Below are 72,089 nucleotides of genomic sequence, written 5' to 3'. Positions count from 1 at the left end.
AAATTTGGTCTATCACGATAATAATTGTGTTGGAAGTTTACTGGAGCAATCTAAAATCAATCCCATCTCTCCCAAATTCTTTGATATTCCTCTGCTTCAAATAAGTATTCAATTATTCAACACTGGTTACGCTGATCTGTTACATTCAGCATTCAGAACTCTAAGCCATGCATCTAGATCTGAACGGCTCTCACTGAACCTCTTGGTCTCCAGTTATTCCAGGTGAGGCAGCTAAGATCTGCCACATTTTGTAGACTGCAGTTCATAGCTACATTCATATCATAGAGGTTCTGAACCAAAGGGGAAGGGAATTCATGACCTTCAGGTGGCAAGGGTAGGGGTGTGAAAGTAAGTTTCTTATTGGTACAGTTACCATTTGTATTTATCGTATCACTCGTTAAGGTGAACTTTATACTAGCTTGGGCTCATGTTGGCTTAAAGCTGTGAACAGCTCAAGGAGATAACCAATGTGAAGATTACTGTTCCATTACTTGTGAGCCATCTTACTGATTCAACCAAGGGAAAATCATTCTATCCATTATGCATTGCATATCTATTGTACATCATCATGAGGGAAGACAGTAAAACATAGGCCATGGACCCACCACAATTTCTCAGAGGCAGAACATCAGAAATCCTAGTAGTCAGCTTGAACAGTGTGACAGTCCCTTTGAAGATTCAAATCTAAAACTGAGCTTTAATTGCAGTACTTGGCTGCAATGGAAGCTGTATCCTTGGACATTACACCATAGTTAGATTTTCAAATGTTGAGTTGAAGCTGACTATCATTTCCATGTTGGAAAATCTTGCTCCAAGCTCCATGTAGGGCATGTGAAGTGGTTGGAGATTGACTTCTCCATGATCCTGGCATCAGGCTTTCAGGCAGACCAGACAATGCCTTTGGGCAATTTGATATGTTATGTGCATCAATCAGCCTTTGTTTATAAGCTGTCTCTTGTTGTCCGCTACTGAATCTTCTGAGATAGAACTGGAGTGTGAGCTCAGTTTAAAGAGCTGGTATATTAACCTTCCTTTCCCCCATTCCTGGCTCAATCCATTTGTGTCTGATTTGTCATGTGTCACTACTGCCTTCAGTTTATCCTGTTTTGTCCACAGACTGAGCTGGTGAATGTATGTGGCAGATGGACAGATGCCTTGTGCAGCTCAGAAGCTAGAATAGATGGATGGTATTTGTTGAGTACCTGGAGTCAGTAAATTATAACAGTATGACCTTAGTGAGAGAAAGAAGTAGGCAGGGTGGCAGAAGAGATTGACGGATGAGGAGGAAGTGTGAGGTGGGAAGGATTGGATATGAGCGTACCTTCACCCACCATGCATTCTGTGGCACCAAGTCCATGGTTGTAAATGCACTCTGTTCAATCTGGCTGAGCCCTTGGGCATGGTAAAGCTCACTCTGGCTGTACCTACTACAAGAGAAAATTAAACATATTAGTGTGTGCCTTGCAATATGTCTGTGTGAGCATGCCTGTAATGGGTGATTGACTGTGAGTGTGCTGAAGGTGTAAAGTATGTGTGTGGATATTAGTATTGTTAAAAGTATGTGAGTGGATTGTGAGGCTAAGGATTGGAGTTGGCTGTGTTTGAGAGGTGAGAGAATAGTTGTTCATTTGTTGGCAGAAGGATATGCTTTCTGACCTTGGTGATACATGTGATGCCATTAAATATTTTCCTGCACTCTGATTATGTAATTGGGACATCACACCTTGAAATCACCTGTGGCAACTCTTCCCAGCAGTGCATCTAATCTTTGTGGCTTCCTGGTTCAATAAGCCAATAGCATAAATGAAGAAACTGTGTGTAATCAATTTTCCTGTTCCTTGGCAGATGAGGATTTGAGTATTAATAAATTATTATGCATTAGATCGCGAGCTTTGTGCAAAAAAAACATCAGCAACATTGGTTTCAAGTGGACCTAGAGGTAAAGAGCAAATATTACATTAAAGTTTATGTGGTTGTTTATTACTGATTTCTATAACTGGTTATTTCAGTTAATAAAATCATTATTGTTTGCTTCATTAATTCAATATTGTATTGGTTGTTTAATCATTTATGATTTATCATCACTTAGAGATATACCCCTATTCAGGTCATAACTTAAAGCACATGGTCATTTTTATGTGTTTGTGGTTAAAGGTGAAATTTTGTTTATAAAATAAAATCATCATGGAGTACGAACTTTCCTGGTAGGTGCCATTTCTGTGTTTTGTAGCTGGAACTTGATGTTTCTTCTTTCATTTATGAGCAGCACCATTTACTCTTTTTAATTGTACCAGGGTGTTGGGGGATGAGGAGAAAAGTACCTTTGCTCAGTAGTCTCAGAATTACAGTGAAACTGGTCACTTTATGAAGTTTTTAAACAAGTAAAATTTAGAATTGTAACTAAATTTTATAACATGGAGGGAGGTTATTTGGGCAAACACCCCTGTACCAAGGTATTGACCCAGTCCCATTTCTATGATCTTCTAAAAATATATATTTTTTTAGAAAATATGTATTTTCCTCTGTGCTATTTTGTATTCTATTTTTACTACTGTGTATTTGATCAACCCTCTACATTAAAAATATTCCTGTTTTTTTTGGAATATTTTCCTTAACAAAACCTTTGATAATTTTAATACCTTTTATTAATAACTCTCTTGATCTTTTCTAATCAAAAGGGCTCTGGTTTCTTGATCCCTCTTATAACTAAGGGATCATGTTCTAAGAATCATTGCTGACAAATGAAGGTACACAAACTGGGCCAAATATTGTAACAATAAACTATCCAATGACTTGTTTAAATGTAATGCTGCCTCTTTGCTTCTGTATTCTATGTCCATATTTATATAATTTGGTGAAATATTTTGAAACATTATTAAGAGCCTAGTTTTAAAGAATTATGTACCTGAACCCTTAAACTACTATAACATTTTATTTTTACTAAATAATTTTACTGCTTGTTTCTTATATTTTTCCTTCGTGCATGTATTTCCTCACAATATTGTAGGTTAAATTTTATTGGACATCAATCTGCCAAAATCTATTGAATTGTATTTTGTCCTGTGCAATCCTTTTCAGGTTCAGGTATCTTCTGCAAACTAGTGCCCCTTTACTCATTACCAATCATAGAGAAGTTAAATAGAAGTTGGGATAAGTACATGGAAGATAGGTCTCATGGATAAGATGAAATGGAAAAGAGAAATGAATGAGAGAACCAGCGAACTTAAGGGTGCAGACAAGAATGTAGGAGATTTGATTTTGTGGGCAAAGGAAAAAGACGGAGGTATAGGGTTATCTACAGCAGAACTGGGACGTGAGGGGATTGAAATTTTCTGGCAGGAGTGGCACATATATGCATTCCACAGTTATGGAGAGGACGTGTGCATCAGAAATTTTTTCAGTCAGGTGGAGAGGGACGGAATGTGCTGTTGGTTGCCCTCCCTTTGTGGATATTTCTCCATGAGATGGAGCTAGTCCTTGTCTCGAAGGCATATGTGGAAATTCTTCTCTCTTGTTACTGGAGGTGATGCTGGAGGGGATAGTAAAGATGGATTACAGAAATAGTTGATAATAGGAAAAAGAAAGTTAGCGTTGACTTTTTCTGAATTGCAACAATAAAGATTCACTTTTTACTGGTCTCCTGAAGCGCAGCAAAATGATGATCCTAGGTTAATGAGTTATTTTAGTAAAACATGTTATTGGCACAACAAAGTTTATTGAGTTAGTAATAGATGTGGCAATGGATATATAAGCCACATGGTAGTTTGTCTACTGTCTTATTTAAGAATTTTCTGTTTAGATTTATCTTTTTTTATAATCTTGCTTATTCCTTATTCTTATTTTATCTAATTGAAATTTATTTTTTCCAGTAGTTTCGCTGATCTTACTATACTGATCTGCCCCATTTTATTCTCTAGAACCACTTCCAGCATTAATTCTATCTTTAAACTGAAAGCCACAGATGTAGAATGTATGTAGGAACATATTCTTTCCCTTGGTACTTAAGTTACCTTTAGGCCAATGAAAGTGGATCATCGAAGTAACTCATTACTATGGCTCTGCATGTTGTTCCCACAATTCTCTCTTTGACTACATCCTCTCATTGCCTTCTTTTCCTTACTTCAGTTTATCATATGTATAGTTTCTTTATTAATCCATGACTCTAACCAAATAGTTTCAGCTTTATGAACAATTGAGACTTGAAAATAAAGAATTTACATATAAGTGCCATCTGCTGTAGTTTTCCAGAATATATTTGTGAATGAGGCCTCTTTGGGATCTTTTTGTTGTGTATTCCTGTAATAAATTTGTACTTGTTCATGGAAGAGTTATTTTTCTTCGACTGTCCCTCAGGATTGAGGATGACTTACTTTTACACTGTTTTCTGTGCTTTGAAGTGGATAATGAGACCAATATAGGAACTACAGGTTATTCCACAGAGACAGGGCAGGGGGCATCTGACTGGCCAAGCAGCTGCATAGTTTTGTGAGATGGTGTGCTTCTTCAGTCACTTATGCAGGGCTTCTGGTTGCTCTTGATGCAGGAACTCAATTCTCAACAGCATTTCCAAAGTTCTTTCTCCACTGAATAGTGGTGTATCAGAAATTCCCAGGAGTCAGTGAGGATTATTTCAAGGAAGCTTTGAGCATATCCTCAAATCTTTTCCTCTGTCTGTCTGGTAATTTCTTCCCTTGACAGAGCTTGGAATGGAGTGTCTGTTTTGGAAGACTCGTGGTGGACATGTGAATGATGTTACACTCGGCTCAAGACACTGGGCTGGCCACCGGGGCTTGAATTCTGGGAATGATGGCCTGACAGAGGACACTGACGTTGGTCTGCTTATCCTTCTGATGAATTTGGAGGTTTGCAGAGACAGCTTTGGTTGTATTTTCCCAGTGCCTTGGTCTCTATTGTGGGTAGTCCAGGTCTCAGAAGGAAATAGGACGGATCAATGCTGCCCAGTAGACCATGAGTTTTGTGCCAGATCTGAGACCTTGTTCTTCAAGTAGCCTTTTTCTCAATCATCCATGGCTGTGTTGGTACATTGAAGGCTGTGGTGAATTCCATCAATGATGTCTGCGATCACTGAGAAGTGTCTCTCAAGTTTTCCAGGGTCTTGCTGCAAACTTTCATTGTCAGATGGTGTGTGTATGTATAGTGGGGGCAGGTTGCTGGAGGACCTCTGTCTTTGATTGTAAGGCCCACTCTATATGCTTCTATGAACAAGCCAGCAATGGCTTGGAGCCTGGTCTCCAAGTGTGCACAAGTGCAAGCGTTGCCTGCATACTGGTTCTGAAATGTAGCTGCCAGAGGTTGAACAATTTCTTATTAGTTTTAAATATTAGCTCCATTCCCATGAGAGGTTTATTGCAGGTGAAGTATAATGATGCAATAAGAAAGATTGAGAAACATGCAAGGACAGTGACACTTCCTTGCTTGTCATTGTCCATCACTGAGATTAGCTCTGCTGTAGACACTTTGATTAGGATCGTGCCTTGTCTGCCAATATGCAATAGATATAAAGTAGAGACTAATATCTGTGGGCAGCTAAGTTTGAGCTGGGTGCTCCACAATTCATGTAAGACAAACCACTAACACAAATACATTTGAAATACAGTTCCTGATAATGGTGCAGAATTGTCATCGACCAATTCTGTTGTATGAAGTTCTAATTCAAGTACAAGTTAACTTTAGAAGATTCCCACTTTTTATCCTGAATCAAGTTTGCTTTATTACCAAGAACATTCTAGTGAGTAGCAACTGTTGTGTATGTATCCTTGAATGTGTGGATGCTAAGTCTATGCAGCAGGGCCTGGTGTCCTGTCAACTTAGCCCTCATTGCCATTGGACCAAGATGTTGCTCTGACAAGTCTATGTGGTAGCTGGTAGGCAACAGCCATCTCACATTAAAATAATTCACACACAGGTATCTTCCTCTTCTCAGAAATGGAGTGGAAACAGTCATTCTCAGTCCTGAGGGCTGACTAAAAGAAAAAGTAATGCTGTCAGTTACATGAACTGAGTCTCAAAGTGTCATAAACAAGCTACACTGGTGATGATGTCTTGGAAACGGATGCAGTGTAATTTTATTTTATGTGGCCTTGATTCATGCTTAACTTCCACTTGTGTAATTTGGCAGTGCTACTGACAGCTTCAGTCAGTTAATAGTAGACAGATATGCCTCTGTGTGATGAGTTATAGTGTCTCTGAGCTACTCATTTAAATGTACAGGGTTAGAATTTTGATGAGGGTTCGTTGGTGCCAGAAACAAAATACTCAGAACAAATGAGCGAAAGAGGAAGCTTGTCCTGTTTTAGTGTCTTTCATCAAATCCCAAAGTGCACTGAAGTCAATAAAATGCTTCTTGGTTAATAAGGTGCTTCTTGAAGTATAGTCATTGTTGTATTGTTAATAATTACTTGTTTTTCCAAAGTTTCCACTAACCTTAACAATGAAGTTGCAAAGGGAGATCAGGATGATTCTGGAAATTCTATCTTTTTGGGGTAAGGGAAGGGAGAAGCATTGCCATTTTTGTTAACATAATACCACATACAAGTTTGTGATGCCAGATATGGCCTGCAACAGGGTGCTTTGATGCAAACTGCTTTTTTATATTTCTCAGTAATGGTAGTGCAGCCATTTCAGATAATGATGATTTATCTGTATTTTAGGTTGCATTCATTTTTGGAATATATTTCATGGTGGAAAGCTGTTGGCTCACTTTCTGTGTGTAAGTTTTGAGTATTTATATTATCTAATTATGATCCTGTATTCTGTCCTGATTTTCCACTTGGGGAAGCAGTCTTTGGGGGATGTCTTCTGCAGATTTTCTGCAGAGGTCTGCTATATAGTGGGGAGCCACGATTAAGAACTCACCAAATGTACTGTAGTAACATCAGCAAAAGATCAGTGGAAACTGCAAAATTGCTACAAATAGATACTTATACTTTTTTTCTGCCATAGTTAATGCATAGAAATAGCCTAAAAAGTCAACACCACTGACTGCTTTCCATACTGAGCAATTTCAGGTGCAAATTTAGCCCAAGGATGAACACATTGATTTTGCAGATGTTTAACAACCTGCTAAACCCAACAATTTTAGTCATAGCTTTAGTACCATATTGATATATCATGGGTACTCTGAGAAATTATACACAATTAAATGTTCAGTAATCTCAGTGCTGAAATTTTAGGGATCAACAAATAGTAGTGGTAATAACCTGGTTATTAAATTTCTACTATGGGATTCTCAATTATATCTTTAGTGTTTATGTTATCCAGTAAGACAATATTTTCTTAAGCATAGTGTTCTTTATCAAAGTTTTGTGGCATTCCTTGGTATTGAACTTATCCCTCACTTGCATTTAAGCTTCTTTATCAAATTAATAAAGATATATGTCAAGGATAAACGTGTTCTGAGGATACCTCTACCAGCAGTAAGGCTGAGATCTGATAGTACTTCACACATTTATTGAAGCTAAGTCAGAATAATGATCTTTCTAAAAAAACTGAAATCTTTAGTCTTATCTAATCTCATTGAGTAAAGGTCCCAGTTGTGCATAAACAACTCAGGTTGATGATTAGTAATATAAATTGTCACTGATCTAACTACGTATTATTTAATAATTAAATAGGATGTTAGTTACACTGCATTTGCACTAGAAGGAAGAAAGTTGTGAGGAATTACTCTCTAGGCTACTTTGGGTTTGCATTGCTGTTCCAAAACCTAATCTCTGATTGGGTTTTCTAGTTGTGAAGATGATTAATATAGTTATTTAAGAGCATGTCTGCTGTCATCATACTAGTGCAAAGGGAAAAGAAATAAAAAGGTTGAACTGCAGAAAAAAACACAAAGACTTTAGTCAATGGGCAGCAGTTCAAACGCTAGAAGCATCAGTTCTGGACATGGATTTAATATGACCTCTGCTGTTGCCGGTCCCTGTTCACACATCTTACTTGCCTGTTGAAATACAAATTGTTTTATTGTAATATTAGAGCTGATGTGTGAGGGCATTTTTAATAACACTTACAGCGAATGTTATACTTTTTTATATTGTTAGTTTGTCAGTAGGTAAAATGCATGACCTAGTGTGGCAACAAGCTGTACAAATTCAAAGGTCCTGAGCTTGATCACTAGCAGATGTATTGTTTGTTACACTCAGCCAGTTAGTGATAAAGGTGTTCCAAGTGGCCTCGGCTTGCTTCGATTATGTAGGGAGAACATGAGCCAGGATCTCTTCAGCTGATGCATTTAAGAGGTAAATAGATAAATGCATCAGAATTCTGGGTCTTCAACCTGAGATAATAACTCTGTTTTGCTTTCAACAAATGCCACCAGACCTACTAAGCACTTCATTCATTTCTGTTTTTACTTGGGATGAGATGTTTCTTAATATTCATGGAATCGTGTTGGTGCAATGCAGTAAAAGCTAAATTTAGGGTAACAAAGAGTTAATTATAATCTGATATAGGTACTGCTGCTATAAACATGTGTTTCCATAACCTGAATTGGTTATAATGTGATTGATGGATTAGGGAACACTATTTGCATTACGCGGGTGGCAATGGTTATAGTGTGATTGGGAAAACCTGTTTAATTCCATGCTTTCAAGGCAATCACAGCCTGCACTGGTATAATGCGACTTTGTATAATGCAAAGTTTCTTAGGAAGGTCACTATTGCATTATAGCAGAACCAGCTGTATTTCATTTGCAAACTTAACTCCAATGTAAAGCAAATTAAAAGTATTTTAATATTGTATGCTTTTATCAGTCTGCACATAAAACTACAGTAACTAGCATGGTGCTTGGTGAGGACAGCTCTCTGCTTTGTGCTGCTGATCACAGTGGATACATCTACATTTTTCACATCCTTCATTATGCGCTTTGTGGACCTGAAACACACCCTCCAGAAAGTAAGAATGGAATTTAAGCAAATACTCAATGCATATTCAACAAATTACTGAAACTGAATGTGCTGTAACTAATCTTTTGGATAAATTATTTTTCTTATAAAGCGTTGGCGCATTGGAAAGCACATGACTGTAGTGTCACAAGGTAAGCTGGATGTTCCAGAAATGAATACACAGAAAATTGCATAATCCCAAAATGTAAATATTTGTTTACTTCTCAGCTTTTCCAATTAACTGGATATATCACTAAAATCATAATAAGAATGCTTATACTAATGTTTATCATTTTATAATAGTGTTTTCAGAAACTAGGAAAGTCTACCATTTATTTCATACCTTTTGAGGGCATAAAAAAGATATTGTGAAAGTACAGAAGCTGAAGGAAGATTGTATTATTTGTCCTTTCTTGCTCTATATAAACCTTAAGCAAAAAGCTCCTCCTGTTCTTGATTGACAGTATTAAAGTTTTATGACTCCAAAAGATGTATAGAAACACTAAACATCAAAAGTGCAAGAAATAAAAACGGAAAATGCTGGAAATGTTCAACAGGTCAGGCAACATCTATGGAGAGAGACAGAGTTAATATTTCTGGTTCATTGATGAAAGTTCATCAACATAAAACATTAATTCTACTTCTCAGCCCACATTTGCTGTCTGACCTGCTGAATATTTCTAGGATTTTCTGTTTTTTATTTTACATTTCCCATATCTGTACTACTTGCTTTTGGATTAAAAGCCTAACATCCTTCGACCTGTTCCAGGGATATTGCCTAAGACCTGGTTGTTTTTAAGACCATCTGGATTTATTCAATTGCAGGGTCTTAGCAAATATTTTATCAACCTGAGCCAGTCATGTAGGTAGGTTGTCCTGCAACTGTACCAAGAGATGATGGCCAAACAACTCTTTGCTTAATCATGCTTGGTGCAGTGAAGATATATTTTAAATCACCACTCAACTTTCTCCTTCTCATTGTGATCACAGTATTGGGCTGGTGGAAGAATATCAGTTGCTGGTTACATCTTCTGTGGATTGTACTGTGAAGCTTTGGAATGTCAAAGGAGAGTTTGTAGGTACATATCAGAACTAAGTCTGTTTTGCTCTGCAATCAGTTTTTGGTTATCTTTTGCGCACAGGTGATGCATGCCTGGCTCCATGCTGACTGAGGGTAGAGGGCCAGTAGTTTAGATTTATCAAAGTTAATGCTCAATTAAAAACAGAAAATGCTGCAAATACTCAGCAGGTCGGGTTGGATCTGTGGAAAGAGAAACAGAGTTAATACTTAGGGTTTGAAGACCCTTCATCACAAGGCAAGAGGGACGTATGGAAATCCTGGAAGAGAAGGGGCAGTGGATTCAACAAGTAAGTGAAAATCAAAAATAAAACTCCAGATACTAGAAATCTAAAATAAAAACAGAAAATGCTGGAAACACTGAGCAGGTTAGGCTACATCTGTGGGCAGAGAAAAGGTTTTGGGTTCTGACAAGGGCACCCACAGATGTTGTCTGACCTGCTGAGTTTTTTGAGTGTTTTCTGTTTTTGTTTTAGATTTCCAGCATCTGTAGTTTTTGATATTCACTTAATATTCAGTTGTTTGCTCCATTAACTGCATTCCCCACCCGTACTTCTGAGTAACAGAAAAAGTTTATAGAAAATCAATAATAGTCTATTTCATTTCACAAAATCTTGATTTTAATACTTCATGGGAATTTGTATCAGTGGGAACTTTCAATTTTGTTCTTTCTCTGAATTAGCATACTTTAGCCTTTTTGAGTATCTACTTGCATAATTCATAGTCATGCCTTTGGGTAAGCATGCCCAATGTAAAACAGTGTCTTTTAGTTCTCTTTCTAGTATCTTCAGTTTCATGTGAAGGAGTTTGTATGCAGGATCCTACATAATAAATGGGGAAACCTATCCTTGTTCTGTCTGGGAGGGAGGAAATGGGGTGAGGGTCCTACAAACAATGGTGGAGAGGAACCATGCATCTCTGACTTCTCCCAATTCTAATGAAAAAGGTCATGAAATGTTAACTTTCTCTCTGCACAAATGCTACCTGACTTGCTGAGCATTTCCAGTATTTTCTGTTGTATTTTAGATTTTCAGCAATTCTAGTTCATTTTTCCATTTTCATTGCATTACCTTTTTCTGCCTATGCTTTAAACTCTGAAACATACCATCAATCTCCTTAAAGATTTCCTGAAACTACCCTTGTGGTCACGACCTCAATATCTCTGTTTGTGGTCAGATGTCAAATTATGTCTGCTAATGCTCCTAGACTTTGAAATAGTTTGTTAAATACACCATATAAATACCAGTTAATGTTATTCTGAGCCAAAATACAAATTGATGCTAAATTAATTGTCACTGAGGTTCAGTAAAAATGTTACTTTGCAGCAAATAAAGTGAAATCATTCCTTGAAGTGGGAGGAAACAAAGGCAATGTAAAAGAAAAAACATCATTAAAATTTGTTTTCACTTGCCTGCAAGGAGAAATGTCAGCATTTCAAAAATAGGCAACCTTCCATGATCCATAATTGTCTTGAAAGCACATCAGCATGAAAGAAAATCTAAAGCAGCATGAAACTTTTCTCTTGACAGACTACTATTGTCCTGGATTCAACAAAAACATGTACAACAGTGGATTGAAGCGAGATTTGGCATTTGGTAATCCAACATATGTCAAAACTGTGCTTATTCTGATGTAGCTATGCAACTTTTGCATTTATCTACAGTCAAAGCATTTTTTAAAGTTTCAGTTTCTCAAATTTATGTTTGTAAGTGATTTTTGTATAAGATTTGCATTTATATAGTTGCTCCCAACAGCTAACCTATTTAAAAATAGTAGTTGCAACATAGGTAAAGCTGGCCGTGTGTGCACAGTAAGAAACCATAAAATCACAGAACGATTACAGCATGGAAGGAGGATATTTGGTCCATCAGATCCACATCATGTCTCTATAAGGGTAATCCAGCTGGTCTCGCTCTCCAGAGACTTTCAGAAACCTATCCTTCCCCCTTTTTAACTTCTATGTAACTTCATCGTAGCTTCCACTACTATTACATACATAAGAATATTTTTCCCTGTATCACCTTTGGGTTTTTCGTCACCCTGCTCTCTGCTTCTTGACGCTTTTGTGAACAGAAACTGTTTAAATAGCAATAAGATGAGTAATGCATCAATTTACTTTTTGGTGAATAGGATGGAATTTTAGCTTGCCACCAGAATAATTTTTTAAATTTAAAATACGCAATAAAATTCTTTATATCGGCCTAAGCATGATTTAAGTCAAAAGACATGACTGCACTGGGGTCCACCTACATTATTTATTCGAGCTATGATTATACATTGAATTGCTAGCAAGAAAACTAAACAAACTGCAGTCAATTTGTTTGAAACATGGTTTCCAGGCAAGATATTTTGCACTGATGGTGCACTGTCCATTCACATGGAGGAAGGTCAATTTTGTACACTCTCGTGACAGGAAAGCAATATTCACAGCACAGTGAGGTTATAGCTTGGATCATGCAATCTTGGAAAATTTTTTTTATTTTCCTATAGGTATATTTGGCCAAGGTGAACAGTGGAATATTCAGAGAGGCATTTCAGAAAAAAATCAGGAGCAGTCAATAATCAGCAAGGAGTTAACTCTGCAATGCGACACTGGAACCAATGAAAGAGTAAGTGTGAATATTTTCTTATATAATTAGTTGCACCATAAAAGCACTATCTTGCAAATTCATCCCCTTCAAATTGTGTTAATGATTTAGGAGTCATTTGTGGGTAGATTGGGAAACAAAAGACAGAAGAGATTTGATGGAGGGGAGATTCTGTTCTGTTGGAACAAGATCTCTTGCAAGTTAGCCTTCACATTTTGGATCTAATGTATTTTCTTCAGCAATTAATCAAATGCATCTTAAATGATATTTCAATAAATATATCATTAGAAGCATATCAAATTATTAAATGAAAGTTATTAAATGGCATTTACAATATATTCTAATTGATGCAAACCACCTGACATATAAGTGATGGGAAAGAGACAGTAAGAGAATTCATTCTTCAAATTAGTACATTAGGTATGAAGGACTTTTGGAGTCTCCATATTCATGAAGGGTAATCAGAACAGTGAGGATTAGATAATCATACTGTTTATTAGTATTGAACTGTTTTTATTCTCCTCCTCCAAAATGACTTATTGTAGAGGGCAATGTCCACTGTATTTTTGAATTTAAAAGATATGGTCTATATGTGCTTGACAATGAAAGTAAATAAAATGTTGATAATACCACTAGCAATATGATTCACTGGTCTAATCAATTTTATATACAAATACCAAATTCTACAAGATTTGTACTTATCAGTCCAATGTGCTTTACAGGCAATGAAATTCTTCAAAAGTATTATCACTGGTATGCAGAAACTTGTTTTTCTCTCAGACTATTTTCTCAATTTGATTTCGACAATATTTTTAACCTGATCTAGGTTAAAAGTAAATCAGAAGTTGCTCTGTTCCTACTCAAAAAGAAATATCAGGAAGTTACAAACGATATAGAACAGGTGGATTCTCTTATGAAAATAAGGTAATTTGTATCCAAAACGTTATTCTCTCACTAATAATATAGGTAGAAAGAGGGATGAGGTCCTACACATTGAGCTTAGAGTTAAGCAGAAGGTTAAAAAAGCAGGACCTCTAGGGCCATAACCTTAGGATTAGTCCTTGTGCCATGTGCTAGTGAGGGTAGGAATAGGAGGGTAAGATAGATGACTATGTGGCGAAAGAGCTGGTACAGGAGGGAGGACTTCAGGTACTTGGATGATTGGAATTGCTTCTGGAGTAGGTGGAATCTATATAAGAATGGTTTGCACCTAAACTGGAGGGGAATCAATATCGTTGCATGGTTTGATCACACTACTCAGGAGGGTTTGAACTAATTTGGCTGGCGGTGGGGAGTGTGAAACATTGTAGCAGTGCAGAATGTGGGGAGAAAAATGTAGAGGATAAATCTAGCAAGTCCAGTGGGCAGAGAAAACAAAGACAGTAAGGGAGCATGGAAGGGCTGGCAGGCTCAACTGCATTTACTTTAATACAAGGAGCCTCACAAGTATGTTAGATGAGCTTAGAGCATGGATCAGCACTTAGCAGCATGATGTTATTGAAATCATGGGAAGGGCAGGTCTGGCAGCTTAATGTTCTGGGGTAAAGAAGTCTCAGACGTGACAGAGGAGAAATGCAAAAGAGGGGGAGTTGTACTACTGATTATGGGGAACATATGGCTATCCTGGCAGCCATATGGGTAGAATTTAGGAATAAGAGAGGGGCAATGACTTTACTGGGTTTGGACGATAGGTCTCCTAATAGTTAGTGGGAATTAGAGAAACAGACGTAAGGAAATCACAGGTGTCTAGTCCTGATGCCGGGTTTTAACCAGAAACATTGACCATCCCTTTGCCTCCACAGACACAGCTTGACCCACTGAGTTCTCCCAAGTTTTTTTTTGTTATGGAAGATAATGAGTTCAGGGAGCAGTATGCAGATAATTGGAGCATGTCAGTAATAAGGAGGAGGAAGTGTCAGATGTCATGGGGTTGCATATGGGTTGATACATCCAAGGTTGGATGAGATCTATCCCTGGTTGTGATGGAAGGCAAAGGGAGGAGATTGCTGGAACCTGATGGAAATATCTGATCTTTGTTAGGCAAAAGCACGGTGCCAGAACACTGGAGCATGTTGGCTCTTTAAGAAGGTCAGCAGGGATAAGTTGGGTAATATAGGCCAATGAGTACATTAATGGGAGGGAAATTATTGGAGAAAGTTCTAAGGGATAGGATTCATGTACATTTGGAAAGGCAGGGGCTGATCAGGAAAAGTCAGCATGACTTTGTGCAGAGGAAATCCTCTGAGTTTTTTGAGGAGGTAACTAAGAAGATTGATGAAGGCGGGGAAGTAGACATTGTCCATTTTGGACTTTGGCAAAACATGTGACAAGGTCCTGCATGGTAGGCTGGTCCGAAAGGTTAAGACACACGGGATCCGAAATTGGCTAGATAATGGGAGGTAGGGGCTAGTGGTAGAAGGATGCTATTCTGATTGGAAGTCTTTGACAAGTGGTGTACCACCAGGATTGGTGCTGGGACCCTTGTTGTTTTATTTTTTATTAATGACTTGGATGTGAAAGGAGACGGTATGATTAGTAAGTTTGCGAATGACATAAAAGTTGGCAGTGTTGTGGATAGCAAGGAATGTCAAAGGCAATAGCAGGATATAGATCAGATGGAAAGTTGGGAGGCACTTTGGCTGATAGAATTTATTCTGGTAACTGCCAGGTAGTGCCTTTTGGAAAGTCAAATTGGAGTAGAACATCCACAGTAAATGTCAAAGAACTAAAAAAATGTTGAACAGAGGAACCTTGGTGTTCAAGTCCATAGTTCCCTGAAAGTGGCAAGGTAGGCAGATAGGGTGAAGACAGCTTATGGTATACTTGTCTTCATAGGTCAGGGCACAGAATATAAAAGTTGGGATGTTATGTTGCAACTTTATAGAACACTGGTTAGGCTGCACTGGGAATATATTTTGCAGTTCTGGTTGCCCTACTATAGGAAGGATATGGTTGTGCTGGAGTGCAGAGGAAATTCACAAGTATTTTATATGGATTGGAGGTTAGGGGGAAGAGATTAACTAAGCTGGTTTTGTTTTCCCTGAGCAAAGGAGGCTGGGGGTGACTTGATAGATACAGTTGTAATAGGCACCTTAGGGTAGATAGAATCTTTTTTCCCATGGTACAGGTATCAAAAACAAGAGGGCAGAGGTTTAAGGTGAAAGGTAGGAGTTTTAAAGGGCATTGAAGGGGAACATGTTTTACATAGAGTGGTTGATTATCTGGAACTCTGCCAGAGGTGGTGGAACCAGATCACTACATTTGAGACATTTAGGTAGACATAAATAGGCTAGTCTTACAAGTATACATACCTAACGCAGGCAATGGGATTAGCGTAGATGGGCAATAGGGTCAGCATGTACAGCTGTTTCTATGTTGTACAATTTTATGACTCTTCCTAGAGGCAATGCAAGAAACCTCGCCACCGTGACCTCTCCAACATTTACAAAGTAGGATCTCATTTTTTTTTTAGATTGCATGAACAAAAACTGAAATGCATTGAAAAACAAGAGATTTATGGAAGACTGACTGCTTATCAATCACTACATTGTCATGAGTTGGCTGACATTTCAATGAAGATCCAGAAGCCTGATCCAGCAGAACTGTTACCCACATAATTTCAGAGCCATGAAACACAACAAGATATGCCAGTAATTCTAAACTGCATTTATAATCTGAGATTGGCCTTGTCATTTTAAATAAATTAATAGGGTCCAAGATGTATCCTTCAAGTAATTTGAATATCTAGCTGGTTTGTTAAGTGATCATGGATAAAAATACCATTATTAATACCTCCTTTCCTAATGATGGTGACAGTGGGGGATGGTTAAACTGGATTGGAAGTCCTGCTTTTTGTAGAGAGAAACATCTAGACAATTTTTTTGGTGTTATAGTTGCACTGAACTTGGTCAAGTGGTTCTTGAGCACATTTTCAAAGTTGCACCCAGGATACTGACAGGACTTAATAACCATTGTTTTATCTTGTGGTCAGTCATTTCTGATATCACATCATAGAATCAAGTTTACTGGACAAATTTATGTGATAGTGTGAACTTCAGGTGTAGGTAGAAGTGCAGTATACATTCTGGATTAAGTTTTCTTGGATCCACCTCCCAATTACTTTGAACTGTCCCATTACTATTTATAACTGGATATGGTAGGATTGCAGGACTTTAATCCAATCTATTGATTTCTGAGATTGTTCAGGTTTGGTTATTGAAAGTTGCTGTATTTTTTAAGTATGCATGTAGTCCTGTTGTAACCTAAATTCTATATTATCCAGCTCTTTTCTACAAATGGTCACTGCTATTGATACAGTCATGAATACCCACAGTTACAAGTAGTTATGAGAGGTGAAGGCCAAACTGATTTCTCTTCCATTAATTCTCACAACCTGCCTAATCTACATCATTTAGGGCCCCATCTGGTTGTAATACCAGTAAATTATATATAGTGAACACTGCAGAATCATATGCAGAAAATATTCTTATCCTCTGGTTCTAAGTGGTCTTCAAAAGGATGTAACACAAGGCCTTACCAAAAAAACTTGGACAGCAAAGTTTCAGATGAATAAAGCATAGTAGCCAGAGAAACTTTTTCTAAGGAAATGAGTGTAGTTGTCTGGCACCATTACATTACCAAATATTGGGCATCACAAACTATTTTGCATTAATTCTACACTTGTACAGTGCCTACACAGGATGAAATTGAGCAACAGGAACAAATCAAATAGGGCTTGCTGGAATATAACATTTAGTAAGCTATAAGCAAGCATTTTCCACATTTGTTTACTGTATTGCATTCTGAGGGGTGGGGGGTTGGTACTGGTGGAACTGACCTAATCTTAATATAAATAGACTTCACTTGGACAAATACTTAGATGCCAATAAATGCCTACTTAAAAAAACTTTCTACATGTTTAATACTTTTTCAGAATTTAATTTTTATTCTTGGTATGCTGAATTGCAAACCTAAAAAAATTCATACGGAGTGCTGCAAGTTTCTTTCTCAGATATTGTCCATCAGCATTCATTATGCAGCCAGCTACATACAGAGAATTAACAAAACAAATTATAATGGTTACCACAGGAATCCCCTTACCTAGGATTTGAACTCATTGGCATAGCAGGAATGTAATTATTCTGTTCAAATTTGCCCAAGTCTCACAAGCTTTAAAGCGCAACCAATTTACCAAAATTATCAACCTTGAAAGCAGATAATGTCAATGTTTACAGTCCTGTGAAATAACACCTAGCCATAAATCAAGGAGAACATACAAAAAGATATTGTATCATCAACTGATGTCTTAAGCACAAGCAGCTTTTTGTTTTACCCCCACTGTCTCTGCAGTTTTAGACATTTAACAATAGCATCATTTGAAAGAATATTTTTGACTGCAAATAGTCTTTCCTTTATCATTGTTTTACAGAAGGATTCAAAGCACCATTTAAAATGCTCCCATTAACCTGCAATGTGATTTTCTGCTCATTTTGCACAATATTGCCAAGCACAGCTGGATGACGACTCAGCTACGTGTATCTTTAATACAGTTCAATATTCTTCTAGGTTATCAGGATAGGAATTGTGTCCCAGTGGAACTTCAAAAACACTAAATTATACCTGAAATACAAGGTGAAGAATGTAATTTGATAGTTCAAAAAAGAAACCTTGGTTATTCACAAACATGTTGGATGGGGGAAGTTTATTAAATAGTTATGGTCACAGATCCCATTAGACAATCTATTGGTGCTTTTGTAAAACAAAACACCAATATTTAAACACTACAATTTTCTAGGCCATTTTTAATTAAAGCCACTATGGATGTGACATTTTTGAAGACATCCAATTCAAAGGAGAAAATTAAGGCATGAAGTGGAGAGTTGAAGAGCTAGTAACTGTTCAAGTGCTTGTAAACTAGATACAAAACCCCCAAAAGGATGATTAAAAAAGAAAAAAAAAGCAGCTAACAGCAATACTACATTTAAATCTGGTAGGATTTGAGTTTTCACCATTTTAATACTAAAGATACCGAGCCAGGTACATTTGAGAAAAACTGAATATGTGCCTGTAAACTAGACATACAACAAAAACTGCAGTCTTAGATGGACGCAAAAGGGACTTTTTTTTAAATATAAGAGGTTATTTTCAATCCACTTCCATTTCTGTGTTCCGGTTTTCCACTGGCTTTTGCTGCTCAGCTGGTTTGGTGTTATCACCACCTGCTGCATTAGTTTCAGGCTTTAGATCATTCCCACTTTCTTCGTGCAATGGCCCATTGGCTCCATCTTTTTCAGGAAGTGGTTCCACTTTTGGCTTTGGCTGGTTAACAATAGGATCACACGTTGTCTCCAGTTCCTGAATAGATTAGTAAATTGAGAATTTAAGACAAAGAAAACTTCCCTTAATCCAAAGTGGTCATTGTGATATTTTGACATGCCCCACCCAGCTAGTAGTCTTTAAATTCAGTTTTCGGATTTGAGCCTTTTCATTCACTTAATCATAGTATAATTCAGTGGAAGACTATTCACACCATTATACCCTTACTAGCTCCATGGTATCTACTTAGTCCCACCTCCCTTCATTTTCACCATAGTTGTGCCAATTTTCTCCTTTCAATTATTTATTAATTTTTTGGGGAAAGTCATGAGTAAATCTGCTTCCATGATCCAAGATATCATTGCATTCGAGATTATAACAAAGCTGCATCTTTTTTTAGCCAGTTACCCTAAATTCACATTCTCTACTTTTTAACCTGAATATACAGTTTCTCCGCACATTTACTCCATGACTTTGAATGTGTCTTAAATTTCACCTTAACATTCTCTACTGTACGGAGAACAATTTGAGTTTCTCCACACATCTTAAATCCTGTCATCCTCATATCTTTCTGGAAAAGACTTTCCACCAACTAGGTGTTAACATCTTTCCTAAAGGTACAATACTCAGAATTAATAGTACTTATGCAGGAACTCAAATAATGGTTTATAAAAAGCAAAATCCTGTCAATGCTCGAAATGTTAAGTAACACAAAATATTGTAATACTCAGATCAGGCTGCAACTTTGGGGGAAGTAGTCAGTGCTACTTTTGGTCAATGACTTTCATCAGGATTAAGAACATATGATAAAAGATAGAAGAATTTCAATTGATCATCACACCACAGGTTGCCTAGCTTGAATATTTCAATTTGTGTTGGTGATTTTTTTAAAAAAAGGTTTAGCACAAAGTCCTTGCTTTTGTATTCAAAATCACCTGGTATGCTTTAACAGCCTTCTCAATGTATCCCAAGAAATGTCAGGCTCATTATACCTTTCAAGTTGCTTTAAAAACAGCCTTCTTTCCAATAAGTCACTGTTTTCCAAAAGTGAAACATGCTCAACATATCCCTAGAACTAAATCCACTGGCCTAAGTATGTCCAGCAGCGTAAAAACCCCTTTTTCCCTCCCTTGGATATATTGTCAGGAATATTACTTAGCCTAGTCCACCCTTTACATGAGCAAGGTCTCCATCAATGCCAAAACAAAATAATCCAATGAGACAATCTCCTTTTGCTGTTTATTTAACATGTTCAAACAGAAATTCACTTTCTTCAATAACAAGCTGAGTTCCTAAGCTATTACACTCAATTTTAAGAAAAAAAAACTACATGGATTCTATGTAGTTTCAAAGCATTATTTGAATCAAAAGCAAATTTTCTTCTTACCTTAACTTTGTTCATTATCTCAGCTACCTTCACAATGGGGTCCTGGAACAACATCTGGTTGTTCTGTCCAATCATTCTACTATTCATCCAATCCATGGCACTACTGACATTTTTTTCAACTTTTGCCATCTCTGCAGCATCAATATGCTCATAGTTTTCATCCTATTAAAAATACATTTTAGATAAAAAAATTTCAAGCTGTTAGGATGTTGGAATTAGTGTATCAAAAATCAGAATACTATTTTTCAACTTTGTCAATTATTTACATTACTTAAATTATTGGATATTTCAAATTTTAAGCATTAAAACAGCTGATTTATCACGTATAACATTCTGGCTTAGTAACAATATTGTATAAACTTCTTGTTAGTAGTGCTTATGGCATCAAGTAATGTTCCTCAATAGTCTTTTATACACAGTTCTCCTTCTGCAGGTTTATATTGGGAGAACTTTCAAATATATACTTTTTGGGTGAGAGTCGTGGAGGAGAATACTACTAAAGTATTCCAAAGTGTCACATTTAGGACAAGATATCATTTTTGTATGATTCATACCTTATTTTTATATGCTTCTACAGTCTTCATGAAAAGCTGGATCTTTTTGCCTAACTCATCAAATGCTTTTGGTCTCTGCTCATGTTCCTTGTATCTGTCCTGAACAGGTTGACCAAGATTCTATAACAAAAAAGAAATCAGCCATTATTCTGATATGGACACCAGTCTTGACCTATTCTGCTCCAGTGAATTAGTGTGCATTTCTATCCCTCTTCCTTAACAACATCCCACCTATGTCTTCAGTTTCTTCATTAACAATTTCCATACCACCTAATCACCATCAGCATTTCCCTTCAATCATTCCTGTGTGGAGTGGTACATATAAGCATGATCTCAGATTGGTATGCATATCTTATTCCATCCTGCTCATCTCAAAGTCCCCATCATCTATTACCAGCTAAAACACTGTTGTTTTTCTCCCCCCTCACCTTCTGCATCAAGAAACTTTTCAACCTCAGTAATTTCAGTCTTCACCTTAATTTACCATGCTTTCTGAATGAAAAACACTATGATGCTGGATGAATTCAGCAGGCCAGGCAGCATCCGAGGAGAAAAGCAGGCGGTCAATGTTTCGGGTCAGAAACACCAGACTTGAATAAAATGGTTTAGAAATTCACCATCACATCTATTGCCAAAGGTGTCCTTTATCCTTTACTGAAGTTCATAATTTTAAACCTTACTTATGTCTTGTCTACCTTCACTTCCAAGTGCATTGACAACTTTGTCACCAAAATGTAGACTAACCAGTCAGCTGCCTCTTTCACTTCCATATCCCTTTCCACAGCCCACTAGGCAAAATTTGTTAAAAGTTCTCCACTGTACTGAACTTATTCTGGTTTCTCCATTTCCTCAGCACACTGAGCAATCTTTGTCCAAGAGACCTATCTAATGCTTCCTTGATCCCACTGCCACTCATCTTCCCTTCCTAACTCTCGTTCTCAACACTTCCTGCTCACAGGCACTTTCCCCCAACTTCAGCAGTCAACATCCCACCTCAAAGACCGACAGAACGTTCTGTCCTTGAAAATTACTGCCCTTCCTCCAAACTCCTATTTCTCTTCAAAGTGCTCGATTCTGCCGTCATACTCCATACCTGTGCCGCTCTCTCACCTGTTAAATTAGGTTTTCACCTCAGCCACATTATTGAAATGGTACTAGCAAATCACAAATGACATTCTATGAGACTATACCACCTTGTCTTGACCACCTCTCCTTAACTTTGTCATGTTTAACGACACCACCTTTGATCCAATCCCTGGACAGGATTCCACTCATCTGGTTCCCTCCATTGGCAAGGAATCACCAGCAATGGCTTCCTTTCCATTTTTTGGAAAATTTACTCTGGTTCCCCAAGGAGCTCTCCCTGGCAACCTCCTGGCTTTCGTTTACTTTCTGCCCCTCAGCAATGAGTGAAAATACTGCATCAGTTTCTATATGCTGACAACACCAAGCTTTTCACTTACCTTCACCCCAATCATTCTACAAGTAGTATGACTGCCTGAAATGGATAGACAGAGTCTTTCATCAATTAAACTAGGACGATTAAAGCTATCTTTGGTCCATACCATAACTCTGAATCTTGGCCATGACTCTATTCTTCCATAAGTCAATAGCTTGAGACAAATTTTTGATCCTGATACATGCTCCTGAGTACATACCTGCACCATTACAAAGACAGCCAAATTTTCCTCTATAATATTATCCACCTCCACCTTTGCTTTAAGTTGTGCAACATTTATTCCCTCATGAATGCCTTTGTTACTTCTTACCTCTTCCAATGCTTTCTCGGCTCATCTACAACTCCTGCCTTTGAGCTACATTAAAATCCCTAATTAAATACATGTTGTTGTAGGCTTGGCTGCAGAATAAGTGCAATCTCAGACATACTGTGGAGTTCTCAGATCAAATACTGTGTCATGTAGCCAGAGGCATACCAAAAGAAAGCCTCCTTAAATTCACTGAAAGTTCACCTCACTTTGATATTTTTATATTGCATCATTTGGAATTGCTCTATTAAAAGAATTAATGCTGAAATGTTAAGAACACCACCATGTTCATCTGCTAGTTTAGCCATTACGTGCAAAGAAACAGGAACAAGTAACATGTATTCCCTGGGATAAAAATTCATTGGCAACAGTTCAGAAGCACCAACACACCCTACAAGTGACAAATGATGTTGTAACAAATAGATGAATATACAAAAAATTTCACTTAGTGTCCCAAGGACTAGGACACCAAATTCTGCCAATCACTATAGAATCAACAATCCAAAAGATTAGACATGCATAAGCATAATTTATTCAGTCAAAATTCATTTTAGGCACCTGACAAAATGTCATTAGAACTACTTTATATGAAAGGTCAGTAGCTGTACCTTTAGGTCATTCAGTTTATCAAGATATACTTGTTTAGGCTGGTCCTCTCCATCTTCATACAACCAATTTTCAGTATCCTCCAACAACTGTGTGAACTTTTGTTTATCCTGAAAGGCAAAGACAAATGGGATTTTGTGTTATTTTTCCATGTGCAGGTTGATCAGTGCAATGCAATCTGCTTTGATCTACAGGAAGTGTTTTAAATGATATATCTGCGAAATGTTACATGACATGGTCGTGTGACAATGACTGAACCAGCCAGCATCACTCAGTAAGTTTCAAAAGTAGATTATCGTTGAATATTTAATTGCTTTGTGGGACCATCTTGCATGCTAAGAGTAAAATTCTATTACAAAAGTTAACATTTTCTTTCTTTTCTACTTAGTCACCAGTAGAGGTTAGATTATGTTCTCTTTCAAGATGCTTTCATACACAGCCTTAGGAAGGCATCATCAATTCTTCCAGAGTGATATACTCACTCCAGCCATCAATGTGGTTTGATGATTGAATGAAGGAATTCTTATGCAAGGGATTACAAGGAAGGATTCTTACAAATCTACAACACAATGTCAGTGGCAATCGCAGAAACAAACATTCAAACTATTTCCATGATTCATGATTTAACCAACTAGAAAGCAACAGATTTAAGACCTTGAACTTATTCAGTGTTCAGATCACAGAACTCGAAGTCCAATTACCTTGGTGCTGGGTGTTAAGAAAATTACCTGGTTCTGGATCATTTACCATCCTATAATTTTTGGTGGAAATGTTAAGGAGATTTGACATTTTTATCATAGACCTTATGAATATTGATTACATTTGATTTAGCTATAGGAAGCTGTATTTCATATTTTTGGAAAAGGCTCCCAAGTAAAGAAAGAATACCTTCAGCAAGAATGAGGGAAACTTGCAGGAAGTAGCAGCTCACATTTCAATTCAGTCATTTTGAATTAGATTACCATCTCACTGGCTATCACCACCTAGTAGGGAAACCAGTTTTGTTTTCCATTTACCAGCATACATGCCTGCAGCACGGGGAAATAGCCCCCCAGCTCATTTGCCAGGTCAAGATTATAATGGAGGAAAGCAATATGAACATCCAATTCTTGTATGTACAGTGCATTATATCAATATCTTAATGCTGTACATCATTTTACATGTTGTACATCAATGGCATGAACATTGAATTCTCCCACTTCACCCCTACCTCCCCCCACCATGCTTCTTTTCTTCCCTTTCCTCACGTCTCTTTTACTCTACACTTTTTCCCCTCTCTCCTCACCTTTGACCCATCCCCTAGTGGATCTGCTTTCCTCCCCCACACCTGCCTATCACTGTCTCTTACCTGCATCTACCTATCACCTTGTGCCCACCCCACCTCCCCTCTTTTGTCCATCACTACTCTGCTTTTACCTCCTATATATTGGGCTTCCCTTTTTCCTATCTTCAGTCCTGCAGAAGGGTCCTAACCCGAAATGATGACCGCCTGCTTCTCTCCATGGATGCAGCCTGGCCTGCTGACTTCCTCCTGCATCATTGTGTTTCTCATCATTTTACCAACTAGATTACCGAATGACAACTTACCGCATCATTGATGAATTTTTCATAAATTCCGCACAATTTGTCTCTGATCTCATACACATATTCTTCAACTGCATTTTTGGCATCAATTCTTTCTTTTTCAAGTTTATCCTGCATGATCATCTTCCCCTGAGAAAGTTAACAATATTAGCATTCATGCATTTTAGCTAGTTTAAATGGCCTTGAAGAGATGCAAAGTGCTCAATACCTTCCTTAATGGTTCACTTTGAGAAATCGTGGGTCAAGATTTCCCAAAAGTCAATGAAAATGTTAAACTTTTCCCAAGCAGACGTGGAGAATGTTCTTGAAACATTTGTCCTTTAGGAATCTATTGCCATGACAGAGCTTAGACTGGCCATTTCAAGAGTTTTGTTTTAAGCAAGCGGACATTGTCACCCACCCATTGGATGGAATAAGCATGGTGGATATACCAAACTAGAGTAACCATTATGGATTGCTACAAAAACTCAACTTCACTACAGGAAACAGCAAACCCATTAAATTGCCATTTTGTCTAGTCTGCCCCATATGTCACTAGTCCATGCTATGTTGCTGACTCTTAATGATCCTCAAGTGACCTAAAAAGCTACTCTGTTGCAAAAAAAGCTTCAATAATTCAAGGCAGCAGCAAACACTAATCTTTCAGGATAACAAAGGATGTTGAATATAAAGAACAGCCAAATTCACACAACTGGTTCTTAAATTTCAGGATATATCCAGTATGTTCATACTAAATAATAGAACAGTTAATACACAATACCTTGTAATTATTTTTCTCTAAAATCGTGGTGAGCACTCATGGAACATACCTCATTTTCAACATAGTTGTTGAGAAGGTCCTGAACAAGCTGTTGGGGCAGTTCACTTTTGATCACCAAATCCACACTCTTCACTTTTATTTTGGGTTTTGAGCTACTGTCTTTACTTTCTACAGCTGGGTCATTCTGCAGAGAATTAAAAAGTTATGAAAGACATATCACAGAAATAGCAATTTTGAGAAATGTGTATAGTTTTACCAACTTTTTCTTCAGAATCTGTGCTTGCCATTTGGGAAACATCATTCTGCTCTCAGTTTGATCTTTTTGCTGTGAATGCACTTCTTCCTGGTCAACTTGCATAGTACCCTTAAAATGCAACAATTTAATGTCAAGGCTAAACAAAGTAAATACAAGTCCCCAGAAGAACCATAGATTTAAACACATCTCTTAAAAATTTCATGGTCTTCTGTTAATATCAAGGATTGGATGAAAAACAATCTGCTCATTGCCATTGTACTGCATACTTTTGCTCAGATAATTGAACACAAAATCCTGCTACTGTTATAATGTTATGCAATTGTGAGTAGCTTCAATGTAGAAATAATTCATTCACATTCTATTTTGTCATTGCTATTGTTTTGTACTTTGCAAATCAAAGCAATTTTCAGAAGATTGCACTCTTATTTAAAAAGATAAGATCGTTTGTTGTGACAATTCCACCTCAAATAATGAAAAAATTGTAGCTGATGAGCATGAAGTGCGAGGAACTCTGCTGCAATAGCTAATTTTGTTATGAATTGCTGGTTTTACATCCTTGCAGCAGCCATTACTAGGTTTTTCGTAAAGTAAGGTTCAACACCAATTCAAATTGATGCTATTGTTTGATTCAATGTGCAATGTCTCAATTTAGAGCCAGATAACATATATTCCCTCAACTGTACTAAGTTAGCATCAATGAGAAATCAGCTATATATCAACAGTTCTCCTTGATTGTTATCCAGTGACTATAATAGATCTTTTCCATGCACATCAGGATGACAGTTCAGCAAAACAGGATTGAAGTTGAGATTCTCCTACTGGGGAGTACCCTGGTGAGACAAATATGTGGAAGTCCAAAAAAAACAAACAGGAAATTCAAAAAAGTTCAAGCAAACAATGTTCATTTTGTTAGTAATACCCATTGAATGGGGTATTACTAACAAAAACTAAGACCCTGCAACAACTTACATTTAATTGTTCCTACTTCCAGAAACAAAGCATCAAAAAGATGAAGTGCACTTCAAAATTGAAAAAAACTTAAACTCCAAAAGATAGTTTTGGACTGGACACATGCCAACTATTTTGTACATCGTACCTGGTCATCAATCTTAGCATTTGCTGTGTCCCGTGATAGTTGGTCTGTTTCCATTGGAACATCTTCAACCTGACCACTGTCTGGCTTTTGTTTTTCAATCAGTGATGCACTGGACACATTGAAAATACCATGGATATTGACTCGAACTTTAACTTTCACTTTTGAATTTTCACCATCATTTTGAGGAGTCACGTTCTGGATTGTAAATCGACCTGATTAAAAACAGTTATATCGAAGGATTACTACTAATGTTGTTAAAAAAAAACAAAAATGGAATAGATGCATTAATAGACAATGACCCTTTGCATCTGCTTCACCATTTAAATAAGAGATCACACACCTCTTACCTCAGTACCTCATTCTTGTACTAACCTTATTCCTTGATGAGCTTTGAACAGGACCTTGTACCACCACAGCAAAACACCTTTACTTTTGTACTGAAATCATCTTGCAATAGAGGCACATGTACCATTTACCTTCCCAATTGCTTACTGTACTTACATGTTAGCTTTCAGTGACTTGGTACAGACTCAAAAAGAGGTCAACCATTCAGGACAGAGATAAGAAATTTCTTCACCCAGAGCACAGTAAATCTTTGGAATTCTCCACCTAAGACTACTGTAGAAGCCAAGTTTTTAAATTTGTTCAATACAGATTAACAAGGTTTTGGCTATCAATGGTAATGAGGATACAGACCAGACAATGACATAAGTGGTAATGATGATTTGGATCACTCAGACCCAAATGAATGTTGGAGAAGGCACCATGGGCTGAATGGCCTACTATTGCTATTTCATATCAAAGACGATCATTACTTTCACACTCAAACCTTTCACAATAAATTGTGTATTTGCCAAGTGAATTACTTAGTGTGCCTGCATGGTTGCCTCCTTATCTCTTGAACCATCACACCAAGCTCCCTCTGTGCATCAAGATTTAGCAGTTTAAAAAAGTGCCACTTCATATTGCACATGATAAACCATCTCCCACCTTCTTGCCCACTTAAGCATCTTTATCTACTTGCAATAGAGGCACACCTACCATTTACCTCCCAGTTTTATCACCCAACTCTGTACCATTGTCTTTCCATTCAAGTTGTAACAGATTGAGAATACACCAAGATTGATTCCTCTTGAACAAACGAGTCCAATGGTTCTTTTAATCAACTAATCCTCCTTCCAAAACATTATCTGAACCACAGGGACCCTGATTTTTTGCAAGTCTTCTCTGCTTATCAACTTACTGGGTTTCTCTTATCTACCTTTCCAATTATATCCGTAACTTTTTCTTGAAAATTTGTCAAGTAATTTTCCTTTCACAAATCTATGCTGATACTGTCTAATTATACCATGCGGTTTTAACAATGTTTTTTGGAAGCAGTGATCACAAGGCCAGCATTTATTAACCACTCCAAATTGCCTTCAAGATGGTGATGAGCCAACAATTATTATCTTCCTTTGTGCAGCAATCCTTCTCTTGAAGTTATGCTACTGTGCCCTTGGGTAGGAGATCTACGATTTGAACTAGTGAGAAGGAACAATACATTTCCAAGTCAGAATTGCGCGTAAATTAGAGGGCAACTACTTTACTGGTGATACAGCTGGTGGGTTTGTATCAAGCTGTTCAAAATTATGCAATTGCGGTACATTTTATAGATGATGCACACTGCAGATGGGAGGGAAACCAATATTTAGCTTTGTAAAAAAGGTACCAATCAAGTAGGCTACCATGGCAATGGCATCAAACTTAATGCCCTATTAGAGTTGTTCTCATTCAGGCAAGGGGAATGTATTCCATCTTGGTCTTGATGTGCCTTGCATCTGATGGAAAGGCCTTGGAAAGTCAGGAGGCATGTTATTTGCAACCAGTTATCCAACCTGGTCTTGTAGCCACAGTTTGTCATGTGATTAATAGCAATTCTGCTTTGGCAATGCCATTGAATGCAGCAAGATGCTTTTGTTGGAATGGTCACTGTCTTGCACTTAATTGGTGCCAACATTTAACCCTTGCCCACATGTTGTTCATGACTTGCTCATGCATAGACTTTTATTTTTCTAGGACTTGTTAACAGAATTATACATTGGTCTGATTGCACATTGCTACTTCTGACTTTCTCATGGAAGCAAGATCATTGATGAAGCAGCTCAAGACAGTGGGACCTAATGAATCCTTGCAGTGATGACCCAGGGCTAGCAGTAATGATTTCCAACCCCCACAATTACTTCCCTTTGAGAAAACCTAATCACAACCAGTGGAGCTTTTACCTTCAACATCTGTTGAATTCAGTGAAAACACATATTAGATCAAATGCCATTTTGATGCCTAAGGTAGTCTCTCTTGCTTACTTCGGAAATTCAGCTCTTTGGCCCATGTTTGTTCCAATGCTAAAACGAGGTGCGAGGTCAAGTGGTCTGGGCAAAACCCTAACTGGGCACTGGTGAACAGGTTACTGGAAACAAGAACCACCCTCCATCATGCCTGACTGGGTGGAATTAACTGCACTGGATTTATCCTACTTTTTTTTTCATGACTAGTATAGACCTGGGAAGCTTTTCACTTTGTTATGCAGATACCAGAATCCTATCTCCATTGCAACTGCTAGCCTACTGGTGAGGTTACTTCCATTATTATCACTAATTTGTTGTCTGTTCTATAGCCTTTGCTGTAGCAAATGCTATATTTTCTGATTATAATGAGTGAACGTAATTGGCTGTAAACAGGCTTCTGTAGTAGTGGGGGTCTTGGCAAGAAGCCAAGTTGGATTACCTACTGGTCAATTCACAGCTTCTGGTAAATGCTTCAGTCTTGTCTTTTGCTTGAATATCCTAGGCCCCAGCATCACAGACAATGGGAATGATCTTGCAGCCTCATTTCTCATTAATTGTTTAATAGTCCACCACTATCCAAGATGAAAAGGGGCAAGATTACAGAGTTTTATTGCAGGATTGCTTAGTTGTCTATTGCACCCTGGTTTTGCTAGGTTGTAGCTTTGTCTGGTTGTCACCTAAATGGCTGGTGCTGCTCCCAGCCTGCATTTCAACCCTAGTTTATTGAGTGCAAGTTTATTGAGTGCAAGTCTTTTGGCTTGACTGAATGAAAAATATATGCCAGGCCACAAGGTTGCTTATTATGGTGCTGTTGTAATAAAGTACCTCATGGATGCTCAGTTTTGTGATACCAGATCGGTTCCAAGTCTGTCCCATTCAGCATAACAGTAATAATGCAACATAGAGAAGATCCTTGACATAAACAGGACTGACCCCGTAAGGACTGTAGTCATTCCTACCAATGCAATCATGGAAAATTTTATCTGTCACAGGCAGCATGGCAAAGGTGGGGTCAAGTTGGATCACACACTACTTGCCACAAACATACTCTGACAACTATGTCCTTCAGGACTCAGCCTACTTTAGTGGTGGTGCCATTAGGCTGCTCTTGATGCACACTCAAGTTTCCCCAGCCAGAGTACATATTGTGCCTTTGTTACTTTCACTGCTTTTTGAGGTATTGTTCAAAATAGAGGAGCAATGATCCAGCTGAGGGTATGTGGCAATAAGAAGGTTTCCTCCCTCATATTCAACCTAAATCCATAAGATTTTTTTCTTAAAAATGTTCCACAATGTTGAGGATGCCCACTTGTACATCATGATAGTGCCACCTCTGGTGGGTCTGTTATGGTGGTGGGACAGGACATCTAGCTAAATGCGATTCTGCAAAAAATATAAAATCTATTTTCTGAAGAGAAGCGTGACAAGCCAGCTTTCGAATTTACAAATCAGTCTCTATATGCTTGTGGAAAAGACATTGGGAGGGGGACTGGTTTGGGCAATGTTATCATGACTGAATTTGGAGAGATCAATGCCTCATGGATCAGAGAGTTTTTCTGTTACTGTAAATAAATGAACTGGTTAGCCACTCAGTGCACTTAGAGAGTAAAAACCAGGCAAGGTTGGCAAATTTCCTCTCCTGAAAAACATTGTTTTTAATTACAATCTGGTAGTTTCCTGGTTATTATTACTATTATTTAACTGAACTTAAATCCCCATCTCTCATTAAAGTATTTGAATTCCTGTCTCTCCACTGTTAGTCTGGGCTCTCGATCACAAGTCTAATAATTTACCTTCTGCACCACTATGCCCATTGCTGTTTGGGCAGTCCTGTTGTGTATGAGTAAATCATGAAAAATCTATAGATGGTGCAAGGATGGAATGGACACAATATGGAAAGTTTTTGCATATTTAAGCAACAAATCTGTCAAAGTGAATGTCAGATGCCATTTCATCATCACTTAAGAGTCTAAATAGTCTACTCCTGTTTGTGTAATAAATTAAAAAACAATGGAGACTGGTTTAATTAAAAAGCCTTACCTATTCTGGAATCTGGATAGTAGAGTTCCCGTGGATTACTGTAATATGCGTCCAGGTCAAAAGGCTCCTTTTTGTAGAATGTGATTACTTTAGAGAATGGTGCTGGGTGATTTTTGCTGAAAACTTCACATTCTCTGTAAAGAATTCAGATAGTGAGAACCAACTAACACAGAGACTTCATCTAATACTATATTCTTATTACAAAATTATGGCTAACATTTTATTCCTGTATTTTTTATACAAGAAACTTCCTATTAGTGGTGCCCAGCATTATGAACAACTTTTCTACCACAATTTTATAGGATCCTTAAGATTCAAGTTTATTTTTGAATTTATATTTAAGAGGACTCTAGATTGAAATGTAACTTGTTTCCCACAGCTAAAATACTGAATAAAGTTTGTGTATCGTCAGAGCCCAAGCACCAATTGCTATGCCACGCTAGTCAAAACTTGCTAAACTTAGGACTCTCTAGGGCAATCAGCAGATTGGATGGTAGCAAGTGTGACGTCACTATTTAAGAGGGAAAGGGAAAACAGAAGTACTGACCTGCTAGCTTGACATCATAAAGGATGTATTATTAGGACAAAGAACATAATATGGAAAATCAAAAAAAAAAACTGCAGATGCGGAAAATCTGAAACAAAAGCAGAAAATGCTGCATGCATTCAGGTCTCCTTCCTATTAATAGACAAAGAAACATAGTTGTGACTACCCTCTTTAGCACATTTGGACATTCCCTTTGTCCCATCCCTCCCTCTCCTTGTCTGCTACTGAAAAGGTGACTTGTTTTCCCCTTTTCCAGTTCCGTTCCAGTTCCAAGCCACTATTTTTTCTATCCAGATGCTACCTGACCTGCTAAGAGATTTCAAAGAACACAAAAGTATGATTAATCAGAGTCAGCATAGATTTATGATAAAAATCAATCAAGTTTGAGTAAGGTATTGGAGTTCATTGAGGATGCATCTAGTAGAGGAGATGGAGGAAACACTACATGGTATGTTTGGATTTTCAGGCGGCTCTCAGTAAAATTCCTTAAAAGGAGATTGGTCCATAAGATTGAAGCACATAGAACTGGGGTTACTACACCAGTGTAGTTGAGAGTTGGCGAACAGATAAAGAAATAGAGAGTCCTAAGTTTAGCAAGCTGTGACAAGTAGGGTCACAGCAATTGGTGCTTGGTCTCCAACTATTCACAATCTTTATTCAATGTTTTAGCTGAGGGAAACAAATGACATTTTCAAGTTTGCTGATAAAATGAAACCAAGTGCGAAAATGAGAAGTGATTAGAGTGCAAAGAGCTTCAAGAGAATACAGATGAGCGAGTGGACAACAAGGCACATGCAGCCATGTGGAAAAATATAAAGTTATCCCCATCAGTAGAAAACACCCCAGAAATGCTGAGTATTTTTAAATGGACAGAGATTGGTACATATTTATGTTCAAAAGGACTTGGATAGCCTTGTACACAAGTCTCTGAAAGCTAACAACGCAGGTGTACCAGGCAATTAGGAAGGCAGAAAGAATAGTCTTTATTGCAAGACAATCTATTCACTTTTTTGGGATCTGGGCATAACCAGCAACTATTGCCCATACCTAACTGCCCTCAAGAATGTAGTAAGCTGCTTTTTGTTTACACACACACACAGCTTAGTTCTTATAATGAAAATAACCCCACAAAGTGCTGTTGGGTAGGAAATTAGGCCCTGCAATAAAAGGGCCATCAATGTATTTCCAAGTCAGGATGTGTGTGACAAATAGATGGTACACAATATAGCCGGTGTGATGGCAATGTAGGAATGAATGTTTAAGGTAGTTGATATAATGCCAATCAAGCAGGCTGATGTGTCTTGGACAGTGTTGCACTTCTGGCATATTGCTTCAGCTACCTTCATTTAAGTAAGTGGAGAATATTGCATCATACTCCTAACATGCAATTTGAAGATGGTGGAAAGAATTTGCGGTGTTAGGAAGGAAGTTGCTCACTGCAGGGCACATCACTGACCTCTTGTAACTACAGTGTATGGTTGGTCAAGTGAGCCTCAAAATGTTGATGGTAACATCAAGGGTAGGTGGTCAGACTCTCTAGCTAGAGATGGGAATTGCCAGGCATTTGTGGTGCAAATGTTAGTTGTTACTTATCAGCCAATGCCTCAATGTTAAATAGGTCTTGCTGTGAGCAAGCACAGCCTGTTTCATTTGCTGAAGAGCTGCAGCTGGAGTTGAGCTTTGTGCAATAAGCGAACATCCTCAATTGTGACTTTATGATGGAAGATCATTCTTGCAGCAGCAGATTCTGAGAAAAGCACTGAATGATATCAACACACAGGTACTTAAAAATAAAGACAGACAAGAGACTGCAGATGCTGGAACCTGGAGCAAAAAAAAAAGTGCTGGAGAAAATCAGAGGGTTGAGCAGCATCTGTGGAGGGACAGGTACAAGACCTGATGCAGGGTCTCCACCCAAAACGTCAACTATCATTATGCCTCCACAGATGCTGATCAACCCATCGAGTTCCTCCAGCAGTTCCTTCTTACTTAAAAAAATACTTACCCAAGCCCTTCTTCAGTTGTAGATTTCCATTTCAAAGTGATTGGAAAAGGTACTACGTCTGTGATGGAAAATTCACGCACTTTAAATGCTGGTGAAAGAATTGCACACTAGATGGGATGGGAGAGAAAATAAACATGATATTGTAGCACAATTTTTAATATATATTCTAGTTAGTTTAGTTTAACGTTAGAAGAAATTTAAAAACAATTATCAAAAAAATGAGATTCAATTTGAACTATACAATGATACTACCTTTAATCAGTCAATGAGTTATATACAGAAGTGATGGCTTTTGCCTTAGTAGTTATCCAGAGAAGCTGGGGAAAACAGTGAGCTTGATTTGTTTCCTATTAGTCAAGTCAGTCTAAAAATTCAATTGCATTAAATTATTTTCTTTCATGAGATTGAAAAATTATTTTTCTGCTCCATAGATTGAAATATGTTTTGTGACATTCTGAAAATATGATTGCACTTTTCCTGTTGTGTTCCCCTTGTATAATGTTCTTTGTGTGTTGTGGAGGAAATTTAGACCAATTTGTGCACTTCCACAACAGTGTTTTACCTACCACTATGAAGTAAAATACACTACTTATCTTTGATCCTTCTGGGCATCTCCACAAGGCTCCCCGAGTATGCACTTACTTACCTGATTATGATTCTCAACCTCAAGCACTAATCATTATGAAGATCTCACCAAGTCACCTCTCTTCATTTTATATACTTCTATCAGGTCATTAATCAGCTCCGACACACCAGGTATAACAATCCAAGTTTGTCCAACTTCTCCTTATAGCTAATACTCCATAATCCAAGCAACATCCTGGTGAACGTCTTCTGCACTCCCTCCAAAGACTCTACATCCTTCCTGTAATGCAGAGACAGACCTACGAACTGCACTGCAAATGTGGCCCAACTAAAATTTTATACAGTTGCAATGTGATTTCCCAACCTTTATATTCAATGATCCTAGTGACAAAAGCAAGTATGCCGTACGCCGCCTTTACCACTATCTACTCATGTTGCCACTTTCAGGGAGCTATGAACTTGCACCCCAAGACTTCCATTACGACATACAGTATGGGTTTTCTTTGCATAGTATTCCATGTAATGAATGGCAAGTGGTGTGACTTCTGAGGAGTGGATTGTATTGTGGAGGGTCATGGCTGTCATGCGACAGCACTGCCCACTACCTGGTCAGAAGACACCACTGCCAATCAAGGTGTGGCCCCGCCCCACCCATCAACACACAGCTGACCATTGGCCTCCTGTAATTATCTGGGCTGGACCCCTCAGCCCTCCAGCACTATATAGGGTGCCATGTGTGCTCGGCTCACTCTTTGCCATCTTCGAGGGACCACCCTGCTTCACTCCAGGCTGAGTACCATGGAACGGTGCTGGAGAAATCATTAGTGAGGTGTGCACTGTTAAAGGGTTGGGAGCGTTTTAGTGTCCCTAGTAGCATAGAGCCGTGCCTGCACTGAGTCAAGAGGTGGCGGGTATCGTGTTAATTTTCCTTGATTGTATGTACCTAGTTCATTGTGTACGTATGTGTATATTTTATCCCCGGTGCGATATTCCCATGCTCACTATAAACTGTGCGCGCGCGTTAGTCCAGTTACCATTTTCCCACGCTCATCTTTTGTAAATAAAGGTCATTTACTGCCAGACTATGTTTAGAGTCCTTGCTTTTGAGACCCATCATATCTGTTTCCTCCCTCACAACACATCCATTTCCTCTGGCTCCAGGCATAAATTCCCTTGTTTGCCTTGAGTAGTTCTGGTTCTAACTCACTTGCCACACTAGTTTAAGCCCTGCCGAGTAGCACTACCACTACCTCTTCGTCCTCCCCCGCCCCCCCCGCCCCATATGAGGATATTGATTACTATGAAGTAACTGCAGTGCATTTTGTAGATGATGCACACTGCAGTCAGTGTGCTGGTGAAAGAGGGACTCAATGTGGTGGATGGAGTATCATTCAGAAGGGCTACTTTGTCATGGATTGGGTCTAGCTATTTGAGTGTTGTTTAGACTACACTTATCCAGGCAAGACTGACCAAGAAAGCCCCAGTAAGAAATGCCTCAAAGTACTGAGAAGTTTTTGCACCAACTCATTACACAAGACCACCAATAGGAATTGTTCACACAATTCTTCCAGTAAACATATTCCTCAAACCACAGAACAAAATATTTTAGTATTTTTAAAGCCGCAAAGGTATTATAAATGCTTGTTAATCTACAATATATCCTCATCCTCCTTTATGGACTGGTAAACTTAAATTTTTAATCAAGTGGATTAGTCTAGTTCTCCCAATAGCAACACAAAAGTGTCAATTCTAACAGCAGTGGAAGCAGCCATTCAGCCCTTCATATCAAGACTGGCTTCCTGCAGGAAAATTCTGAGCAGCATTCCCCCACACTTTCCCCATAGTCTTGCAATTTTTTCTCCCAGGCAGTGAATTCTGGACAACTGTTCTGTTGACAACTGGTAAAACAGTACCCAGGTAAACTTCAGTTGAGCAGTACATGAGAACAGAAATTACATGCAGCCCAGAGAAAGGGAAAGACAAAAGTAATACAATAACAAAATACCCCAGTAATATGTTCTAGAGACAAAAATATAAAGATCTCCTTAATTTATACAGCAAAACACTAACAAGAAGTTTACCTGCAGTGCACATCCTCGTGCCACAGCTTCATCAGCATTGAGGGTCGTGCTCACATCCTTGTGAAAGAACTTCGCAATTCTCTCCTTCACAGCTGGAATTCTTGTTGCTCCACCCAAAATTTCAACAGAATAGATATCTTCTAGCTGCAATTCTATAATTAAATGCATTAGTTACTATTAGATAAAATCATTTGTAATAATATGACTAATTTGCAAAATATTGGACTCTTGAATTTAGGAATCATGCACTTAACAACTGTAAGTTGCAGTAACGTTCATGGATTAAGCATGGGTTTGTTATTCTCCAACATGCTTCAAAAAGACATTTCGTACAGAGACCCTGGGATTCAACAGGCTAATACAACCAATTAAAATTTACAAAACCTGCATCTATTTTGCTTCAAGCTGCTGTTCTCTGATCAGCAGTCTCACATCCAACGCTCTTATTATCAGCTCTTTCATTGTCCTGCCTTCTTGAAACTTAAATGAAGCAGCATAAAAGATCTATTCCTTAATACCTTTTAGAAATGTGCCAATCAATCCATATTCCCTCTCCTTCCTTCTGACAAAATTTACCACTTTGCATATCTCTATACCTGCCACTTGTCTGCCTGTTCTGGCAGCCCATGCACATCTTATTGTAGACAATTTTCAAATTTCTCCAATAAAATTACTTACCAGTATCAATAATAAACCCAGGTTAATACCTGCAACTTCTATGATTTCAACAAGCAAGCAGCACTTGTCCTCAGAGTCAGGAAAAAAAATTCTAATCAGCTGCCTCTGCCACTTCCTTCCTTTACTCCTGCCCACCAGACAAAACTTCCTCAAATTCCCTCTGGCCACCCTAAATTCTTGCCTTTCTTGAGGTATCTCACCCATGAGACTAGTTTTATAACTATAGCTCTAGTGGAAACCAGGAGAATGTTATCAGTTTTCTGCCCATAGTTTCTGTCACCCTCTCCTTCAAATCTCACATCACAATCCTTGGGCAGGGTGGGGGGTGGGGGAGCAGGGTGGCAGGCAAAAAAGATGACGACAACTGTTCAATTTCCAACTACATTTCACTCTCTAGTCTCCTCCCAAATCTGTACCCATCTCTTCTGGAGCTCCCATATGAACACCTCTAACCATATCATAGTATCAAAACAACTCCAACTAAAGTTGCACATAAAATACTGGAGGAACTCAGCAGGCCAGGCAGCATCTATGGAGGGAAATGGACAATTGATGTTTTGGGTCGAGACCCTTCATCAGCACCAGGAAGAAAGAGGGGAGGGATGGAGCAAGAGCTGGCAGGTGATAGGTGGATGATAGGCAGGTGAGGGAGGGGGAGAGTGGGAATGATGCAAGAAGCAAGGGTGGTGATAGGTGGAAGTGATACAGGGCTGTAGAAGATCAGAAGAACAGCACCTCATATTGGTAGTCTCCAACCTGATAGCATGAATGTCATTTTTTCTAACTTCCGGTAAACATTCCCCTCTGCCCCCCTCCCCCCACCTTTTCTCCCTTCCTTATCCCACCAGCCCTGTCACCCCTTCTCTTTCCCCTCTCAATGTGCCCATGACCCACAGTCTTCCCTGGTTCCCTTCACCCTTATTCCATGGTCCATTGTCCTCTTATCAGATTCTTTTTTCAGCCCTGTGTCATGTCCACCTATCACCTTCTTACATCAATCCCACTCTCCCCCTCCCTCACCTGCAGAATCCCCCTCTCACCTGGGTCCACCTATCACCCACCAGCTCTTGCTTCATTTCTCCCACACACCCCCACCTTTTTATATTGATTATCTCCGTTCTCTTTCCAGTCCTGATGAAGCATCTCAATCCAAAACGTCAGTTGTCCATTTCCCTCCATAGATGCTGCCTGACCCACCGAGTTCCTCAATATTTTGTGTGTTGCTCCAGATTTCCAGCATCTGCAGTTTCTCTTTTGTCTCCAATTGAAGTTACTAAGCAGCTACAACAAAAGTAAACAATCCAACCTCGTCCATCACTATCTGCTGATGGCCTTTAACACAACCATGCAATTCACCTTCAAAGTTCCTCCATTGTTATCCAGCTGGATTGGACCCCATTTACCTGACTCCATTCTCATCTATCCAGTCAGAGCCAGGGAATCTTCTTAGAGATAGGTTTCCTCTAGGAAGCTATCCATTTTCAATCTCTTAATATTTCTTTATCACAGACTACCCCACAATGACATACAAAAACAAAGCATTAGTTTCCACATGCATGCTCACAATACTCAGCTCCATCTATGAATTGTTAGACTGCTGCTCGGACATCCACCACTGGGCAAACTAAATATTGACAACACCAAGGCTACAGTCTTTAGAACTCACTAACAACTTTTGTTCCCATCTTGCTCCTTGGTAACTAACAATGTATCACGCTGTTCATGAGCTTGGCATCAAATTGCTGCTAAGGTTTCTAGGAGATACACAGCACCATTCCTACCTCTAACACTGCCTGACCCTGCCCATCTCATCAATTGGCAAAACTCAATGCCAATCCTTTGACCTCTGGACTTGCCTATTCCAACAGTCTCTAATTGGCTTCCCTTGCTTTATCCTCTAAACTTAAGATCATCCAAGTCACTGTTGTACTTGCCCTAACTTACACGATGTTCTCTTCACTCATCACCCTAAATTCTATACAATTCCTTGGTTAACAATTGATTTTAAAATTCTTTTCTAGCTGTAAGATCAATCCTTAGCTTACCTCTTCCCTCCTCTATATCTACAATCCTTAGTTTTATACAAAGAAATTTAAGAGCAGTGCAGACAGTTAACAGAAATCAATGAATCTACTTACTGGCTTGTTCAATTATGCTTTTTAAGGGGGTCTCCACTCTGCTTAAAAGAGAGGCACAGAGTTCTTCAAAGTGTGCTCTAGAAAGGAAAGGCAATAGTTTTCAAATGAGTTATATGATTGCAAATAGTTTCCAAAAGGGAACAATTTTTTTTAAATTTTCAGTAGGGAAAGATGACCAACTCCAAAAAGAATATCAAGCAACTTAAACTGGTATCTTGTTTCAGTTTTACAAACAAAAAATAAGATGGATTTAACTACTGAAAGTGCCAAGTAGTATCACCAGCTTCACAAAATTTCATTCATGTTAAATTTTGGTAAGTGCACTTAAAAATCTGAAGTTAGTTATCAGATTTTTAGTACAATATGACAAATCTTAAAACTGTATACAGTAGAGACTGATCATGACCTTACCACAGTAATCCATGCCATCTGATTTTTCTTGGAAAGTGCTGGTCACAAGAGATCTGGTCTTGTGAAACTCAACAGAAAAAGTCACCTTTTGTTTTCCACTTAAAATCTAGACGATACTGTCAAAGTAGTTACAAGCTGCCGTTCTCAACTACTGCAGTTGTTCTGGTGTAGGTATTGCAATTGTGCTGTTGGATAGGGAATTGTAGTGTTTAAACCTACAAACCCAGGTTAGGATGGTATGTGAATTGGAGGGGAACTTGCAGGTGCTGGTGGTATTCCCATGCATCTGCCATTTGTCTATCTTGACAGTTATGGGTTTGTGATAGTTGAATTGGTGAATTCACTGGTAATGGAGAGAATTCCCACTTAGATTGGTGGATGTGGATGCAGTCAAGATGCATAACGCCTTTAAGACGACAATATTCCATCACTTGCCAAGCATGCCTTGTAAATGGTAAAATGGCTTTAAGTCAGATGTAAGTGGTAGGTGGATGGGAGCCCTTCAGAGTACCAAGCCTTTGAAGTGTTTTAGTAGTCATACTATTTATCTGGACTGTCCAATTAAGGTTCTGGTCAATGGCGACCCCAGAATATCATATCAGTAACAATTGATAACATCACAGAATGTCAAAGAGGTGGTTAGATTACTTTACTGGAAGTCACTACCTGGCATTTTGGTGTTGCATTTCCAGTTACCAGTTTATCCCTAAATGTTGTCTTGCTCTTGCTTCATGCAGGCACACATTATATTTTATGAATAATTAGAAATGCAATTAAACATTGTGCAATTAGCAGTAACTTTCAATTTGACCCTATAATAAAATTTCATGATTCAGTAGATGATGATTGAACCTGGGCCATTGTTTGGAGGAACTCCTGCAGCAATGTTCTAGACCTGAAATGTTTGATCAACCACCACCTTCCTTTAAGCTACATACGAGTGCAGCAATCCGAGAATCGTTGGTCTCAATGATTTCAGTTTTACCAAAGCTTCTTAATGCCATGCTCAGTTAAGTAATGCCTTGATGTCAAGGGAAGTCACTCACACCTATAGTTGTATTTCTAAATATTTTTAATCACATTACAAACTGCCTTCCAGATGATTTGCTCTCTTTCCTTCACTTCAGCAAATTAAAAATCTGAATTTAGAATGAAAGAGTACATGAGAATATATCTACCTGTTCATTCTACTAGAAACATCAATATCATTCATGAAGCACTCTATGTTCAGTGGGAGATCAGAGGCATTTGCACTCATTAGCTTCTTCAATTTCTCACACTCTTGATGTAGTCGAAGTAAAGCTCGAACATTAGCCTTCACATTTAGCTTGTACTTAGTCTTAAATTCTTCACAAAAGTAATCTACCAAGGTTTCATCAAAGTTTCTTCCACCCAAATGGGGATCAAATGCAGTTCCCAGAACCTACAATTGTTGGGATAGGAAGACAGAAATCAACTGATAGGAAAAAGTATTCTACATATAGTTTTCTTTTCTGCAACATTAGTAGAGTTACATACTATAACATACAACAGTTTACAATACTGACATGTTCCAACACTGCATATTGTATAAACAGTGCACTTAAGGTTCAGCCAGAAATATTTTTTTAAAACAACCTTTAACAGGTTATTTTGAAAAAGCAATAACGAAAAAAACAGCTTGATCAGTGCAAGGATTCAGATGCATTAATTCTAGAGATAACTACAGTGGTCTAATTTAGCCAAAAACATCACCACCAAATTTACCCCATATTCTGCTGAAACAGTTACTGTAACTAAAAAACGTAAGCATAACCATTGTTCTTGAATCATTGATCTACAGGAATAAATTTGAAAAAGCTGTAGAAAAACTATGCAATGGCAAAAAAATCTGGCAATCTTCAAAAGGCTAATTTTCAAAAAAGTAATTTTAAAAGTAGGGTTTGCCCTAGATATTCAGGTTTCTGGGAATTTTAAATCATTGAGCAAATACCTGCACAACACTGCCTTGTGTAAATTACATTCACTTAATTTAAACCACAGTCCCTAACTGCTCAATTTAATTGGAGTAATACTGTGTCACATTAATCACAAACAACCCAAAATTGAACCATAGCCTGGGTTGAAATAGGAGCCACAGTTGTTACTCCTCATGGTTATCAGTGACCCCTACTAGAAAGAAGATGGTGAGAACTAGACTAACTCAATTGTACTAAAATGGTCAAGTGATACTCAAGTCATATTTTAAGCATTAATAATGTGCACTTAGGAAAACTACTGGGTAATGAATAGTATCCACAGAATAATATTCCAGAAATGCCTTAAGTAGAGGAGAAAAGTCAACATTGACCAAAACAAAGTATCATTGCAATGTTTCATGTGATTTGATCCAAAATTACTTCAAACCAAATCACGTATACACAGGAAGAAACATTCACGCTAATTAAGTTTATAAATGTTTTAGCTAAACAAACCATTTATAGAAGACTACTACTAAATTCTACTTGTTATATATTAAAAAAAATTGGGTGTGCTGAAAAGAAAAGCAGCATCACTGAGCTACAATTTTTTTTGATCAAGGTTTGAGAAAGTACACAGTCTTATCTTTTTTTTAGAGCAACAATCAGCTCATCAACTTTTGGACACTCAAGGTCTACTACATGATGATACAAGCACAAAATTAAATGCAACACTATATACAAGATTAGTTATCATTCAAGGTCATGCATTCCACTTCAATTGTGCCTCACTGTTCTTATCCTATTCATTTTGTGTATTTGTTTCACATAACTTCATCACACATTTCCCTTCCTCCTCCGTCAGTAATGGAGATTCTGGTGACACAATTTTCTTCATAAGACATGAGCCCAGCCAGCCAAAGAGAATAATAAGCCTTGTTTGAATGTGCATCGTCATTTCTGTGTTAAGAGGAGGGACAACTGCTGTAATAATTGGCCACGAGAAGTAACTTTAATAAATTTTGTCAAACTAGTCTTTACAATAGGACAATTTTTGAATATAGTGTAGGGTACACGATAACCTTTTGTAGGAGCAGTAACTAGCAGATCTCCTGCTGGAATGTGATTGGTATGAAGTATAATTTTGCATAATAATAGACTAATGAAGTCTAGCAAAACTGAAACAAAAAACATTTTATCACAGTGGAAGACAACCAGCAGATTGTAAAATACACTCTTAGAGCAGCCAAAGTCAGGGAGAGATCAAGAAATAAAAAAAATATAAAACAGAGTTCTGCATATCTAATGGATAGACCAGAATGAGAAGCTATTTGCTTATACACAAAAGCATTGCTCTAAAAATATGCCAATGAACCACAATCAGTTGATATAAAGTGGTTACCAGGTATTTGTTCCAAATTTTTTTTTATTACAGTTTTAAGTTCAACAAATAATCAAACCTTTCAATTAGAATTAATCTACGTCCAAAGATATAAACTGAATTTATTCTACTAACCTTAAGTTTTCCCTTGTTAAATGCACAAATTGAAGCCTGGTAGGCTGAATGTCCCATATCTACAAAGACGACATTCCTTGGTTTTTCTTCTGGAGTTGGTAGATCTTGTTTGTAAATACCATATGCAAGAGCAACTAGGAAAGAGAAAATAGAAAACTATTTAAGAAAACAACAGCTGGGAATCCAACATGAAGCTGAATTTGAACATTGTCAAATCTACTGCTAAATTTGGATTGGAACTTGTCACTGGGCATTAGCTCAAACTTTGGTACCCCAATATCTTGTATTCATCTATTCCTAATAAGGTATATTTAGCAGGAATTGCTCAGCAAAGGCTGAAGAAGAATTGTCAATATATGGGATCTCCAATGCTGCAATTTTTATGAAAACCTGTTCATAAAACAAGCACAGTGAATGTTGCAGCAAAGTAAATAATCAAAAGGAAATGAAGTTGCACAAAGTCTTACTCAAAGTGTCACTGGCATACAAGATCTGCTTGAGTATAAAATCGAAGGCTGATTTTAGCTAACCCAAAAGCCATCTTTTGTTTTCCCACTTAAAATATAGACATTACTGACAAACTAGTCATGAACTAACTTTTTCTAATCACTGTTGTAAGTATTCCCAATGGCAGCTGCTCTGAATTCGACCCAAGACAAGCTTTCTTTCCCCCATGCCCGTGCTAACCATTACAGCGAGTCTGGGTAGCAGTGTCAAGCATGCAGTTATATGCAGTGATCTTGAGCTGGTTGTCCTGATCTTGATGGGGTGCTAGGCCAGCAGGGTGTGGTCCAATCCAATCTAAACACAGATTTTTGTTGGAGTATATGCCTTACATACGGTTAGGACCTACAGGGCTTGTTCATAGAGCTACACTCTCCTGTGAACAGACTACTCATGCTTGCCTAGAAAACAACAGTTATTGCAATTAATCTTTCTTCCTTCAATAGGGAGGATGACAAACCAGTTTAGTACTATTTGGGAAAAATTCGACTTTAAAGAAAGAAAACAAGCCGCTCACACAGAATTTATAATTTGCATTTCTACAATTCTTCCAGGTTGTTCACCTCCAAATAGTTGATTGAGATCAGTGGAACTTAGTGCCTTATATGACTGCCCTTCAATGACGAACATACAAATTAGAGTAGGTCATTTGGCTGCTCAAGCCTACTCTGCCATTAAATGGATGATCTATTATCTCAACTTCACATACCTGATTATCTGCAGTGGCTTTTCAACTCCTTATCCATCAAGAAGCTATCAATCTCTGTCTTAAAAACATGGAGAGCAGTAGTTCCAGAGATTCGCTAGAACTAAAAAGTTTTTTGGATCATGACTTAAATTCTAGATCCTCCCACAACAGGAAACATGCTCTCTAAATCCTTCCCATCAAGATCGGGATCTTGGATGTTTCAATCGTTCCTTTTTATTCTACTAAACTCCAGTGGCTACAGACCAGTACTGTCCAACCTCTCCTTGTAAGGCAACTTACCCATTCCAGCTATTAGTCAAGTAAATTTTTTTTGAACATTCTTCCTCAACCAAGGAGACTAATCATGTACATAGTATCCCAGATGTGATCTCACCAATGCCCTATAAAACAGAAGCATAGCCTCTCTCCTTCTATATTTAATTCACCACGAAATAAACAGTACTATAGAACACAGAAGAGTACAGCACAGGAACAGGCCCTTTGGGACACTGTCTGTGCCAAGCATGATGCCAAATTAAACTAATCCCACCTGCTGGCAGATGATCCATATCCCACCATTTCTACATATTCACGTTGCCTAGCTAAAAGTCCATTGATCACCACTATCGTATTTCCTTCCACTACCACTGCTGGCAGCATGTTCTAGGCACCTCCCACTCTGTAAAATAAAACTTGCCCTGCACATCCCTGTTAAACTTTCCCCTATCTTAAAGCCAAGCCTCTAGCATTCAACATTTCTACCCTGGGAAAAAGATTCTGGCTGTCTACCCAATTTGTGCCTCCCATAATTTTTATAAATTCCATCAGGTCTCCCCTCAGGCACCAACACTCCAGAGAAAACAATCCAAATTTGTCCAACCTCTCCTTATAGCTAATACCCTCTAATTCAGGCAGCAACCTGGTAAATTTCTTCTGAACCTCTCCAAAGCCTCAACATCCTCTCTGTAATGGGGCAACCAGAACTGCATGAAATACTCCAAGTGCAGCCTAACTAAAGTTTTATACAACTGCAATAGGACTTTGTCTCTTAAACTGTACGCCCCTATCGATGAAGGCAAGCATGCCACATACGTACCTTCTTTACTACTCTACTTGTGGTGCCACTTTCAGGGAGGTATGGACTTGGACCCCATGATCTCCCTGTATATCAATGCTATTAAGGGCCCTGCCATTAACTGTATATTTTCCCCTTACAATTGATCTCCCAAAGTACAGTACCTCACACTAGCCTGGATTACACATTGTGAGCTTTCCTAATTACTTGCTGTACCTGCATAGTAAGCTTTTTGCAAGTACAGCACAAGAAAGCAAACTACAGCTTTTTTTTTTACCCTGCAGGGTAGCTGAAATGGGTTATTCTGTATGGATATATGCAACAAACTGAACTGATAATAAAGGCAAGCTGGAACTTAAAAAGCAGCTATGAAACTCAAATGCAAACTACTTGATTAAGAGACAGGTCTGTAACTCAGCGTCTTCACTCAGAAGATTATTGTTCAGTTTCAAACTACTTTTCTACCTACTGCCTTCATGCGTGCACAAAAATGGCAAGAGAAAAAAATCTAGATTTTTCCAGTGGTCAATAAAACAATTCAAGAGAATGGGACACACAGCTTAAATCTGACAGGAATAGATGAATTGTTTCTCATTCCTAATGAGTTTTAACCACACAAATGGGAACTTTTTTTTAACTCAAGTAAAAATTACTACATACTTATGACAACAGCACAGCAACAGGCCATTTTGACAGGGGGTGGGCCTTGCCTGTACATGTCCCGTACAAGTTTCCTCACTCCAATTCTACCTTCATCCGACTCTTATCACTAAAACCTATTCTATTCATTCTTCTCCTCTAACCCCACCCGCCCCCCAATTTATTCATCTAGCTTCCTTTAGAATGATCAACACTATCTGGTTTGATCTGTCTTTGCATATTCTACTTTGTAACTACCCTTGAGGTAAAGAAATTTCTCTCAAAATTCCCAACCCACCCCCCACAAAGATCTCTTTTTGAAAAGAAAACTTTGTATTTATGGCTCCTAGATTTAGTTTAACCTATTGACTTTAAAAGACATTCATCATGTTATTCCACAAGTTTCTTTCTTGTACTTAATTGTTTGTCATTAGTACTGTTATACTTTATTTGGGGGGTTCTCTGTAAATCATGAAATTACACTTTGCATCCAAATACCAATTGTTTATGTAAATAGTGAAATGGTAACCAATGAAACATCTTCCAATCCATCACCACCTAACTATAGACCTCTACCTTGTTGAGACTTAGTGCCAGCTTTCTGACACTTCAACTTTCTCTGGACCATAATCCCACCAGTGAAAAATCAGACCATTGTCCCCGTGACCAACCTCATTTGCTTTGGAGATCATCCTCTATGTTTTCCAGTCTCACAGCCCCACCCAGGACCTGCTTCTCTCCTCATAACCAAATCCACATGTAGGATTGTCCTGGTAGACTCACTTCCGCCCATGTATGCCATTGAGTTTCCTGGACTCAACCTGCTCACTTTTATAATGAATATCCAATTTCTTCACACCACTACCCCAAGCAAGGATAGCCCTAATGCTTTTTCCTTGAATAAAGGCACAACAGGTCCCCCTCCAGTACCTCAGATTTTTTTCCTTAACTGTAGCTAATACCACTTTAAACTTTATCAATTTTATTTCTTGCACTTTTACTCTCAGCCCTCTCCAAAGGATTGATTTCACAATTCTCACATCCCACCCCACCAGCCTCCACATTCAATAGATCAATGTCTCATTTTTGTCAACTTCAATGAGATGCCACCATGAGGCACATTTTCCTTTTCTCACTCAGCATTCTGCAGGGACTGTTCTCTTGTTGACTCCAATTCATTCTTCCATCTCCACTTCTAACTAGTCCCCTCTCAGAAAGGTCAGGTGTCCCAGAAGGTGCAACACCTGACCTTTTATCTCATCTTCCTATCACAATATCCAGTCTTCCAGGTGAAGCAGCAATTCACTTGCACCTCTTTTGTTCCATTACTACATTCAGTGCTCATGACGTGTCTTGACTTTGGAGAAATCAAACTGATTAGGCAACCTCTTTTCAGAACTCCATTATGCAAGTGCAACTTCTAGCTGTTTTTCATTTTATCAATAATGGACCCAATCCTAACTATGCTTTTACTCTTACATTGTACTAACAAAGCTTAATTAAGCTTTGCTGGCATGTCAAAAGACTTCAGGCAGTGAATTCATTAAGTTCAAATAAGCCTCCGTTACAGTTTGTGTCAGATCTGGCCAACTCTCATGTAATTCCCTCCAGAGATGCTGCCCGACCTATCAGCTATTTCATGACTTCCTGCAAATTGCACTATTTTGTATTGCACCCAGTATTTTCTCTCTTTTTCTCTTTATTCTCATTCAACTCCATTTTACAACTCCTCCAGACAGATCAGCTGCAATTAAGCCTTTATCACTTTCTCAGCTGTCATCCAGGATCTCAGTCTCCACCCCATCACAGGCATTTACTTTGTTCTCTCTATCCTCAGTTAGAGGAAGCTCAGTTAGCATTGTTCACACTAGTCTGAAAATTTCCAAAGAGTAATTAAGTTTTAAGCTTTCAGTAGTTTGAACTCAATAGAAGTAATGCTGACAAATCCAAAACTGCACTTGATGTCTTGGTACTTAAGACCAATAATTTCACAGGCATTTATATCCAGTTAATGCTTTGCACTTGCCCTCCTAAAGATGTAGTGCTTTGGTTTCTCTCACTTGGACAATATGCTGAATTAGCATCATCACAATACATCAATTTATGTGCTCTCTCCAAGTTTAAAAAAATACACTACTTATTTAGGCAATAAGTGCTTTAAGATGAAGTTTGCTTACACTTATCTTAGCAACAGGCCAAGATATAACACCTTTTCTTTTACCTGCAGTGGTGTCGTTCATCAGCCGCAGACAATTAAGCCCTGCAATCTTAGCAGCAGAAATCATGGATCTTCTCTCTACATCACTGAAAAAACTAGGGACCTGCCAACAGATTTAGAAAATCTCAGATTTTAATTTTTTTTTACATAAATGTGATATATACATATTCCAGGATTCAATAATGACATTCAATGTGACATAACATCTCATGACGTGTAACAGTAGCAATCTGTTGCAAGTAAAATCTTGTAAATAAAGTCTTCAACAAATTTTACTCCCTCATTTTTCAGCAATTAACATTTTGTATTAATTTCAGAATATAAGTAATATTTTTCTAACTAGAAAAATCATTAGTTCACAGTATTTACCATTTAGTGCCAGGAAACACCAACAATTTATTGCAAAGTCATTGGCTGGGGGAGGAGGAAGAGTGTTATATGTTGAGGTTGCATCTTACAAATTGCATATTAAATTATTTAAATGTTGATCTACAATTTGTAGTACACAGGAGCCTACCATTAATCTCCACAAATAAGAAATTGCTGAATTAACTCATTGCAGTTACAGACGGCATTATGCTCTTGCTGAACAATGGAAGCCCATAAAAGATACAACAGACCTACATAGTCCGTAAGCAGTATACTGCTTGAGGTTCTCTTTTAAAATTAAAATCTCACTTTTCATGGTCTTCAAGCCAATGTTTCCCACTCAAACTCATCATATTTTCATCTTTATTGTTCACTTTCTTTCTCTATGCTTAAATTTAATCAAGACAAAATATTTCCCAAGCTCCTGGGTGGCTCATTGCCAACTCATTAAACATTTTCCAGCATAATTGCTTATAGAGCTGCAAAGATGAAGATAAAAATCCAACATATGGAGGCTGCCACAAAGCATCTCATTCTACTAAATTTTGGCATTCCGAAGTTCTTAAGTGATTCATATAAATAAGTGAAAAATATTTCAACTTTAGGTGCAAACAGATGTCAATGTCATCAGGCCAGATGTGGTACAAAGCACTTGAAGCCAACGATAAGAGGGCATGGATTTCAGTTTGAATTACTCCTATTTTCTGTATTATTCATTTTTCTTTAGGAAAACATTCGCCCAAATATACACACTCACTGAATAAGAACTGGGTTGTAACTGTGTGTCAACTTAACTGGAGGCTACTATAGCCATTAGTTAAATTACTTCAGGACAAAGTTGGACAACAAAGATGGCAGGCATAACCCAACCATTAGCCAATCAGGATCAAGACCAGAAAATTTATGCTATTTATTTTGTTGACATGCTGATAATGATAAAATGTATTTATCTTAAGCACCTGAGCATACTAACATTTTACAAATGTATTAGGCAAACAGTGATGTACCATAAACAACAAATGAATGCCCAAAACCTTAAGATACAGACAACAACAGCAAGAAGACATACATCAGCCATCCCTGATAACTTTTGGTTGTGGTATGGTCTGAGATACTGTAATCTCAGTGTCAAGGCCCTTCATTGTTATTAGCCAAGAAATTTTACAATTCATCAGTAATGATGAATGTGCAACTCAATGTCTGCACCCTTGGATGCCATTAAAAGAAAAGTGGTTGTAATGTTATTCCCCCCCCCAACCCCCAAATTGCTGAATAATTTTTTTCACTGGCAGAGGTTACAGAACTTCAAGATGAAGCAAACTTAGTAAATTGTTATAACTTAACCACTTATCCAACATCAGGGATATTTGATTCAGTGCCCAGGTGCAATTCAAAGAATCCGTTTTACCCACAACAATTTTTAACTTCAGTCATAGACAGCACTACTGATGAATACACCTAGTTCTTGACTTCAGTTTGGTCCAATTAAGATTCTGGTAGATGGGCTACATCGTCACAATAGTGCTGAAAGTCAGGGAAATCTTCAGCACTATAGCTAGATGTGGTCATTACAGAACACTTAATGTTACCAGCTTTTCATCAGCCCAAGTGTGGATGGTATGCAGTTTCAGAGTTTTAGGTATCAGCAACCCTTATGGGTTTTCCCCATTAACTTGTATGGACTTCCTTAGGAGCATTTGGCCAAATACTGTCTTAATGTCAAGGGCAGTTACACTCAACAGCTGCATAAATGTCCATGCATATAGGTGGCTGTGTCTCCAGGAATGCTGGTTCTGTCAAAGTTGAACTGAACATCTTTTAGCTTATTGAAGATCCGATGCCAAATGAGGGCATGAATGATCATTTCTTCTCCATTAATGAATGGAGGTGGCTAATATAGTAGTAATTGGTTTCATTAGTTTTACCCCATCTTAGATACTTTCCCACAATGAGGAAAGTTGGACATGTATCCATGTATTGGGATTATTTGGCTAAAGACTTTACCATGCAGGCCATTCTAGGATCAAGAAGGCCCAGCTTATGGGTATATATTAATAAGCTTCCATATTATTACTAAATTCAAAAGTTTGATGTACATCTATACATTCATTCCTACTAACAGCAGAACTGGTTTCCTCTCCACTTTTAGTAATTGTTCTTTCTTAGCAATTTTGTGCTTTTGATGCCATTCATTACAATACTGTGGAGATATGCTTACCATAGAGTAATTTTTTATGCATTTTTCAAATTATCGTCTGTAAAAACAGATTGGATGTGTGACCTGGGGACAGCCTGCAAGTGTTCAGTATGCCAGGCAGTAACAAATAAGGTAGCCAATTAATGTTTCTGGCTAGTGATCATCAGGGTAGGCTAGAATTTTGTACATATCAGTGAGATAGCCTCCTATTCTTCTAAAGCATACTGGTCCTACACTCAAGTTTAGTCAGGTCTCAATATATTCTAATCACAGGAATAAATCTGGTGAATGAAAATCAAAAAGATTTTCAGCATCTGCAATTAAAACAAATTGCTGGAAACATTCAGCAGGTTAGGCAACAACTGTGGAAAGAGACTGGTGAAGGATCTCAACCCAAAACATTGACTTTCCATTTCCCTCCATAGATGCTGCCTGGCCTGCTTAGTTCCTCCAGCTTCTTGTGTTGCTCCAGATTTCCAGCATCTGCAGTCTCATGTCTTCAATCAACCTGAAACATTAACTCTAATACTTTGTACAGTTGCTGCCTGACTGCTTGGGCTTTTCCAGCAATTTGTTTTTATTCCATTCTAGTGAACCTTCCCTGCACACCTATTACAAATGTATTCTTCCTTGGAGGGGGAGACTAGACCTGTACACAATATTCCAGTTACACTATCACTAAGAACAAGACATTTCTCTTTTACTCAATCTTCTTGTAATGAAGATTTACACACCTCCTGCCTTCATAATTGCTTCTGTACCTGCATGTTTATCTTTCACCAATTTGTGTTTAAAGATACCCAAGACCCTTTAAACATCAATACCTTTCCAACTCTTACCACTTAAAAGCTATGCCCTCACATTTTTCCCCACATTATATTTCATCTGCCATGGCCTCCTCCATTCACAATCTCAAAGCCTCTCTGCATGCTTTGCATATCACCAGCAGACAAGGTCAATACTCTTGAGTATACCACAGCAAACCTGGATATTATACTTAACTTCCTCATCCAAATAATTGACCTAGATTGTGAAATGGAGACTCAGCGGTTATCCTTTCAGCACCCGACTAGTTACGACCTCTCAACTCAAAAATGCTGTATTTTTATTCCTGTTTTCAGTTCAGTAACCAATCCTTAACCTTTGCCACTATACTACCACCAATGCCATGTGCTCCAATTGTTTAATCATCTGTGTGGTTCCCTATCAAAAGCTCTCCAAAAGTCAAATACACATCAACTGGTTGGTCCTAATCTTTTCTGATAGTTACAACTTAACATTAGTCAAACATGATTTCCCTTTCATAAATACATGTTGATTTTACCCAATCTTACTATTTTTCAAGTGCCCTGTTACTACCTTAAAAGTTCAGTATTTTCCCTATTACTGACATTAGGCTACTTGCCTATTGTTTGTGCTTCATACTAAGCTACTCATGTATTCTATTTTCTTGATGATGTCTTGACCCTCCTTTGGGAAAATGTCAGGATTAAACTATCTGCAGGCTTATTGGTTTTTGTAAATGCTACAAAATCTCACTAACTTCTCTTGGTTACCATGGCTAGACCACTTTTCCTGTTGTGATTTCTCTTCTCCACACCCCCCCACACACACAAACCTTTAGTGATATAGCTTACTTGTAATATTAATTCATTAAATGTTAGCCATTGCTCATTTACTGTCATAACATTTAATGCTGTTAAATCTGTTATCTTGTTTGTTTTGTTGAGATTTAGCACCCTGGTTTCAGATTGAACTAAACCCCTTTCTAGTTTTAAATCTGATATTATGAATACATTATGTTACCCAAATAACTTCTGAACTATCAACCCTTTAATCACCACAGAACATTAGTCATACAATATCTTATTCTTGTATGGGATCCTCAACATAATGATCTAGATAATAATGCCTTAGAGGTTTACGCTGAATTGATTGCATGATGCTGAAGTGCACATCCTGCCATACTTTTAGTATTTTACATGCAGAACTTTATTTAATGGAATATTTGGTGCTGCTCCAGTCAGGCTCCCCAGTAATCCAGGTCGATCTTTTGGCTTGAGAGTAGAAAGTGAAAAGTACTAAGCCATAAACTTAGACATTGTAATGATACCCAATTCCGCTGCTGATTACAGCTCACCACACTTATGAATACATACCTTTAGGTGAGGAGTGCTCCTGATTTGTCCTACTGAAGATAATAACCATGCCATACTACACCATGAAGCAAGAGATGAGAGCAATTTCAAGAGTCAATTTAGATAAACATCTGCCAGAGGTAGCTTATGTTTATTCCCCCTATCACTTTATGGAAATGGTATCAGAGAAGTTGCCTAGAATACATTGTACCTTCAGTACTTCCTCCAAGTGGTTGAAAATCAGGGACAGGGACCAATGGTGGGAAAAAGCAGTAATTTAACAAGCTTCCAACCCAAAACAATTGTACAGCATCCTGTATCCCTACCATTGGTTGTGTCTGCTTTGCCAATTGGAGAATATAAATTTTATCAGACACATCCTGAATTTGGTTAAGTGTAAAAGTCAGACTATTCCTTGTCTATCAGATAGTCCTTAGCATGAGTTCTGCTAGCATGTTTTATAGTTAACCGGTGACAGAAGAGCATTAACAGTCCAGCAGCTTTCATTATCAGTTATTATATTAGCCCAATAATGACCAGATTTATTGCATTCAGCTTCACAACTTTCTCAAGATCAGAATCTGTCATAGTGATAGCTGTGCAGCAAGTCTGTAAAGTGAATGCATCTTTTGAAATGGTAAACAGCTCTACAGCAACAACACTTTGAAAGAATGCATTCCAGAGCACAGAAATAATGGAGCAGTGACTGCACATGTGGAGGATTTGCAGAAACAGCAAAATGGAGGTGCCATAGGAGACTCCATTGTTGGAGGCACAGATGGGCATTTCTGTAATCATCAGTACCGTTTATTGCTTTCCTTGTGCTAAGGCAAAAGGTATCTGGAAAGGGCACAGTGTTTTCTGCAAGGTAGTAAGGCAGCACAAGAAAGAGGCACGTCAGAACTAGTCAATACTAATGGCATTGATAAGTCAGAAACAGAACACAGTCTGAATTGCTGGAGTAAAGAGGAAGCAATGTCTTGATTAGTTCTCATGTCTTGGATAATGTTGAGGCAGATTAATGCATGGCTAGAATAATTGCAGAGGGAAAAGGGACTTCAGATTCTTGGAGTCCTAATAGTTTTGGGACAGGAGGGACATATTCACAATAGATTGGTCCCAGTCCTTTAAGGTTCAACCTATCAGAGCTGGTAGATGAATGACCACAAGTATGCAGCAAGAGGAGAAAAGGTGTGAAGGGAGTGTGAGCATTAGGAGAGGGAAGTAACAGTGATTAAGTGAGAGCAGACAAGAGACTAAGACAGACATTTAAAACGCATGGATGTAAACACAAATGTGGTGAATTGGTAGCACAAATAACCTTCTGGTGATAACAACAAAAAAGGATAAAACTAAGCACTTAATATTCCTGAATAAGACAGGGAAGGGGAAAAGCAAGTGGTAGCAGTACTATAGATACTCAAGCAAATGGAGTTAGAGAATAACTGAATGGTAATGGAGAAAGTTTACGACAGTTTAAAAAGGCAAGAAAGGCTAGTTATTATTCAGAGTACACCGGTACCTCACTTAGGACTCAGGATATATTTGAGAATAACACTAATGGAATTAATGCTAAAAAGATCATACAAGAAGATGCTTTACTGAGTACTGTTGTGCCAGGAATCCTGTATGAATCCTTGCATTCTCTGGCTTTGATGGTGTTCATCAGCCATCAAGCTTGTTAACAGAACTCTTTGGCTGGGGAGAGCTGTGCAGTCAAGCAAAGAGGGGGAGATGGCAGCTTCCTTCACATCCAACGGATTTGAAGGAATTCAGCAGTCTCTCTGAATGGAGCAGGTAGATTAAATGGCTAGTTATGCTGCCACAAAACAAATCTCACAACATACTTCAGTGTAATAAACCTGATTCTGAGAACATTTAGGGAAGAAATCAAGGTTAAACTAGTGAAGGACATCACGGAGCAATCTAAAGTAAAATTCTTAGGACAAAGCTAACATTATGATATAATTTGGTGTTTTGCCAGGGTAAAGTAGAATCCAAGACTGGGAGAGAAAAGCAAATGGAACAGTGCACAACCTTTAAAGACTCAGAATAAATAGTCAGTCATGGAGGGAGTTAAAAAAAAAGTCAGTTAAAAATGAAATCCCAAAGTCCTCAAAAGACATTTGAATGAGAAGTGCATAATATGAGAAAGGAGAGACCCATTCAGAACCAAGTAGGCAATCTGAACAGAGGCAGAGGGCATGGGTGGAATTCACATTTTGTACGATTCTTTACCAAGGAAGACAATGCCAAATCTCAGGGGAGGCAATGGAAACAGTGAATGGAATGAAAATTGTTAATGAGGTGATACACTTAAACCAGTCCAGATGGAATGCATCTTAGGTTGCTGAAGGAAGAGAGTGAAAGTTGAAGGGCTTGCAATCCTTTCCAGATCCAAGTCCCAGAGGACTGGGAAATGGCAAGTCTGACATCTCATTCAAAAATGAATGCAAGCACATGCCCTGCAACTAAAGCCCAGCCAATTTAACCTCAGTGATAGTGAAGCTTTCGGAAAAAATATTTGGAGAAGTTTTAGTTAATAAAGGAGCACCAGCACAGATAAAGGCAAATTATGTTTGACCAACTTGACTGAATTTCTTTGCTGATGTGACAAAGGTCTGATGGAGAATACAGTAGCTGTCAAGCATAATTTCAGTAGGCATTTGACAAATTCTCACACAAAAGACAGAGCAAGAATTGAAATCTATTTAATAGGGTCAGTATCAGCATGGATAACAAAATGGCTTAAGGGGGTAGCAGCAAATTGTTATTTTTCTCCCCTGAACGAGAGGATTGTAGATTATGTACACAGGACTTGCTGCTAGCAGCACTTTTTAAATATACATTTGTTTTTGATATGGGCTTCATGGGTAAAACTAACTTACACATTTCAAAACATGGTGTGGTAAACGGTGGAGAAAAACAGAACTGCAAGAATACACAAAATAAATGAGCAGGCAAGATGCAGATGAAACACAGAAAAGTGCAAGGTGACAAAGGAAGATTGAGACCAAATAACAAGTTCTATGGGTGGGTAAGAAAAGAAGGATCTAGACGCATGTGCATAAAGTTAGAATATTCCACACAATTCTGATCACCACACTTCAGAAAGAATGGGGAAGTCCAATGGGAAAGTCCTAAAAAGCATGTGGAAAATATTTACTGTGATAGTTCCAGCGATGAAGGATTTCAGCATTAATTAACAGAAGCACATGGGGTTATTCTCCTGACAGCAAAAGTTAAAAAGCAATACAATGGAATTAAATGAGATTGCAAGAGTTTTAGAGAAGGCAAATAGAGAGAAGCTGCTCCCATTAGCAGCTGGTTCAAGGAACAGGGAAGAAATCTGAAATGATCGAGAAAAAGGAACGTGTGGGAGGTGGGGGAGAGGTGGTGGTGTGGAAAACATGCCAAAAATAGTTCTGCCATGTGTTGGACAATCAGGGCTTTTGAACAGCAAATTGTACAGATGTGCAAGGGAAATCTTAATTGTGGTTAAGGCTACGGGGAAAGACTAGGGAATGAGATTAAAAAGATTGCTCTGAAGGGAAGCGGGACATATTCAGTGGGCGATGGCCTCATCCTGTGCCATAAAGATTCTGTTGTCACAAAAAAAATCTTACATTAGCTTGTTATTCTTTAAAGCACATAAATAGGCTAATAACAGAATAAACAGTGAAAGGAACAGCATCCCATGATTTAGACTTTTACATCTTTGGAGTAGGACACGATCTGTGATTAATTTACCTGGTTCATACACCAGGGTGATTTGGGAGCACATTTTCACACTTTGACAGGAAATACAAAAAAGTTTATGAACCAATACCTTCAAAGAATGAAGACAATACTTGCTGGGTACCCAACAGTTTTCCTCAATTACATACAATGCGCTACAGCAAAGTATTACAGAATTTCTTGAACTTCATCTTGGAATAAAGTCAAAATGCTTGCCATCTTGAGCAGTTAGATTAAGGTAACTTCTTTACAAAATGATGTCAGCAAGGAAGCTACTTCTGAAGAAGAATTATTCATTTCCATCCAGGGAGATTAATAACATCCTGGCAGTTGACTGGTTTTCAATCTTAGGAACTAAGTCTAGGATAGCTTTGAGATTTTGCTGGCGTTACTTCAATCCAACCTACCGAAATTACACAGTCAGTCACGGGCTTCTTCAGCGCATTTTCTGAAGTCTCTTTGAGTTTAGTCAGTAACATCCCCATAATTTGTTCAACAGCAAAGACACGTTCTTCATTCAAATAATGTACCTGCAAAGAAATTGTATGCCAAATTACCGAGTTTTAAAATAATAACCCATCTAGGGAAAGGGATTGAGGAAACAAAGGGAAAAGCAGCAACTGTTTCATTATATACTCTTATTACTGCTAGTTCAGATCACATCTGGATGGCACTGGCCAACAATAAAAAAAAATGAAGTTTGCAGCACTGATTGCTGTGAAATTCCCTATTACAGACATCTGATACCATCAGGTATCAGTTCAAGGGGATTCCTGATGGCTAGCAACAAACAGGCCAAGTAGACAAATATACTGAAGAATTCTCACCAAGAGCAAGCCAGGGAGGAAAATAGCATTATTTTTGGTCACTAGTTTTAAACATTTTACAGCATGCAGAATAAAAATTTAAGATTAAGGTAGCTGAAGCAGCAAACTTTAAAAATTTGTATTCAAATCCACATTCAATTAGTTTTTATCCACCCTGGTGTTCAGCAGTTCGAAGAAACATTGTTTCAGATAACTTTTCATTAGTTGTCAAGCAGTATGTGAAATACTTGAGAACGAACCAAGTTGCTGAAAGTCCAGTAATGGTCAAAACGCCTTCAGATTCACTACCACACTGATAGTACACTATTTTTGTTTGGTAAAACCATGGAACATGGGGGCAGGGTCAGGAATTGCCAGAACAGTCAACTCTCTAAAATGAGCACCTGGCAACATCAGTTTACCTTGACGACCAAGAGACAAGTCTGAAAGTTAAGGTTGAAGAACTTGCTGTTTGCTAAGCTTCAGGAGCCAATGCACTGGTAGCAGCCCAGGCCTGGATACTGCCTCTGGGTGAAATCTCAAAGAGCTGTTACAGGCATGGTGGGCTGTGTGATTCTTAGAATTACCTTCCCAGCTCTGGGATCCCAACTAGATTTGGGAGTGGATAGACAAGTGTCAAGCTTTATGACTTGAGAAAAATGTCTGTGGGATTAAAGTATTTACAGCTAGCTTATTGGAAAAATAAGATAACTTCAGTATTTACCCCTCCACCCCCTCCCCGTCAATGAGCTGAGTTCTGTTTTGGAACTGAATGACCAGAGTTTAGAAATAGGTAACTGACAGATCTTGTATTTTTTTCTTCATCTTCCACTAAAATTTCATACAATGTTCATAGTAATAGAAAGCAGTTTGGCCCATTGAGCCTCTTCTGCACCTGGGGATAATTCTTTGTACAATGGGATGAGAGACCCTGCCCTCGAGCTCCTACACAATCTCTAATTGCTGGAATGCAATGTTGGACACCCCACATAATAAGGGTTTCACATGAGATTCTTATACAAGGATCAACATTATATAGCTTCTGCCCAAAATTTGCATCATGATGGCTGATGGGTACAAGACCCTTCCTCATTTCAATTAGCAATTTTAAACAGTGATTAAATTTTCTTCAGTGATGTTAATATTTACAAAAACTATCCATTAAACTTCTAACATGGCTCTTACTGATTAAAACTCTTTTTAAAGGGACTCCTTAAACAATACCTCTGATCATCCTTTTGGTCATGTCCAATAGCTGCTCATGTAGCTTGGTATCAAATTTTGTTTGGTAACAACACTCCACAATGGAATGCTTTATACTAAACTTCTATGCATAGTAATTAACTGATGTATGGTTTCCACAAAGATAAAACTTACTTTGATTCCAACACTACCACTTGGTATCTTTTGAAGCTCATAAGCAAGCTTGCTTTTTTCAGTCTGCACAAATGGGTCATCGAAAGCCCTGCCATGCAGTCGTTTAAAGCCTTGTATTGTATTCTTTGCATTGGTCACAATCTGTGAATTGAAACATTCCAATTACAGACACAACATTGTAAAGATCACAGAACAATGGGAATATCAGACAAATATGGCAAAACAAACAGCAACAACGATTCTAAATTATATTCAAAACTTTCTACAAAACACTACTTCTAACTTTGGAAATGTAATTGCTTCTTTTTTTATATAGCAAAACTGCCATTATAATTCCAGTCAGGGAATTTTTTTCTCTAGTTTATTATTCAATGGAAGTATTATAAAATACCACAATGTCAACACCAACATGAAACATTACTTTCAATCTCAGATTACTATAATTGGACCCAATGGTGCAATAACATTTTCTGACAAACTCACATTTTCTTAATTTTTGACCTAAAAAGCACAACTTCAGCTATTACAAATGCAGCGCTATCAAGAACAATTATGTAGATTTTGTAAGCATTTATTATTTAGATTCAAATTAAAAGGAAATATCAAATTCCGTTACACTGTTTCCAAATAACATTAAAGAGAAAAATGAGTACTGAAATGTAATGTTAACAAGAAAGCAAAATAGTCATCACCTGTAACATAAAATATCAACTCAAGCGAAAGGGAAATTACTTGGCTTTTTCTATTAAGTGATATTAAAAAGAAGAAAGTGTGCATGTAGCACTAATGCAAAAGGCAAAATTATAGGTCCTCTTATATAAGAAGCATCATACATCTGCGTCCAAATGAACCACAGAAGTTACTGACTTGTGGTAAGTGGTGTGCTGCAGGTCAGCTATGTTACTAGATGAATCCTAATGGAAATGATTTTTTTTTGTTAAATGCCAACACCTGAAACATACAAACAGTAATTTGCTGCTCAAAAAGGTAGAATTCAACACTTCCATACCTGGATCTTGGCAGCTGCTCCAATTGCCCGATTCTTAGGTCCCAGTGATATACAAGCCCTGTAGCAAAACATTACACAGTCAATAAGTTATGTTACAATGGTTAAATTAAAATATCCTTACAAGATGACAAAATAAGAGAATGTCAGTCAATTAAAGGATATCCTACCACCTTCATGGAAGTATTTCCAGCCTTTCACAAATTTGTTTTTTTTTTAAACTGTTGTAGCACATGATAATATACATCCAGTTATTCACTGGAATAACATTGCCAGCTTTGAGCTCAGTATAGCTGTACAAATCTTCACTATCTCCTTTTCTGTTTGTGTGTGGAGGAGACAGTAAAGAACAAAGGCGGCAAAAAAAAAGTGCCCTATGTTGTAATTGGTTTTAGAGTTAGAGGTTGTGTACAAGAAGCCCCATAACACAATGTTATACTATTGAAGTTTACATCACTTGTACATTTAAATTAACACTTCCTTTAAAGAGGCAGGCAATATCCAATCCTCGTATCTCAAACTCATGTGATCACATATTCTGCTCTGTGTAACTGGTCACTATTTTCCCATATTGTACAATCAAAATTCAGATGTACATCTTTGGCTGTGAAGTGCTTTGTAACATTCTGAAATAATAAAAGACAAATAATGCAAGATTCATCTTTCTTTTGAAGAACCCCACTCATCTTTATTTCCCAATTTTGAAACCTGGATAAAATCCTTTTATCTTTATATTCTAGAGTGATACAGAAAGATAATTTTGTAATGCTCCACCACTAATGGCCTTTAAGATGCAAGCATAACAATTCTTATTCTGCACTTAGTACAAGGGAAGCTCAAAACTGCATTCAATGCATGGAAAACTCCAACATTTCTATCAATATTTGGCAAAATGACAGTAAAGGAATAATTAGTGAAAATAAATAAGATCAATAAAAATAGAAAAGTATTTGACATTGTTCACCAAAGAGTGGCACACCAGATTTGTCAGAATATCTTAATCTAAATCGGGCAAGAGCAAAATACATAACAGACTCATTTTCGCCAACACTATTGCTGAGAAGTTAAACGTCACTGAGAAGCACTTGGATTAATAAATGAAAACTGAAATGGATAGATTTAAGGCAAATCACATTTCAATAATACTCACGTTCTTCATTAAATGAAAAAAAAGGTCATACACAATTGATGAAGTGTCACATAAAACACATTACCAAAATTTAAGACAATGCGAATGAAAGCATACTAAACACAGAACTGTCAAAAAGGGGGAAACATGCAGGGAAGTAGAGGCTGGTAGCTGTTTTATCAACTGGCATCGATCTAAATATCCATCTCAAATATTCTACAAATTCATATTTTATATTAAGCTAATGAATCTGAAAAGGGAATCCTCAAGAATCTGATTAAAGAAATGGCTCCAGAGATCGTGGATGCTCTGGTTGTCATCTTCTGAAATTCTACAGATTCTGGAATGGTTCCTGCAGATTGGAAGACAGAAAACGTGACCCCACTAGTTAATGAGGGACAGCAAAGAGTAAATTGCTAACCTTGTTTGTCTAACATCAGTAGCAGGAAAATTGCTGAAATCCACGAAGGATATGACATCAAGATACTTAGAATGTAACTGCATGATTAGGCAGAGTCAATGTGGAGGGAAATCATGATTAGCTAAGCTATTGGAAATTTTAGGATATATCCATTAAGAGTAGATTACAGGGAACAAGTGGATGTGGAATATTTGGATTTTCAGAAGGCTTTCGATAAAGGTCCCACACAAGAAATTGGTTAACAAGGTTAAAGTGCATGTAATTGGGGTATAATATGGATGAAGCATAGATGACGATGACTAATTAGTGATAGTAGTAATAAATAGGTCCTTCTCAGATTGACAGGCTGTGACTGCAGTCATTACAGCTTGGGCTTTAACTATTCAATCTGTATCAATGATTTTGCCGAGGTGTCAGTTTCAAGTTTACCAATGACATGGAAATAAGTGGGAATATAAGCAGCAATGAGGATGCAAAGAGGGTTCAATGGGATGTCAGCATACTGGGTGGGCAACAAACTGGCAGAGAGAGTACAATGTGGAAAAATTAGATTATCCATTTCAGTCGCAATAAAAGAAATGCTGACTTTATTTTTAGTATTGTTATGGACTCAGTGAAAGTCCCTTTAAGATAGAGAGTGTGTGTGTATGTGTGTGTGGGGCGTGCTTACGTCAATAGAAGATAAAGGACGTAATGACGTTGTTGAAGAAGAAGAAGAAAGAGAGAGAGAGAAGGGAGAGAGACACCAGCCTGCTTGTTTTCTCTATCGATGGATGAGAAACAATAACTGTGTTTGCCACTGAAATCCATGTATGGAAGTTGGAAGTAATCCGGTGGAGTTCACTTTGTTGCTGACCTGTAGAAGGAAACAGGTATTTGTATGTGGACGACCACGGTTCGGATGCTTTTCGGGGTGAGGAAGTCACTACCGAGTAAACACTGAAGTGTCGTTTGGGTTCCATCGTGGAACATTTGGATTTCGTATGTACTCTCTCTATGTTTTTCTACATCTCCATCTTATCTTCAGACAACGGTGGTTGTTGAAGAAGCCCTTGCTCATGTTTCACCTTATGGCTTGCGGAACTGAACTTTAAGAACCATTCAGGAACTGGGAGTTTTGGACTTTGTCACACACACACACGAAGAGTTTAGTTTTGGGGTTAACGTTCGAGGTTTAACATTTTTGAATTCTAACATACTAACATTTTTACTTTTATTTTACGTATTATCATAAGTAGTGATTAATAAAATAGTTTTTAACACTGAATCATGCTCAGTGTGTTTCTTTTGTTGCTGGTTCGTGACAGTATTAACACTGCCCAATCTCTCACTATTTTAAAAGTAGCTTAGGAGTCCTTACACACAAATTACTGAGAAGTAACATGCAGGTTTAGTGACCAAATACAAAGGCAAATTGTACATTGGCTTTTATTGCTGGAGGATTGGAGTACTGGTATTGGTTTATTATTGTCACTTGTACCGAGGTACAGTGAAAAGTTTGTCTTACAAACCGATTGAACAGGTCAATTCATTACACAGTGCAGATAAATTGAGTTAGTACAGAGTGCATTGATGTAGTACAGGTAAAAACAATAACAGTAAAGTGTCACAGCGACAGAGAAAGTGCAGTGCAATAAGGTGCAAGGTCACAACAAGGTAGATTGTGAGGTCATAGTCCACCTTATTATATAAGGGAACCGTTCAATAGTCTTATCACAGTGGGGTGGAAGCTGTCCTTAAGTCTGGTGGTATGTGCCCTCAGGCTCCTGTATCTTCTACCTGATGGAAGAGGAGAGAAGCGAGAATGTCCCGGGTGGGTGGGGTCTTTGATTATGCTGGCTGCTACACCAAGACAACGAGAGGTAAAGACAGAGTCCAAGGAGGGGAGGCTGGTGTCCGTGATGCACTGGGCTGTATCCACAACTCTCTGCAGTTTCTTGCGATCCTGGGCAGAGCAGTTGCCATACCAAGCCGTGATACATCCAGATAGGATGCTTTCTATTGTGCATCCATAAAAATTGGTGAGAGTCAAAGGGGACAAACCAAATTTCTTTAGCCTCCTGAGGAAGTAGAGACACTGGTGAGCTTTCCTGGCCGTGGCATCTACGTGATTTGACCAGGACAGGCTGTTGGTGATGTTCACTCCCAGAAACTTGAAGCTCTCAACCCTCTTGAGCTCAGCACCATTGATGTAGACAGGTGCATGTGCACCATCCCCTTTCCTGAAGTTAATGACCAGCTCTTTCGTTTTGTTGACATTGAGGGAAAGGTTGTTGTCATGACACCATTCCACTAAGCTCCCTATCTCCTTCCTGTGCTCCGACTCATCACTGTTTGAGATACGGCCTACAATGGTGGTATCATCAGCAAACTTGTAGATGGAGTTAGAGCAGAATCTGGCCACACAGTCATGAGCGTATAGGGAGTAGAGTAGAGGGCTGAGGACGCAGCCTTGTGGGGCACCAGTGTTGAGAATAATCATACCGGAGGTATTGCTGAGTAGAGTGAAGATGTCTTACTATAATTATGCCATGTTGAAAACACATCCATAGTGTATACAATTTTGGCATCTTTGACTAATGGGGAAAAAAGGTTGCTATAGAGGAAACACAGCAAAGATTTACCAGATTAGCTCTTGGAATGCCAGTTCTAAGATTAAAGCAACCGAGTAGGCCAGATCTCTGAAGTTTAGAAGACAGAGGCAATCTTATTAAAATGTACAAAATTCTTAGAGGGAGACAAGATGCTTCCACTGAGTCTAGAATGGGGATAAATGTTAAGAAGGTGATAATAATCTATGATTACATTCAAAACTGAGATGAACAGGTTTTTGGATGATAAAAGAATCAAGGGATATGGGTCAAGGCCAAGATAAATCAACCATAATCTTACTGAACAACAGAGTAGGCTCAAGGGGCTGAATGGTTAATCCTGCTCCTATTTCTGAAGTTGTTTTTCATTGAAAATTGTCAATCTTCATTGAAAGGTAAATATGGCAGGACTGGGAAACATCCATATTCTTCAAAATATTGCCACGTGTATCCAAATGTGCAGGACAGAGTCCTTTCAATATCACATCCAGAAAACATATGATGTAATATGAGGGACAGCAGCACTAAGACAGCACAGATCTTGTACTCAAGTCTTGAGGAATTGGAACTCACCACCTCATCTAAATGTTAAAAAGTGAACCAGAACTAATACCTACACTATGATAGCTTCCAATCTGCACTGAGACACAGCAGGTATGTAGCTGAACTATTCCAAGTATTAGTCAATGGTGATCATTGCCCAAACACATACAACCTCCTCCTCCAAGTAAAAGGTTCAACTCGGGCAAGACTATTTAAGTATCGTGTGAAATTAGTAAGCACTCTCCTGTTGAAGCCAGTGGTACACGTAGGGGTGGATTCTCAGAAATTTTAGGTTCAAGTTTTCCATTAAAATTAACTTTTGGACATCCCCTTGGAAGATCATAGCACCCCCTAGTGTCAGATTAGAACTGCAATACCTATCCAGAGTGATTTTTAAACCTTATCCCTGAAGAAAATATTCAATTTTCACAGCTGTATTTCTCAGTTGCAATGCAAAGTTACCAAAAACAATAGAGGTATCCAACACAGCACTCCAAAAAAGTCTTCCCACTATAGTGAAAGTAATATTCCAAGCATTTATAACGAGTCATGGCAGGACAAAATGGTGTGTTTGAACACAACACATTAATCTACAACTCTTCAGTAATGAACGTCAAATGAGAATTAGGGGGCATTTGTTAAATCAGTCACCAAAGACCAGTGGATTATGAAAACAACGACAAAGCACGTGGCTTCTAAGGCAAGTTGCGTATTTCTGGTACTAAATTATGGAAAGCTAGTAGTACCCATTAAGTACTTGCAACACATGATACTTTATCAAGTACCACAAGACCAAATTCACCCCCCTTGACTCTCGTTAAATCGTGCCTGGTCTGTAATCTACAAAAATTTGATCGTCCTAAGTAATAGTGAAAGACGAGTTTCCTAAAATACTTTAAAATGGCTAAATGTTATAAACAGGGGAGGGGCTTGTTGGAAAGGACGTAATACATTAACGCACGTTAGGGCTCTCAACCAGAATGAATGAAAAATGCGCAACGCTCAATGGACGGGAATACTTTATTCAACATTTATTAGTTTTAAAAATGAAAACTCCAAAATCGCGAGTTTTTAATTTTGCGAGCGTTAAATATAATTGAGAATCACGACCAAGCGGCGGGTGGACGATAACATATTCCTTCCTGTCACTTCGAGATGACCGCAGAAGTGGTGACTGAAGGAACCGGTCTGAAGACAGACACCCAGCCACTCTGCCCAGCGCTGGCTACACACACTGAAGCAGGGGAACCCCCCCCCCCCCCCACATCTATATAACTTACGCGGAAAACCACTCGTTTCCCTCAACGAAACGCCGAAAGGAAAGGCAGACGACCGAAAGGAAAGGCAGACGAGCAGAGTGGCTCCACACCTGGCTCACTCCATGTGGTGAGCAGCGTGGTCACAGGAGTGGGGCGGCGCACATCCCTTCACACCAACTCCACTATAGAACAGGCCCAGCCTCAGCATCTGCGGCGGGAGCTGGCACTACCCCACCCCCCACCCCATTACCCCGCCGGCTCCAATTTACCCGCAGGTTCACACACAGCGAGGAGAGCGGAAGGAGGGGTAACGGCGTTGTCGCAGTAACCGGCGGTACTCACGGTGTACACCTGTCGCTGTACTCATTGGCGATGGTCTCGATACCGCCGCTCCTCGCCACCGCGATGTAGCAGTTCTGGAATCCCACATCAAAGCCAACCACAGACATTGCCGCTTCTACGGTTAATCAATTTACAGTGGTACACAACGCCCCGATAAAATCGGACAGGCAAACAACACCGACCGTTAGCCAACGAGCGCCGGTGATAACCGCACTGCCTCCACTCCGTGCGATAACCGGCCGGTAGAATGCTCCAGAAAAACGCCGCAGTCGTGACGCATGACGCTCCCAAAAACGCCCGCCCACCGACGAAGCTGATTGGTAGGTAGCCCCGCGATTCATTGGCTGGCGCGGCTTTGGAATATATCGATCAAACGTGACGTTTAGTTGGTCGCTGAGTCATAAAAAGCAGAGGCGGCACTGGGCCAATGCGCAATTGTGAACAGTTCATTACATTTCTACACATTAGTCAACTAAATATTCGAGATTTCTTGATGCCTCTGTTGAGGTGTGACTTTGGAAATTGTAAGTAATCTCAAACTACAGAATCCATAATACAGTAGGGCATTAATTGATATAGTGTTGAAAAATAAAACACTGCAGATGCAGGAAACCCGAAATAAAAATAGAAAATTCCGGAACTGCTCAGCATCCGTGGAGAGGGAAACAGTTAAGATTTCGGGCTGATGACCTTTCATCATTATTGCAGTAGAGCGAGAATGTGGCGTCCGTTGCTATAGTACAGAAATGGAGGCAGATTGTATAAATGCATTTCAGAGGGGCTGGCAAAGCACTTACTGCAGGGAGAATAATATAAGATGTATCATTGTAGTCAGATGAGGAAAGACGGGAGATGATTCCAATGAGGGATTAGTGTGCACACTGTATAGCACTACTTTCTGAGCTGTAAATTCTATGTCATTGAGGTATTATGGAACAGAAAAAAAAGGCTATTTGAGCCCATGTCAACTCTATATAGTAACCCTGCCAGTTGCAGTCCCCCACTCTATTCTTAGAGCCCTGGAATTTTATTTCCCACTGGGCCTTTCTGATTTCCTTTTGTTCAATGATCATCTCCCCTTCCTTCACCTTCATTGAATCAGTTCCAAGGAACTTCAATATAGAAAGAAGAGATGCCAAACATTTGTTGGGAAGAATAAGAAGTTTATATGATCCTTAGAAATAAAACATCTGTTGGGATGGAGGGATTGGTTGTGAGAGTAAGTACAAATACACAGATCACAGAAACTGGCAAATTAGGTTAATAAGACCAACAACATGTAGACAAAGTGAAAGCAGAACTGAAATTATACTTATTAGGACAGAATGGTGCTCTTTGCTTTAAAAAAAACAGAAACAGGGATGATCCCATGACCTAAAAAATATGAAAGTGTTTGATGGGACAGTGTAGAGAAGATATTTCACTTGCATCAAAACTCAGGGCCAGAAAGATAAGGATGAGGGGGGACCTGGTGGAGGTGTGTGAGATGATGAGAGGCATTGATCGGGTAGCTAGTCAGAGGCTTTTCCCCAGGGCTGAAATGGTTGCCACAAGGGGACACAGGTTTAAGGTGCTGGGGAGTAGGTATAGGGGAGATGTCAGGGGTAAGTTTTTTTACTCAGAGAGTGATGAGTGCGTGGAATGGGCTACCAGCAATGGTGGTGGAAGCAGAAACAATAGGGTCTTAAGAAACTTTTGGATAGGTACATGGAGCTTAGAAAAATAGAGGGCTATGGGTAAGCCTAGTAATTTCTAAGGTAGGGACATGTTCAGCACAGCTTTGTGGGCCGAAGGGCCTGAATTGTGCTGTAGGTTTTCTACGTTTCCATAAGATGGTCATGAATAAATCAAATGCAAATTCAGGATAAACTTCTTTACCAAGAAAGTAGTTAAAATGTGAAACTCACTGTTAAAAGAGTGAGGCAAATAACATGCATACTTTTAAGGAAAAGCTAGATAAACATGCACAGAAAATGTATTTCTTTATTAGTGTAAGTGTAGAAAGAAGAAGCATAAGCACTAACATGGGCCTATTGTGCAAGTAGGTCAGTTCCTGGGCTGGAAATACTTGTTAGTATTTTGTAAATAATAATGTGGCATGGAAGGAGGCTACATCTGAACTATGCATATTCCATTTCCCTTTCTCCACAGAGTTGTACTTTTTTCCCTTCAAGCGGTCCTCTTTTTCTTTTGAATGTAATTACTGAATTTACTTCCATCATTTTTTTCAGGAAGTGCATTCTAGATTGTAGCAACTTACCATGAATGGACATTTCATCTTGTCAGGGGTGGTTCTTTTGCCAGTCACCCTAAATATATTTCCTCTGGCTTTTTTGCCATTGGAAATAATTTCTCTTTATTCATTACATAAAGTTTCCACAACAACAATAGCCCCTCAGGTCTTCTCACATAAATGAAATTCTGCATCTAGTAGATCTCTTCAGAACCCTCATGAAGGCTTTGGTGTTCTTCCTAAATCATGGTGTTCAGAATTAAAAGTAATATTTCAGCTTGGACCCAACTGGTGTTTTATAAAGGATTTGTCACAGTGTATTTGCTTTAGTACTTGATTCATCATTCAATAAAGCCAATGATCCCACATATTTATAAACATTCTTCTCAACCTAGCCTGTCACCCTCAGAGATTTGAGTAGATTTGAATACTGCTATCTTTCTGAACTCCCCTACTTTGTACATATTGTGTCTCTTTATTGCACTTCTTCTAAGACTCGGTACCCTGCTTTGCAACTGGATCCTTGACTTCCTGACCAACAGACTGCAGTCTGTAAGGATAGGCAGCAACACCTCTGCCACGATATTCCTCAACATGCTACCCTGCCCCTTACTTTACTACCTATGCACTTATGACTGTGCGGCCAGATTCTGTTCTAACTCCATTTACAAGTTTGCAGATGACATCACCGTAGTGGGCCGGATCTCAAACAACAATGAGATGGAGTACAGATAGGAGATAGAGAGCCTAGTGGCATGATGTCAAGACAACAACCTTTCCCTCAATGTCAGCAAAACAAAAGAGCTAGTCATTGACTTCAGGAAGCAGGGCGTAGTACACACCCATCTGTATTAATGGTGCTGAAGTGGAGATGGTTGAGAGGTTCAGGTTCCTAGGTGTAAATATTACCAACAATTTGTCCTGGTCCAACCACATAGATGCTATGGCCAAGAAAGCACATCAACACCTCCATTTCCTTAGAAGGCTAAGGAAATTCGGCATGTCCCTGATGACCCTCACTAATTTTTACAGATGCACCATCTTTTAAATACAAAGCATCCTTTCCGGATGCATGATAGCTTGGTATGGCAACTGCTCTGCCCATGACCGTAAGAAATTGCAGAGAGTTGTGAATGTAGCCCAGTCTATCATGAAAACCACCCTCCTCTGCATTGACTCTGTTTACACTTCCCACTGCCTCAGGAAAGCAGCCAACATAATCACCCTGCATATTCTTTCTTGTCCCTCATTCCATTGGACAGAAGATACAAAAGCTTGAGAACATGGCTCAAGAACATTTTCTATCCCATTGTTATAAAACTTTTGAATGGACCTCATGTACAATAAAGATGAACTCTTGATCTCTCAATCTATCTTGTCATGGCCTTTGCACTTTATTTGCCTATCTGCACTGCACAATCTCTAACTGTAACACTATATTCTGCATACTATTTTTTTTGCCTTTTCTACTACCTAGATGTACTTATGTATGGAATGATCTGTCTGTATGGCATGCAAATAAAAGCTTTTCACTGTATCTCAGTACACGTGACAATAATAAACCAAATAACAATTAGCAATATTAAATTTTACCTAATTTTTCTGTGCCATCTCAACACACTGCCTATTTTGTTCTGAATTATTACCATTCTCTTCAGTTTTATATCATCTGTAAACTTCAAAATTATAACCTCTATACCCCAAACCAGATCATTAATATATATCATGAAGGGCAGAAATTCCAACACAAAGCCCTGGGAAACACTGCCGTATACTTAGCAATCAGAAAAAAAATCAACGGCAATTACTTCCTGTTTTCTATGCTTTAGCCAAATTTGATCCATTTTCCCTGTATCTCAGGAGCTTTACTTTTGCTAATGTTACGTACCAGCAACAATAGAAACACAACAAGCCATGTATAAGTGTTAGAATCTATTTATTAATAACTACTTGTAATAATAAGAGAAATAAAAACGTTAGCTATTAAACATTGACCCCAAAAATAAACTTGAAGTGTGTGTGTGGCAAATTCCCAAACCCCAGGTCTAGGAATAATTCTCAAAGTTCAGTTCAGCAAGTCATAAAGTAGAACAATGAGCCAAGGCTTCTGAAAACCACAGTAGATTGTAGAGAGAATGTAGAGAAAACAGAGGGAGAATTTCCAACATCCATAAGTTCCACAATGGAATCCATACGACACCTCAGTCACCGAAGATCTCCATTGCTTTGTTCCGAAGTACCTGCCACCCTGACGGCATTCAATATGTGGCCGCCCACGTATATACCTGCTTTCCAGTAGTCAGTGGACTCCACAGATTGCTCCAAAAATCAGTACATGGATTGTATAGTGACAGTAACTATTGTTCTTCATCCATAGATACAGAGACCAGCAGTCAGTCTCTCTCTCTTCTTTCCATGCAACTGCCAGTATGCTCCAGTTATAACAGTAGTCAGATAAAACCACACACACACTCTACACTACTGTCCATGTGCCTTAAAGGGACACTCACCAAGTAGCAACCTGGCTTGTAACACTAACCAGTCCAATATATGGAAAAATGTCAACATTTGAAAGTCCATATAACCAACCATGCATTATTGTTAGTTTGTCAAAGAACTCAATTGTCAAATACAACTAGCCTTGAAGAACTCAATGTTGACTTTCACTTATTACCCTATATTGTCTGAAGTCTCCATCACCTGAGATCAAACAACTTGGGTAGAGAATGGAGAGAAGTCCTGCAAGTCCTCCAAGACCTTAAGGATCTGGGAACTAGATTAAGAAACAGGACTCCTAAATTAGTAATCTCCAGACTGTTCACAGTAAAATGAGTTTAGAAATAAGAGGATGGTGCAGATGAATGCATGGCTAGAGAAATAGTGCAGGGGGAGGACTTCTGATTCTTCAGCCACTGACACCAGTTCTGGGGAATGTAGGACCTGTACAAGCCAGATATATTTCTCCTCAGCAGGGAAAGAATCGACATCCTCAGCGGCAGATTAGCTAGTGCTGTTGGGGAGGATTTATACCAGTTGGCAAAGGAATGAAATTCTGAGCAAAGATTATGCTGGGAGAAAAGAAGATCTGAAAATTTAAGGACAGAAAATTAGTACGAGAGTTTGGAAGACAGGATGGAGAAGAAATTAGACCAAAATGTTGTATACCTCAAGGCAGGAAGCATAGTGTGTAAAGCAGGTAAGCTGAAGATGTTGATAAGATACGTGAAAGTATAATAATATTGTAGCTTTTATGGAAGAATATTTAAAAGAAAGTTAGGAATAGCAGCTCAATATTTCTTGTTAGTGTTTTCAGTGAGATAGAGTGGGGTATAAGGGGTTTGATAGCAATATTGGTTGAACCAACAATCACAGGGACATAATGATAGTAGGGTCATCAAATATGGCTATATAAGCTGAACTAAAGAACAAAGAAAGGGCAAACCACACAGACTACAGACTTCCAAACAGCTTGAGGGGAAATAGAAGAGCAAATTTTCAGGCAAATTTCAGTGCAAAAAATTAAGATAATTCTTGTGGTTTCTTTTACCCAAGAACCCTATTATTAGCTGGGCTACAATAACAGTATGAGGTATAGAGGGAATATAATTCCTAAATTGCATTCAAGAGTTTATACCAGTATGTAACAAACTAACAGGG

At 38.4% G+C, this 72,089-nt stretch overlaps 1 protein-coding gene across 1 annotated transcript; it reads right to left on the bottom strand.

Annotated features, from left to right (window-relative positions):
* Positions 1–17,500: 17,500 nt before the first annotated feature.
* On the bottom strand, positions 17,501–66,455 carry LOC127583782 (heat shock 70 kDa protein 4L-like). The gene is made up of 19 exons (XM_052040123.1): positions 66,200–66,455; positions 59,918–59,975; positions 58,909–59,049; positions 57,133–57,255; positions 48,287–48,386; positions 43,160–43,293; positions 40,885–41,129; positions 39,296–39,372; positions 36,480–36,631; positions 33,814–33,920; positions 31,262–31,395; positions 26,895–27,106; positions 25,848–25,906; positions 25,592–25,739; positions 24,786–24,911; positions 23,201–23,308; positions 20,827–20,946; positions 20,273–20,434; positions 17,501–18,924 (listed from the first exon to the last, which is right to left on the bottom strand). Exons 1-19 carry the CDS (start codon positions 66,304–66,306, stop codon positions 18,715–18,717), a joined length of 2,523 nt encoding a protein of 840 aa, XP_051896083.1. The 5' UTR covers positions 66,307–66,455; the 3' UTR covers positions 17,501–18,714.
* Between the last annotated feature and the right edge of the window lie 5,634 nt (positions 66,456–72,089).

Source organism: Pristis pectinata, chromosome 2, assembly GCF_009764475.1.
Source record: "Pristis pectinata isolate sPriPec2 chromosome 2, sPriPec2.1.pri, whole genome shotgun sequence".
Lineage (NCBI taxonomy): Eukaryota > Metazoa > Chordata > Chondrichthyes > Rhinopristiformes > Pristidae > Pristis > Pristis pectinata.
This window is presented reverse-complemented; position numbering and strand designations above follow the sequence as displayed.

What these genes read in the sequence shown, in the direction of transcription:
- LOC127583782 (XM_052040123.1), bottom strand. Translation starts at nt 66,306, where the DNA reads ATGTCTGTGGTTGGCTTTGATGTGGGATTCCAGAACTGCTACATCGCG. An exon ending in CAAAAAGATCAAACTGAGAG is followed by an intron (nt 25,740 to 25,847) that starts CAGAATGATGTT and finishes TTCATAACTTTT; the next exon opens with TAATTCTCTGCAGAATGACC. An exon ending in TAGAAGCATATAAAAATAAG is followed by an intron (nt 20,435 to 20,826) that starts GTATGAATCATA and finishes TATTTTTAATAG; the next exon opens with GATGAAAACTATGAGCATAT.